Source organism: Nicotiana tabacum, chromosome 19 (genome assembly GCF_000715075.1).
Source record: "Nicotiana tabacum cultivar K326 chromosome 19, ASM71507v2, whole genome shotgun sequence".
NCBI lineage: Eukaryota > Viridiplantae > Streptophyta > Magnoliopsida > Solanales > Solanaceae > Nicotiana > Nicotiana tabacum.
The window spans coordinates 106693377-106765465 of NC_134098.1; the positions used below are offsets into that span (position 1 = coordinate 106693377).

Consider the following 72089-nt stretch of genomic DNA (forward strand, 5'->3'; position numbering starts at 1 on the left):
CCTAGCAGAATATGCCTGCTTTTTAGCTACACCACCTGTCAATTACAACCAATAACCATCCTATAATGGCAGCATTACATTGCTGCCATTCAACCATAATTAACCAACAACAATCACAATTAACCAACAACAACGATAATAACAACCACAACAACAACGCTAATAACAATCACTACCACAACAACAACGCTAATAACAACCGCAACAACAACGCCAATCACAACAACAACAATACAAATGTTCAATAACAAAATAATATCAACAATACAATCATCATTCAAAATTATTCCAACTAAATATTCACAAGTTCAAGACTTTGTTTAGCAATACACAACATTGAATGAGTGTTTTGTATTGCATCATCTCCATCTTCACTACTAGAAGTTTCATCGTCGGCATGGTTCGAAAGATCACGACGAGAAGGATTAGCATCTGGGGAAGGCTCACGAGACCAGGAAATGGGGAAAGCACCACTAGCAAGAAGATTGACCAGCTGACCTTGAAGGAGATAAAATTGTTGGTCCCTCTTTTCTAGCTGAACTTGAAGGGTATCAAATTGTTTATCTCTCTTTTGTTCTCTAGGCTTTGTCTCTTCAAGCTCTGCTGTCAGCTTTGTGATCTTTTTCTCCATAGACGAGAGAGTTGACCTATCAATTGCCTTGCCCTGGGCGGAAGTCCCTATACCTTGCAATCCAGCCATGTAGCGCCGAAATGATCTCTCTGGAAGGCCGTATGTTATCCCCTTTTTAGGACCACCGACAACATCCAACCATATCTTCTGCACTTCTTCGTCTGAAAAGGGTGGTCGCTCGCCTTGCTCATTTGATGTCAAGCTCTGAGTGTACTCCTCCACATTAATCTTGTAGCGACCCTTTATTTAGAAGATAGAAAATTATTAACTATATAATATTATAAACATTAATTTCAAGTCATAGTAGTTATGAAACTTACATATGTAGTCTCCGTCTGGTCCTCGACCCATCTAGTTAGATCTGTCGGTGCCTTCTTCTTCCGGATATGAATCTCCATGAAGAACTCATCATGAGTCATCATCCTCCCATATATTTTTTCTATAAATATAATAAAATATGTTAATTAAATTAAAATATATAAATATAGTTCGATAAAAATAGAATTAAATATTTTGAGGAATTATTAGTAGTCTCCTCGCAGTCCCCATGCTCCTTGCACCTACACAGTGCAAGGAGCCACCCTTCTCAGATGCTCGAGCCTTCTTTCCATGTTCACTCCTCTTATCGAGCTTCTCAGTGGTCCACTGCCTCAACAGATCCTCCCATATATGCGATAGAACCCATGAAGGCTTCTTGCTCTTCTTCCGAGCAGAACAGAAAGAATCAGATAGTCTCTTACGGCATTTGAACTCAAAATTTACAAGAATGGCACTGTTATGTCGGTCCTCCCAGGCACACATAGTCTACAAATGAAGTGTGTAACGTTAGATGAAAATATTGTTAATATAATGCTTAAATAGATAAAAATTGTATTAAAACCTTAAATTGGTTAAAAATTTGCTCCACGAGCTCCGATGGAAATTCACTCCATGCCGCATAGGGTGCATCATACAATCGGCCAAGAGCTTAAGTGATTATCTTTGTAGTCCGATGATTAGGTATGGACCTGCAACATAGCAATTACAATAAATAAACAAGACTAGTTATTATAATTCAGCAAAAACAAAGAAGTAATAAATAAATCTTACCCATTGCCCTCAGGCCTGATGATCATCCTATGATAACGATCATACTGCATTTCCTCTGGATCATCTTCCTCCGATGAATCTGAAGCGTGCGCAGAAGGGGAGTCATCTGGCTCAGCGCTACTATCCCGAAGGCAAAGTCTGGAAATAGTATGAGACGAACTCCGTGGAGAGGGAGACGGAGTCGCTGATGAAGATGGTTGCGATCCACACCCCTGCTGCGATCTAGACCCCTGCTGCGATCCAGACCACTGCTACGATCCATCTGGCTGAAATCTAGATAGATGCGATCCAGCTAGTGATGAAGCAAATTGAGCAGATGACGGGCGTATCACCACATGGCCCTATGACTGTTGACTCTATGAACCCATGTAACTATATGGAGGATCATGTGGAGGAAGTGAGGTATTGCCCTGTGGTGGAGAATGATAAGAATACTGCTAGGAAGGCGAATGGTAGGTAGTCTGATGAGTATATGGATGTGGTGGAAAAGATGTGTGCCTAGAATATTGATGTCGGCCATCAATAGCGGAGGGATGCAAGTGTGGAAAGGAAAGTTGCGAGGGTGTAGCACCATCATCATGATCAATAGGCTTCTTATCTTTCCTAGACCTACCTCGACCTCTACCGGTCATCAACATAAATTAAAGAAAATGTTAGAATTGAGAATATAAATCTATATAAGTTGAGAGCGCTTGAAAAAACTAACATGCTAGTCGTCTTCGAAGTATCCTTCCTAGTCCAAAATTTCTTCCTCTTCACTTATTTCATTTTCATTAGGTGATTCTTCGTCCTCATTTTCTATGATTGTTATTTCCTCCATATCAACCTTTTCTAATATACGTTGAGGATGCTCCAAGTCATTTTCTAACTGATCATCCACCATTTGGTTAACACTTAAGATATTGTTTTGGTAAGAAACATCTAGCACATTCTTAACTTCCACCCTACCAACAGGCTTAGTTTTTATTACAACCAACCAATCAGCCTTATCCCTCCGCAATGGATATGGAGCATAATACACTTGCCTAACTTTTTCTGCAATTATAAAAGGATCATAGCGATCATACTCCCTCTTTTTATTAACCTCAAATATTTTGTATTGAGAGTGTACATTTGTACCTCTTCTAGGTGTTGGGTCAAACCACTTGTATCGGAAAAGTATGGTCTTCTTATTTGGCCAACCTGGATATGATAATTCTAGAATCTTTTTGATCATACCATAATAATCATTTTCCCCATCCTGGTTGCCTTTACCACCTTTGACACACACCCCACTGTTATTGCTTTTTTTTATACTTGGAGCATTCCTCGGTGTAAAATTTGTAACCATTCACAAAATACTTAGACATAGTTGTAACTGTAGGTGTAGGTCCCCAAGATATATCTTTCAAAAATTGTTTAACACCGTTGTTTGGATTATTGACCTACATGTAGTGTTAAATAAATCACAAGTGAGCAAGTATATTCACAAGTGACCAAGTATGTATATTCACATGTGAGAAAGTATGTATATTCACATGTGAGAAAGTATGTAAGATGCACTTACACACTCCTTAAACCATGCCTCAAATGTAAAATATATAACATCATGGCCAAATTGACTCACGAAGTCACTGAGCGACAGATTGAAGATTTTGTTAGTTGCATCAACCAAATTAAATAGTAGTCCATGTAAATTAATCTTACGTCAACACTTACTTAAGAAAGGGTTGAACTTTCGGACAATTTAGCAACACATTATTTGAAGCTGATTTGTACTCCATACTACTTAGGCTCCTTTTTGTTCGATCTTTAGAACCTCAGCCTGGTTGATTGAATATGGACATTGGTGGATATAATGGATCGATCTCAATCATGACATTGTGTCGATTAGGCCTGATATTTTATATGTCAATGCCACACAAGAGGGGGTGATTTGTGTGGTGTCCAATTTTCGTGTGCACTGATTATAGAAGGACCTGGTTCTTCTAAGTGTTCCTTAACCTACTGTTGCTGAAATAGTAAATGCAGAAAGTAAAGAACACAAGTATTTTACGTGAAAAACACCCGGCTCAAAAGGTGAAAAAACCCACGACCTACTACTGAGTAGGATTTTTCCCAACACTTCACTAAATCACTGAGCCAAAACAACATTTACAAAGACTCTTTGTAAACCTAAGGATTACCTCTAATCCCGTTGTGGAAACCAGCCTCTAATTGTTGCGACAACTTCAAGTTAACTCTAACTTGAACACTCAGAGTACCTATTACAATTGCTTCTAGATAAAGCTGAAAGGTACAATTTGAAACCCACCTACTACAATTGAACTAGAATAAAAGACAAACACTTGGAGCTGGTTCTTCTATCTGGTTCATGTAGCTTCAGGTTCGTACACTTGAATCACACAAGAATTGCTTGCAAAATGCCTTGCTATTTTGCTCTCAACTCACGTTTAACTTCTGCTTTTCTGCGTACCTGTAGAATGAGAACATCCTGCAATATATACAGTTAGTAGAATAAGAAACAAGTAGAGTTCTAATGTTATTCTTCTTTGGTGGAAGAGTTCTAGTTATCCTCAACTTCTGACTCCTCCCTTATCTTGGGTAGTGTTCTCTTTGAGTAAGGAGTCCTTCTCCTTATCAAATATGCAACCTTTTCGATCAGGAGATATCAGATATAACAAGTTAAGCTTATATTCTTCACGTGCATTCCTCATGCTCGTATCTGCCCGTGTTTGTGTACACAGTGAATGGACTTGGTTTATGCCTGAGCTTCCTTTGTCAATCTTCAAAACAAAACTTCACTTGGGCCAACAAATTCCCCCTTTTTGATTTTGACAAACTCTGTGTTTTTTATAAGCTTAAGCCCTATTTCAACTCAGCCCAACATCAACACAATGTTAGAACATTTTACCTTTTTAATTTCACTTATCATCATGGACCGGGCTCATTAAGTTATAAATATCACTGTCCAAAGTGAAAGCACAACCTTTTTTCTCCATTTTGGCATTATCAAAAAGTTGCATAATAATGTTAGATAACCAGATTTTAAATAGAAATTACTCAGGGCCACTGGGCTACTTCACATGCAATCATGGATTAATCATCATATATCAATCTAAGGAAATTATCCATCTAATAAATATAAACAAACAGTTAGAGAAAAGACAGTGAATTTCATTGATTGATAAGATCCTACCACAAAGCATAAGAAGAAATAAAAACATTGGAACATGAGCAAAATAAATAAAAAAATCCCGAACTAGGTCACTGGTTGATCTGTATTTGGCTAGGAGGCTTAAGGCTGGGAAGGACCAGGTTCTTGGTTTTTGGCTTGGAGTAGTTTCAGCATATTCTGAAGAATGCCATCATTCTTCTCCTTTTGTTTTTCCAGCTCAGCTCTGAGAGCATCTCTCTTAGTCTTCACTTCTGCCAACCTCTTCTTCAGCCTATCAATCTCAGCATCCTTAGCCCTACTCTCTTGCACCAAGGCTCGCACTTTGCTATTCACTGGAACCTTTTTGGATGAACCAGGTTCTTTAGGAGTGGTTTGGACTTCATAGTCACAAACAGTCAGAGTATTTGCCCCAAAATGATCCTTGCTTGTACCAACCTCCCATTTCATGATGGGTACCTTGAAGTATGCAAGTACAGCCGTGAGAATAAAGCCATAGGGTATGGCATGAGTCTTTGTGCCATTTAGAACCCTATCAAGAAGCTAGATTATAAACCTAGGCCAATTGATTTGCCACCCAATGTCCAAACATTCCATAAGGACCAGGTCCATGAATGTGGAAATGAGCCTCCTTTCCTGCCTAGGCAGTACACTTTTGTTTACAAATTCAAACAACACTTTGTGGGGTGGCTTCGTCTCACTTTTGTAAATAGTCTCGGGCTCAAGTTCCTCTTCATTGTCACAAAATTTCCTAGTAATGGCAAGGGCAGTAGGGAGATTCTCTAGACTTGGCCATTTTAGTTTCTTATAATCATTATACCCTTCAGCAGGTACACCCAAGATCTCTCCCAACTCTTTCTCATCAAAAGTTACTTTCGCCCCATTTACCACACTGGTGACCCTACCATCTTTTATCTCACAATTGGTCATAAACTCCATAATTTCATTTCTGGCCAGCCTGTCATCCATCTAAAGGACCATGTCCTTCCAGACCTTACAACTGTAACTTCTCCAAAAGCATCACCATTCATTCCTCCTCCAAGTCCCTGAGGAGTCTGCCTTTCAAGATAGTCCTCTTTCCAAATTTAATCATCTTGTCTTTCTCATCATCAGAATCATTTTCTTCTTCCTCTCTACTCCATTCTTCTTCCTCCACAATTTTCACTTTTCTTGATTTCACAGCAGACCTGGTTCTTTTAGCCAAAATGGATGGTTCAGCGGACTTTGACTTTGAAACTGATTTCTTTGTAGAAGTCTTGGCTTTCTTAGCTTTAGGAGTCAGAACCTCCACTTCTTCTGTCTCATCTTCATCTCGAAGGACCAGGTCTATCTCATCAACAAATCACCCACCTTCTTCTTTCCCTTAGCAGCAGTTTTTCTTTTACTTTCTTCTAAGACTTTATCCAGTTCAGCCTCACTCTGCTTCTTCTGACTTTTTGTGGCTCTTCCTCTTGTGGGAGGAATTTCAACAGGGATAGAAGAGGTAGCCTTCCTTTTCTTGTTTGCCCTAGCAGTGCCAGGGGTGTTAACTCCTGAACTTCCTTTCTTCTTTGGATTGTAACTTGCAGTCACCCTTTTTAGTAGGTCTGCGAGAGTTTCCTGTTCAGATGGAACAGGTTCATCTATATTTTTTCCAAGTTGAACCAGTCCCTTAGCAGCTTCTCTAGACCTACTTACCCCTATTTTTCTCACACTCTCCTCTATTCTAGCAGATTCCTCACCCCAAACAACCATTGCACCTTATTCTTTAGTTAGACTAACAGGAGTAGGTAAAGAACCAACCACTCCTTTTCCCTTTCCTTCACAGTACTCCGAGCACCCTCACTCTCTTTTTCTTTTCCTTTTTTTATTTTTACCACTAACCCTTCCAGACTTAGTAGTTTCAACACCTGCCATAGATCCTACCAGCACAAACCTATTCTCCAAATTCGTAGCAACCTCAGAAATAGTTTCAGGAGTAACTTTAGGGCCAGATGATACATGTTCAGTCTCAGAAGAAATCGTTTCTTACCCCTCAGTAGTATACGTAAATGAGCCTACAGATTTCTGAGGTTCCTGGACCTGGCTATCCTTCAATTGTTTATCTAATTTATTAGATAATGTGCTCCAAGCCACAGTCTTGCGAGCAAGCATCTTAGTTCTTCCTTTCTTAGACAGAAGTGTGGTTGAAGGTGTTATATATGGTGTGGGTGTGGTTTCCTTGGGTGGGGATGAAGGATTTTCAGAAGGGTTTGCCATTTCTGAGTTTGGGAGCTTTAGAAAACGAGTTTGTGTGAGAGTATAAGAGGAGAGAAGTTTGAGAGAATTTGGACGGCTTGAAAATTTAGAAGTGAAGAAACAAATGAATCATAATCAATATAAAGTGGAGGAGTTCACTTGAGTAACGATAGCTTTTGCAGAAGTCTTCAGTTTGAAAATACGTTCAAGACTATCCCTAGAATCTAGGCACTTAATGGGGTTAGGACTTCTGTTGAACGGAACTAGTTCAATTTGTAACGAATAAGTCCAAAAAAGATTTGGGATTAGATGGGACTCTTCTTTTAATCATGATCCAAATATAATTATTCCAAATTATGCATAGTATAGAATACATACCAAGTAATCTTGATGAACCAGGTTCTTCATTGAGAAATCTCTTGTGTAGGTCTAAATTTTCCAAGAAAATAGAGATAATATCATTAGAGATTAATGAGTCATTTTAGCACATGGAAGAGGAGTATATTATTGAAAGTATGAGACTGAGCAAAATCTAATCTAACTATATACAAAATTTACAGATTTTCTAACCATTTTTTTTTCGATTATGAAATTTTGAACTGGTCCTTTTAGGTAATCTTAATCATCCCTAATTTTAACCTGTTCCTTTAAAGTTATCTCTACTTAGAGATTTTGTGAAGATGTCAGCTATTTGCTTGTTAGTAGTACAAAATTCCACAGTGATCAAACCCTTTTTTCATAGTTGTCCTTCAAAAAGTGATGCCTAACATCTATGTGCTTAGTTCTCTTGTGATGAACCGGGTTCTTGGTCATACTAATTGCACTAGAGTTATCACAAAAGATGGGGATACAACCAACATCAATTCCAAAGTCCATTAATTATTGTTTGATCCACAACAATTGAGCACAACATGAAGCAACAACAACATACTCAGCTTCAGCAGTAGATAAGGCCACAGAATTTTGCTTTTTGGTGGCCCAAGACACGAGACATGAGCCAAGAAAGTATGCCATACCTGAGATACTCTTTCTATCCACATGAAAACCTGCATAATCAGCATCAGCATATCCCACTAGATTGAAATTACTACCTTTTGAATACCATAGACAAAGGTCAATGGTGCCTTTTAGATATCTCAAGATCCTCTTGACAACAGTCAAGTGAGACTCCTTTGGATTCGCCTGAAATCTTGCACAAAGGCCTACACTGAAAGCAATATCAGGTCTTCTAGCAGTGAGATACAACAATGAGCCAATCATTCCCCTATACATCTTCTGATCAACAGATGAACCAGGTTCATCTATATTCAACTTTGTAGTTATTGCAATAGGAGTGTCAATTTCTTTGGAATCTTCCATTTTAAACCTTTTAAGCAACTCTTTTACATACTTTTGCTGATGGATCATAGTTCCATTTGAATTTTATTTAATTTGTAAGCCTAAAAAGAAATTAAGCTCACCCATCATACTCATTTCAAATTCACTCCCCATTAGTTTAGCAAATTCTATACTTAACTTATCAGTGGTTGCTCCAAAGATTATATCATCAACATATATCTGAACTACCAAGAGATCTTTACCTTTTTCTTTCAAGAATAAAGTATTGTCAATTTTACCTCTCTTGTAGCCATGCTCAAGTAAAAATTTTGATAATCTTTCATACCATGCTCTTGGAGCCTACTTGAGCCCATAAAGTGTCTTGTCAAGCTTGTACACATGATCAGGATATTCCTTGCTTTCAAATCCCGGAGGTTGCTTGACAAACACTTCTTCCTTTAGATAGCCATTGAGGAAGGCATTCTTGGCATCCATCTGATGGAGAGTGAATTCTATGTAAGCAGCAAAGGCTCTGAGGAGACTAATTGCTTCCAATCTTGCAACTGGAGAAAAAGTCTCATTATAGTCTATGCCCTCCTCTTGACTATATCCTTGAACCACCAATCTTGCCTTGTTCCTTGTAACTGTTCCATCTTCATCAAGTTTGTTTCTGAAGACCCATTTTGTGCCAATTATTGATCTGTTCTTGGGTCTTGGTACCAGGTGCCAAACTTGACTTCTCTCAAATTGGTTAATTTCATCTTGCATTGCATTCACCCAGTCTGCATCCTGCAAAGTCTCAGCAACATTTTTAGGTTCAATAAGAGATAGAAAAGCATCAAAAGCACAAATATTCTTCAAAGAAGATCTGGTTTTTATTCCAGAGGTTGGATTAGTAATTATGTTCTCAATGGGATGAGAACTTTAGTACTTATAAGGTTTCACAACCAGCTGGTTTCCCTTAGATATTCCTTCAGTGTTTTGTTGCCGAGGAACAGGTTCATGGATAGGTTCCCTCAAGGTTTGAGGATCAGTTCTTCTTTGTTCAGTTCCCCCTGTCAGGTTGCCCTGGGTAGAAGGACATGTTCCATCACCTGTTCCTTCCTTTGGTGCAGCTTCAGTTTGGGGTGTGGTTTCATTTGGGTTTCTAACCAGCCCAATTGCTTCATCTTCATGTTCCTATCTCTCAGAAAGAATGTTAGTTTCATCAAATACTACATGTACACTTTCTTCTACACACAGAGTTCTTTTGTTATAAATCTTGTAAGCTTTACTATATGAATAATATCCCAAGAACACTCCCTCCTCACTTCTAGGATCAAACTTACCTAGGGAGTCTTTACCATTGTTGTGCACAAAGCACTTGCATCCAAATGCCCTAAGATGGGATATGTTTGGCTTTCTCCCTTTAAGTAACTCATAGGGAGTCTTCTCTACAAGAGGTCTAGTCATGCACCTATTTATGATGTAACATGCAGTATTCACAGCTTCTGTCCAGAAACTATGGGGCAGCTTACTAGAAAGAAGCATAGTCCTAGCCATATCTTCAAGTGCCCTATTCTTTCTTTTAACTACTCCATTTTCATGCGGAGTCCTAGGAGCAGAAAAGTTATTATCTATGCCATGTTCATCACAAAATTCAAAAAATTTAGCATTCTCAAATCCAGTACCATGATCAGACCTAATTGATGCAAGTTGATTACCTAGTTGTTTTTGAGTTTTTTTAACAAACGAAGTGAACATGTAAAATGCTTCATTTTTAAATGTTAAAAACAAGGTCCAAGTAAACCTAGAGTAATCATCAACAAGCACCATCACATATCTCTTACCACCTCTGCTTAATGTTCTCATTGGTCCACAAAGATCCATATGGACCAGTTCCATCGTCCTGGTGGTGCTTACCACTTTTTTGCTTTTAAAAGAGGATCTTACCTGCTTCCCCCTTGCACTGGCCTCACAAACCTTATCTTCCTTAAACTTAATGTTATGCAGTCCTATCACCAAGTCCTTGGAGATAAGTTTGTTGAGTTGACTTAGACTGGCATGTCCAAGTCTCTTGTGCCAAATGAGAGGATCATTATCCAATACACTTAAGCAAGTGAGTTCATTTTCTGAAAGGGTGGACAGATCTACAACATATATGTTGTTCACTCTTTTTCCCTGCAAAACTATCTTGTCAGTAGTAAGATTAATCACAAAGTATTTGGTAGATGTGAATGCTACCATGTTACCTCTATCACACAGTTGTGATACACATATTAGACTGTAATTTTGTTCATCTATCAAGTAGACGTTCTCAATAGAATGAGAATCATTCTTGCCTACCTTTCCAACCCCAATGATCTCACCTTTCTTCCCATTTCCAAATGAGGCATTACCTCTTTTAAGGTCCTCAAGTGAAAGGAAATGGTTCTTGTTTCCTGTCATGTGCTTTGAGCATCCACTATCCATGTACCATATTTGACTGCTCTCCTTCACTTGGACCTGCAAAAAGAAATCAGGAGTTAGTCTTAGGAACTTAAACTAGTTTGGGTCCCTTCTATAGTAAAAGGATGAATTAAATTCTTTTTAGCCCAACTTGGTAGCCTATATTTCCCTTGAGTAAATTCTTTGTTCTTTTGACTTGCCTTTTCTTTTGCAGTGTATTCACTTTTATAGTGACCTGTTTTACCACAGTGTGTGCAAATCTTATTCTCAAGAAGTGTGAGGTACTTGCTTTTAGGATCCCATTTAGATACCAGGTTCCCAAAGCCAAATCCTCTTCTGTTGCTACTATGATGTTCCTGTAGCCATGAACGTGCATCGGAGGACATATTCCATTTACAAGTTCTGTCTAGCTCATGCTTGACCTTGCTTAAATCCTCCTTTAGGATTCTTAACTGCCCATCCCTTTTATACAATGCATCTTTCATTTTTATTATATTTTCTTCTAGAATGAGTTGTGTGTGATCAACTGTCTTTTTACCTGTTCCTAGTTTCAGTTTTAGATTTTCAGATCTAAGCTCTAGGACAATTGAGTCAAGTGCATGAACCTGGTTCTTTAAAACAGTATTTTCACTTATAGTTTCACTAACCCTAAGTTCCAGGTTTTTGCACTTAGCTTTTAAAATCACACATTCTTTACACAACTGTTCCTTTTCATTGTTTACATCCTCAGATTTATCAATTAGTTCTAGAAGTAACTGAGATAACCTGTCTTTAGACAATAATTTAATCTTGTCTTTGAGATGAATTACACTTACCTCAGTTTTGTCATCAGATTCACCAATGGCCATAAGTGCTTGTTCATCCCCATCATCATCATTTGAGCTTTCATCTGAGCTTTCTCCCAAAGCAGCGACCATAGCCTTGGTTGATCCTTTGCTTTTCTTAGGTTGAACTTGTTCCTTCTTCTTGTTCCTTCGTTCAGCTCTTTCCTTCTTCCATTCAATTTCCTATTGGGGACAGTTTTTGATGTGGTGATCAGTTTTTCCACACTTGTAGCATCCTTCATTAGTTTGCTTCTTAGGAACTTTTGATTTACTATAGCTTTCACTTCTTGAAGGACCCTTTCCTCTCCTCAAGTATTTCTTGAAATCCTTAGTGATCATATCCATTTCATCATCTTCAAGATCAGAACCTTCAGTAATTCTGAGTGCGAGGCTCCTTTCCTTCTTTGGTACATCCATTTTCATGGTTTGTCTCCTAAGTTCATAAGCATTGAGATTTCCAATTAAATCATCCAGTGGGAGGGTGGCAATATTCTTTGATTCCTGAATGGCAGCAATTTTGCTCTCCCAAGTAACAGGCAAAACCCTTGTCAATATTTTCTCGACTCTATCTTCTTCAGAAATAATCCTTCCATGAGTTAGTTCATTTGTCAATTTAGTGAACCTTGAGTACATCTCTTGAATGGTTTCTCCTTCCTTCATAATAAAATTCTCATATTGAGAATACAGTAGATTTCCTCTGGACCTTTTCACCTGAAGTGTTCCTTCGTGAGCCACTTGCAGAGTGTCCCAGATTTCCTTGGCAGTGGTATAGCTTTGGATTCTGCTATACTCATCTGGACCAAGTCCACAAACAAGCCACTTTTTGGCTTTGGAATTCTTCTCCCATTTCTTCAAGTCCTCATCTGTGCAATCTACTCTTGTCTTCGGTACCCCTACTCCTTCAGCATTTATCTTCATGGTAGCCAGTGGGCTATCTGTGATAATATCCCATAGCTCATAGTCTTCTCCTATGATGTGATCTCTCATCCTGTTTTTCCATCAGGAGTAGTACTGGTTGTTGAAGATTGGTGGCCTAGCAATGGATTGCCCTTTCCAGTTTCCAGGTGGTGCACTCATCTTGATCTTCTCCTAAGGTGTTAGACTTTTCAAGGATAACCTACTCTAATACCAATTGATATTTTATATGTCAATTCCACACAATAGGGGGTGATTTGTGTGGTGTCCAATTTTTGCGTGCACTGATTATAGAAGGACCTGGTTCTTCAAAGTGTTCCTTAACCTACTGTTGCTGAAATAGTAAATGCGGAAAGTAAAGAACACAAGTATTTTATGTGAAAAACACCCGGCTCAAAAGGTGAAAAAACCACGACCTATTACTCAATAGGATTTTTCCCAACACTTTACTAAATCACTGAGCCAAAATAACATTTACAAAGACTCTTTGTAAACCTAAGGATTACCTCTAATCCCATTGTGGAAACCAGCATCTAACTGTTGCGACAACTTCAAGTTAACTCTAACTTGAATACTCAGAGTATCTATTACAATTGCTTCTAGATAAAGCTGAAAGGTACAATTTGAAACTCACCTACTACAATTGAACTAGAATAAAAGACAGACACTTGGAGCTGGTTCTTCTATCTGGTTCATGTAGCTTCAGGTTCGTACACTTGAATCACACAAGAATTGCTTGCAAAATGCCTTGCTATTTTGCTCTCAACTCACGTTTAACTTCTGCTTTTGTGTGTACCTGTAGAATGAGAACATCCTGCAACATATAGAGTTAGTAGAATAAGAAACAACTAGAGTTCTAATACTACTTTTCCTTGGTGGAAGAGTTCTAGTTATCCTCAACTTCTAAATCCTCCCTTATCTTGGGTCGTGTTCTCTTTGAGTAAGGAGTCCTTCTCCTTATCAAATATGCAACATTTTCGATCAGGAGATATCATATATAACAAGTTAAGCTTATCTCCTTCACGTGCATTCCTCATGCTCGTATATGCCCGTGTCTGTGTACACAGGGGGTGGACCCGGTTCATGCCTGAGTTTCCTTTGTCAATATTCAAAACAAAACTTCACTTGGGCCAACAAGGCCTATTTCTAGCATATGACACATGACTGTCGAAGTAGTAAGAACAAAAATGGGCGGTTTCCTTTGCAAGATAGGCTTCGCATATGGATCCTTCAATCCTATTCCTCTGTTTAATAAATCGTTTACACTTGCCGATAGTCCTGCACATTATCATATTAGACGCTAACGTTAAATAAAATTACAATAATAAATCAAGGTTTAATCATTACCTCTCGAATAAATACATCCACCTGCATTGAACCGGCCCTCCAAGTCGCGCCTCGTATACAAGGTGAATTGGAAGGTGTTCCATCACCTCAAAGAAACCATATGGAAAAATACTTTCCAACTTATTACTGATTACAGGAATATTCCGATTCATTTGAAATAGGTTTTCTTCCCTTAATGTGGTAGAACATAAGTGTAACGACTCGGCCGGTTGTTTTGAAAGTTGTAATCCCGTTCCCCCATTTACTGCTCATTTTGTCCTTTATAGTTGCTATGTGACTTGCCGGGATAATTGGTTCGGGTCCGGTGAGGTTTTGAAATGAATTGGAACACTTAGTTCCAAGGTTAAAGCTTAAGTTGAAATAGTTGACCGGATGTTGTCTATGTGTAAATGACCTCGAAATAGAGTTTTGATGATTTCAATAGCTCTGTATGGTGATTTTGGACTTAGGAGTGTGTCTGAAAAATTATTTGGATGTTCGTAGTTAAATTAGGCTTGAAATGGCTAAAATAGAAATTTAAGTTTGAAAGTTTGACCAGGGAGTTGATTTTTTGATATCGTGGTCGGAATCCAGTTCTGAAAATTTTTATAGGTCTGTTATGTCATTTATGACTTGTGTGCAAAATTTGAGGTCAATCGGACTTGATTTGATAGATTTCGGCATCGAATGTAGAAGTTTAAATTTCTTAGTTTCATTAAGCTTGAATTTCGATATAATTCATATTTTTAGCGTTGTTTGATGTGATTTGAGGCTTCGCCTAAGTTCGTATGATGTTTTAGGACTTGTTGGTATGTTTGCTTGAGGTCCCGGGGGCCTCGGGTGAGTTTTAGATAGTTAACGGATCAAATTTGGACTTAGAACAAAGCTGGAAATTTCCTGCCTTCTGATGCAATCGCACCTACGGAAATTAGCTCGCAGGTGCGAGCTCGCAGAAGCGAGATAGGCATCGAAGAAGCGTGAAGTCCGCAGAAGCGAACAGAACCTCGCAGAAGCGACACCAAGGTCGCAAATGTGGAGGAAACGAAAGCTGGGCAAAACCGCAGAAGTGGACAGCTTTTTCGTAGAAGCGAGTCCGCAGAGGAGGACTATGGTCCGCAGAAGCGAAAAGGGCGCAGAAGCAGTTGCGCAGAAGCGGTTAAAAATTCCGCAAGTGCGGAACCTTTGGGCAGTGTACAAAAACAGAGGGTTCCGACATTTTGGTCATTTTGAACCTTTCAAGCACGGTTTGGGGAGATTTTTCAGAGGGAATTCATGGGAAAACTTGAGGTAAGTCACTTATGATCATTGTTAGTCAATAATATTGAATTATCATTGAGTATTTTGACTAGATTACGTGTTTTTGAGGTGAAATTAGAGGATTTGAGCCTAGGGATTTGAAAATAAGATTTGAGGATTTGAAGGTCTAGTTGATGTCCGAATTTGGTAAATTTGGTATGGTTGGACTCGTGGTTGAATGGGCGTTCATATTTTATAAGTTTTGTCGGGTTCTGAGACGTGGCCCTCACGGGCGATTTTTGAGTGCAATTTGGGATTTTATTGGAAAATTAGTATTTCATATGGAATTAATTCATATAATTTGTATTGACTGAATCGAATTAATTATGACTAGATTCGAGGTGTTCGGGGGCCGATTCGCGAGGTAAAGTCATAGCGGAATAAAGCATTACACGGTTTGAGGTAAGTAACAGTTTAAAATTTGGTTCTGAGGGTGTGAAACCTCGTCTGACGTTTCATGTATTTGGTTTTGAGGTGACGCACATGCTAGGTGACGGGCGTGTACTGTAGGAATTGTGACTTGGTCAAATTCCATAGAACTGTGTAGTTGAATAATCTGTGGATATCTGTACATTTTTTACGTATTAGAGAAATCGAACTATAAATCATATTTAGACTATGTGTTGGCACTGTAGAGACCCACAAAGGTCGTGTACATGTTGAATTATTTGCTAAATTATTATTTTGTACTTAGTCACGGTTTTACTTGTCTATTATATCTCAGTCTCTATTGTTCCTTGTTGATACATTATATCATTTCTGTTGGGGCTGATTTTCATGATTATTGAGAGCCCGAGAGATTGGAAAGATTGATGACTGAGTGAGGCCGAGGGCCTGATTGTGAGATATTGATATTATAGCACGTGAGTTGTCTGTGCGAATCCAGATATTATACTATAACACGTGAGTTGTCCGTACGGATCATAGCACTTGGGCTGAAAGATCCCCTCCGGAGTCTGTACACACCCCCTAGTGAGCGCAGGTACCTACTGAGTGCGAGTGCCGAGTGCTAAGGGACTGAGAGGAATGAGTGACTGTGAGGAAAGAGTGATTGTGAGGTTGGAGTGAATGGGAGGACTGAGTGACTGCTGCTCTAGAAGGATGCATTGATTTCATTATTTTTGCACTTCGGCTGTCATATATAACTATTTTGGAAATTTTTGAGAGATATTATCTTCTGTTTCAGTTGAACTTGATATGCAATTACTCTATGACACCCCAATAGTTGGAATTCCGCGTTGAGTTTTGTGTTTCTATCCTTGTTTATGAGAATTTTTGTTATTTAAAATGCTTTAAATCAATTTCTGTTAAAAGTGTTGGGATTATTCCGTAATGTCGGCTTGCCTAGTACCACGATAGGCGCCATCACGACAGGTTAGAATTTTGGGTCGTGACAATTAGTCTTTGAAGAGCAAACTTATCTCTGTGATGAGTTTCTAGATATTTTCAAACAAACTACAAAATGCAATAGGGATTAAGTTTTCCATGAAGATATGACAGTCATGACTTTTCGTATGAGTCAGCTTCGTTCAACCATATCGGCATGTTTTTCAGGTTTGAAGCATAGCCCTCAGGCATCTTTAGGTTTGCAACTCACTCACAAATTTGTCGTCTTTGTTCCAAAGTGAATATGTATCTGGCCTTGGGCTTGAACACCTTACCATTGTTCGTAGACTGCAAATGTAATTCAGGTCGTCTGCAATATTCTTGTAAGTCCAGTCTAGCCTTTGAGTTATCTTTTATCTTATTCTTATCATCCATCACTGTGTTGAACAAATTATCAAAATAGTTCTTCTCAATATGCATGACATCAAGATTGTGTCAAAGACGATTATCCTTCCAATATGGCAACTCCAAAAATATGCTTTGTTTTGTCCAGTTATGAGTAACACATTAAGTTAGCACGCAAGTTGAAATTTTGCTTAGTTTTATGTCACATGTCTCAATTCCATCATACCACAACTAATTTAGCTCATCAATCAGAGGTTGCAAATATACATCAATCAAACTCTTTGGATTGCGGGTATCGGGAATAACACAATTTAAAAAAATATATGGACTAGTCATACACATTTCAGGCGGAAGATTATACGGCGTAATAAAGACTGGCCAGCATGAATATGGTGTTGCAGAAATAGAAAATGGTGTGAAACCATCAGCACACAAACCCAATCGAACATTCCTCGGTTCACTAGCATAATCCGGATACATCCTATCAAAATGCTTCCAAGCTTCCCCATCTGAAAGATGACATATAATACCAGGCGGCCTTCTATTTTTATAGTGCCATCTCATATGAGGAGCAGAACTCATCGATGCGTACAACCTCTTTAATCTAGGAATAAAAGGTAAATAATGCATCGACTTCACATCAACCTTTTTCCCGCTGGAAACCCGCTTAAAACGAGGTTTTTCATAAAATTTACAACTTTCTATCTGCATCACCCTTATTATACAACATGCAACCATCTTCACAATAATCGATTCTTATAGACGAGAGTCCTAACTTAGAAACCAATCTTTTAGACTTATAAAAATCTTCAAGTACGTTGAAAGTTGGGTTAACTAGTTCACTCATAAGGCCAATGAAAGAATCCATTCCGCTTGAGAAATATTGGTATCTGATGTGATACTTAATAATCTAACCGCAACAGCCAACTGAGAGTGCATACTCCTTTCACTTAGTGGATGACTAGCGACCTCTAATTGTTCATAAAAATATTTTGCCTCTTCGTTAGGAGCTTGTTCAACACTTTCATGGGGTTCAAACTCGAAGTGCATCCCAAAAGCATCTGCAACCATTTCATAGTATCTAGGATTTTGAATGCTATTCCCCACCGACCAACTACATTCACCAACACCTATGTTATGAAATACACCATCACTACTGTCACGACCCAAAATCCATTAAAGGTCATGATGACGCCGGACACCGCTGTCAGGCAAGCCAACAATACATACTTAGCTTAATTACCCATTTTAGTATTTTTGAAATCAAAATTTCATCAATGAAATAATAAAGATAAAACTCATAGAGTAAATGATAAATATTTTTAGCAACTAAATTTCTAAACAATTCACAACCATTCCCAAAACCCGGTGTCATAAGTGCATGAGCATTTACTAGGAAATTAAAAATAAAATACAACATCTGTCTAGAATACAAATTAGACAGGAAAAATATAATAACCCTGAAGGAGACTCTGTTGGCTACGGATCATAATACAGAATGCATCTCACATATGTCCCCACAATTATTAATCACACCTCTGCGCCCACAAGGCCACTAGACATATATGTACCTCCACAATAAAATGTGCAACAAGTGCAACATGAATACGAAAACAACATGTACCCAGTAAGTATCAAGCCTAATCTCGAAGAGGTAGAGACGAGATGGCCGACTTTGACACTCACTAAGAGTCAATAATAATAAATAAAATAAAAATAGCAATATCTAGATCGACATGATTTATAGAAATTGAATTGATTTTTTTTAACCAACAGAAATAATTAAGTTCCTTCAATTCCAATAAATTTTTAATTTATCAATCAAATTCCTTCAAATGCAACAATTCTCAATCTATTAATTAAATCCACTTTCTATTACCACGTCGCGTTAAATTCACAATTCAGTGCCAAAAAATCCGAAGCTACCTAAATATTATACAAAATAATTAATACATGTTCAATAATTCAAATTTCGGCTATTAAATAAATTACCCTGACCAAAACAGTAAAATTCCTAAAATTCACCCCGGGCCCGCGTGCTCGGATTTTGAAATTTTTTGGATGAAAACGTTATCCATATTCTCAAGAACTCAAATATATAATTTCTACCCAATTTCATAACTATTTTCGTGGTTAAAATCTCATATATTTTGTTCTATAAAATCTAGATTTTTCATCTAATCTTTGATTTCTAAAATTTACTAGTTATAATCTACCTATAATCTATGTATTTAACTCAAGGTGTGTAGAATTAACTTACCTCCAAGTTGCTAGTTGAAATTCCCCTCTCAAAAGCTTTGAAATCGCCCGGAAATGGAGGAAAAATAGGCTCAAAATGTTTGAGCCCCGATTTTAAGACATTCTGCCAAGCAGGGGTTTCGCACCTGCGGAAGGTGTACCGCACCTGCGGATTTCGCACTTGCGGAAAAGCCTCACAGGTACGAGCTTAGCTTGATTGCCCAGTTTCCGCATCTGCGCTCTTCTTCTCGCACCTGCGCGTTCGCAGGTGTGCCAGAGATTCCTCACCTGCGATGGCAGGCCTCCCCTTCCCTTTTCGCTTCTGCGCATAAACCTCGCATCTGCGAGAGTCGCACCTGCAGGTGCGAACGTACCAGAAGCAGAAAGTTTCAGCATTTTTCTCCCAAGTCCGAAGTTGGTCCGAGTCTCGTCCGGTAAATACTCGGGGCCACCGCGGACCCGCCCGAACATACCAAAAACTTTGAAATCATAAAACAGACTCGCTCGAACTCTCGGAAAGCGTAAAACAACATCAAATCTAAGAATCACACCTCAAACCAAATTGATTCAACTTAGAAATTTCAAATTCTTCAAACTTACTCCGAATGCGCTGAAATATACTTATACTACTCGGAATGACACCAATTTTTGCCTGCAAGTCTTAAATCACTATACGGAGCTATTCCCAGAATCGAAAGTCCAAACGAACTTCAATTACTTAAAAACCTACTCCAAACCAAATTTAAAAAACTTTAAACCTTCAAATAGTTGATTTTCACTATTAAGCGCCAAAACGCTCTCGGGTTATCCAAAACCCGATTCGAACATACTCTCAAGTATGAAATCATCATACGAACCTATTGGAACCGTCAAATCCCGATTCCGAGGTCATTTTCTCAAAATGTTTACCGAAGTCAAACTTGGCCTTTTAAGGCTAACTTAAGGAACCAAGTATTCCGATTTCAACCCAAACACTTCCAAATCCCGAACCAACCATCCCCGCAAGTCATAAATCATTAAAAACACATTCAGGAAGTTTTATTTAGGGGAACGGGGTTCTAAAAGTCAAAATGGCCGGTTGGGTCGTTACATTCTCTCCCACTTAAATATACGTTCATCCTCGAACGTGCTAAGGACTGTTCCGGAGTTGTTCAAAATCACTGTTTAACACTTTGAGTACCTACCCGTGCTACCACACCCAATTGAGCACATTAGCTCGAGCAAATTTGACGATTCTCCCTCTTATTTAGGCAATTAAGCCTTAGAGCTCAATTCTAACATCCAGAATTCTCTACCATGCTTGTTTCCAACCTACGAACACCGTGTCAATCACTACACGACGCCTCAATACTGGATTGCATACCTTGGTCGAATTTAGACCATGCACTGCACCATTCACATGACCATAATAACATCCTCTGATAACAATAGCCGAAATTCCACGAATCTGATATCCACAACACACCTCATGATACATATAAGTTCTGTTCCAAATCTTGAAATGCTTCCACGAGGAAGAAATGTGTAGAAATTCACAACCAACTACCGAGTCAACAAATTATTGAGTTTCTCCTTCTGACAAGAACCATCGCCTCATTATGGACCAAATAATGGTATTTGCTCTTTATTATACTTCATATAATTTGATCACATTGATCCCGAATCCAATAATCTCGTCTTACCCAGTATAAGTTGCTCAGGCAATAAGCCACCTCAGACACGATCAAAAAGCCTCATATGACGCCACAATGAGCTAATAAGCTATGGACTCGATTGCAATACATAAGGAAAACGAACTCTGGAAAGGATTACTCAACCCACGTAACTAATTAGACAACTGAAAAGGTGTCATGAACCTTCCTCGAAAAATGGAACACAAAACACACAAAATAGAATATAGGGGACTGTACTTGACATCACACTATTGCAGCGTGCAACCCGATCCAAACAACATACTCGTGGCGGCATGCCACTCGATCTGCACAAAAAGAATCTATAAGGAAATACTTACCGAGTTTGAATGCTCATTACTGCAAAATATTCGAATATTGGACACAAGCACGCTAAGTGCATGATACCATCCCTGGGAGGACCGACAGTGCCATACGCTACAAAACTCAAGCACAACTAAGGTGTGTGATATATGATCTGAATTTCGAGAGCCATCATGCTCACATAGAACCATCGCTATGCGGAACCTCAACACATAAGAAATTTATCAAGCCGTTTCATAACTTATACGGCACAATATAGTATTACGTGAAATAGCCGACGATGAAACGACTTCCAACGTCCGAATACTCCTTCATAAGGAGCGTTATGCTGAAATAAACACATTTTGCCTGATATAGAGCCTGTGTTCACATTTAAATCCATCCACAGACCTCAAGCCGATTCTGATCGCACCGTACTAGGCTAATAACCCTTCAAGGATCCATAATAACCCTTTTTTCCCATAACACACAAGAACAACCATCATAACCGGAACAAACTTCCACATTCCACAACCAAATGAACCGAGCGCCCTCTAGGCATAAATTCTCGAATCAGCAATATTACTACAATCTTCATATTTGGTTTCAATCTTCACTCAATCAAGTGACTACATGCCACTCTTACACAATATTTCCGTGGGATATGCTTCCACGACCTTCTGCGCCAAGTAACAAGTCTGCACATCTATGCTACCGGTTACACTAATGCTGTAAAGCATATCAAGAATCCACAAATCAATACATAAGGTCTCTTACATCTGACATTGACCTTAGGTAACGCCGAAAACAATACCATCTTTCTTTAAACATCTAAATCATTTTCCCTGCTCATCCGAGCTCATGACATCCTTGTCAACACCGAACCAAAATCTTGAATCCTCAACTTGTGAATCCCATGCTACTTAATGCACTTAATCATGCAAATGCACAGGAGTACCAAAATTCTATCATAACTCCTGAACCACTAATAGGGTAAACACTTCATCATATAGAAACCTCCTACTTAACTCATTTCAAAAGAACCATTGCAACACGTGACTGAATTCTCATATCCGTAGAAAATATCGGCTTCAAGTAGTGGTCTAAACCACCATAACTCTTCTGGGATCCCTCTACACATAACATGCCATAATACTTGAATTCCTCCAAATAAAATCAATTACGGCAACTGTCAAGCCTCGCATGTACCGCCACAAATCACATGCATAACTCAATACACTAAAGGAACTGATCATTGCCACCATCATGCCAATTCAACCATTGTTAGCTGACCCGTCTTTTCTCAATTTATTCTCAACTTGCCTTAGAAATAATAATAATAGCTCCATTCATTGCATCACGAACTCAAATCCGTACTCATCCCGAGTGACCTTATTTCACGAGACCACGTTGTTTCAAAACCCATGAATCATCTCATACCCCTCCTTGTGCGCACTTTTACATCTTCAACTGGTACACCCATTTTGATACATCTTTTATGAATCCGAAGTTATTTTCTTCCGTTTATCTAATGCTACACCACAACCTGAAGATAACGCAGAGTACTCCAAGCCCCGTTTCATAATCTGTTTCAAAAGTTCGATACTCAACCATACTACGGACTCGAGATCCTTAGGCACCGTACTTCAAATTTTTGAACCTACTAAGACCGTTATTGAGAGTCACTTGCTCTGACTTATTCCTAAACATGATCATCTCCAAGGCCCTGCTAGCACATGGACACTTTCTCAAGGAAACACCCGACTGTCTCACTTTCCCTGTGCATTACATCTACACGGAGCATGAAATTTGAGTCTTCCCAAAGCCCGAACATGAATCGATAAGGCCAAATATGGCACACATTCCTCAAATCCTTTGCTCAAATTACCATCGATGTTTTCTTTTCTTAGTCGTGATGACCCACCAATACACCGATAACCAAAAACCGCACAAGTTGACAGTACGCAATCCAATCATAGATGGTGGGGCTCTTCCACTTAGCTTGAAGCTACAATTGCAAAATTCTTGAATCCACCGAGATTCTTTCTTCACCATTGACATGATCATGCACACGCAACTCGCCAATTTTCTTGAAATCCTTCTATTAACCTTTAATAAACACTACGAACCACTAGCCACATTTACACATTAAATCTCTTACCGAGTAGCTAGTAAAATTCTTCGCAGAAGCTTCGTCAACACTACGCGACCGCTAACCTAGGAGATAACCCACCTGTGGAAATTACATGCTGACATATTCCAACGTCGTTGCACTGGGTGTAATTCCTATGAAATCAGTAGATCATCCTGAGTCCGAGCTCATTCACCAGCTGCACCAGTCCGTTCACTCCTCATGGACGTCAACTAAAGGTGCGACAATACATTCCAATCCAAAGTCATATTGTATCCTTCTTCATATCAAGCAACTCCCTCATGTTGTATCCAATCTTCCTCAATATAGCAGCTAATATTACAACTTAAGTCCGTAGACCTAGTCACTGTCCATTCTACATCCCAAATCACTCCAAACTTTCCTCAAGACTTGAAATCATCCTACCACGAAACTCATGTGCTACCTTGCCATTCTCCCACTTTGGTCAACCATCTCCTTTAAGAAACTACTCGACTTATGTTTTCTTACACTTGACCTTCTCGGAACCTAACCACCACAAGACACCTTCCACTTGTCCTTCCACATCCTTCGCTGCCCAGTTGTTGCCTTAACTAAACATTCGTCTCTGTAGCACTTGAACCAATAGGTCGTTACTAGCTTTAATCCTTTCCGAAGATCATCCTTCTCGAGCCATCAATACTAGGAACGCTGCTTCGATTCTAAACCACCGCACATCGTGATCTCTAATAAATGCTTCCCCTACACCAATTCCTAACACCCCGCCGTGAAGGCACCGGCAAACCTTAACGCATTTAAGAAGGCGATGATACCACATCAAAATTGAGAACTCTACCATGCTCGAAATTATCAGGCTTGGTTACTCCATCAACCCCAAACCTAAACATACATAGTTCGATTGCCTTTTCTCTGCTGGAAATAAAACATGGAACCTCTGAATCATGTACTAAGAAAAACCTTCTTTCAAGTTGTTTACTGCCCTGACACATAGACAGGCATTTTACCATTACATAAACACTGTGCGATAACAATGCACGAATCGTCAAAAAATAAATGCCAAATCTCAAAACCTTAGGTAGTACTGATACCTAACTTGAAATGACAGAGCAGCCTTCCGCAAGGCCACGACAGTAGCCCAATTAATTACACAAGGAGAAGCATCCTGCACTACATCTGTAGTACCATTAAAACAAATTCCTCGATCCCCAATTTATAACAAGCGCTTCACGTCGCATAAGATAGAATAGGAAGGAAAAAAAGGCATTAGCCTCAAAGGAATCGAATCACACGATGAGGAATCAAAAAGGGAAGTATTCCTAATAGCCATGTAGCCTCTCGAAGATAAGCACAGACGTCTCAGTACCCATCCGCAAGACTCTACTAGACTTGCTCATGACTCGTGAGACCTAAGTGAACCTAGTGCTCGGATACCATGTTGTCACGACCCAAAATCCATTAAAGGTCGTGATGGCGCCGGACACTGCTGTCAGGCAAGCCAACAATACATACTTAGCTTAATTACCCATTTTAGTATTTTTGAAATCAAAATTTCTTCAATGAAATAATAAAGATAAAACTCATAGAGTAAATGATAAATATTTTTAGCAACTAAATTTCTAAACAATTCACAACCATTCCCAAAACCCGGTGTCACAAGTGTATGAGCATTTACTAGGGAATTAAAAATAAAATACAGCATCTGTCTAGAATACAAATTAGACAGAAAACTATAATAACTCTTAAGGAGACTCTGTTGGCTGTGGATTGTAATACAGAATGCAGCTCACCTATGTCCCCACAATTATTAAAATATACCTCTGTGCCCACAAAGCCGCTAGACATATATGTACCTACACAATAAAATGTGCAGCAAGTGCAGCATGAGTACGAAAACAACGTGTACCCAATAAGTATCAAGCCTAATCTCAAAGAGGTAGAGACGAGATGGCCGACTTTGACACTCACTAAGAGTCAATAATAATAAATAAAATAAAAATAGTAATATCTAGATCGATATGATTTATAGAATTCGCAATGATTTTCTTTAACCAACAAAAATAATTAAGTTCCTTCAATTCCAATAAATTTTCAATTTATCAATCAAATTCCTTCAAATGCAACAATTCTCAATCTATTAATTAAATCCACAATCTGCAATTAAAATAGCAAAGTATCGGGTAATTATTATTATTAGGCACGATTTCTGCCAAGGTCATGCAGCCCGATCTAGAGTGTCGTGTACACTGCCGAGGGACGTGCGGCGCGATTCATAGATGCATCTATCCTGTCGAGGCGTTCGGCCCGCTCCACAAGAAAGGAGGATATTTTCTTATGTACCTCTGGAAGGAGAGTATATTTATTACAAGATCAATTCGAGAGGATGAACAATTTCTTTTAATAATTAATTAATTTAAAAATAAAATTAAGCATATGAGATTTTTATCTTTTAATATCTTCACTAACAAGTCATAATATATATATATATATATATATATATATATATATATATATATATATATATATATATATATATATATATATATATATATCAAATAATATTAATTAAATAAAGAATACAATTTGCACAAGTAATTCATGATTTGTGTCCTAAACTACCCGGACTTTAGCATTAATAGTAGCTACGCACGGACTCTCGTCACCTCGTGCGTACGTAGCCCCCACAATTAGCAATAATTATTAATTTAATTACCTATGGGATAATTTTTCCCTCACAAGATTAGACAAGAGACTTACCTCGTCTCAAAGTCCACTTTCCGATTACCACATCGCATTAAATTCACAATTCGGTGCCGAAAAATTCGAAGCTATCCAAATATTATACAAAATAATTAATACATGTTCAATAATTCGAATTTAGGCTATTAAATAAATTACTCTAACCAAAACAGTAAAAATTTTAAAATTCACCGCGGGCCCACGTGCCCAGATTCTGGAAATCTTTGGATAAAAATGTTACCCATAATCTCAAGAACTCAAATATATAATTTCTACCCAATTTCATAACTATTTTCGTGGTTAAAATCTCGTTTTATTTTTATAAAATCTAAGTTTTTCATCTAATCTTTGATTTCTAAGATTTATTAGTTATAATCTACCTATAATCTATGTATTTAACTCAAGGTGTGTAGAATAACTTACCTCCTAGTTTCTAGTTGAAATCCCCGTCACGGCCCAATTTTACCTATAGGTCGTGATGGCGCCCAACACTACAGATAGGCAAGCCAACAAATAAATTAAACTCGTATTCAATTCTTTTTAAAATTAACCGAATAATTAAACTCTTCTTACTAGCAGGAAATTAATAAATTAAAACAACCAAGAAGAAAATTTAAATCCAAATATTTTACTAGTGTGTGTACCAAGACCTGGTGTCACAAGTGTATGAGCATCTATTAGATTATAAAAAATTTCAAATACTGTCTGAAATAAAATAGATAAAATTTAAATATAAGAAGAGACACTAGTAGCTGCAGAACGGCTCAGAAAGGCATCTCACCACTATGCCTCTGGATAACGTGGGTGTAAGACGATAGGTCCCCCACTAGTACTTGCCTCGGGTCCTGCACAAAAAGTGCACCAAGTGTAGTATGAGTACGTAAACAATGTGTACCCAGTAACTATCAAGCCTAATCTCGAAGTGGTAGAGACGAGATGGCCGACTTTGACACTCACTATGGTCAATAATAATAATTGAAATAAAACTAGAATATCAAAATCAGCATGATTCACAAAATATAACAATAATTTATTTAACCAGCAGAAATAATTAAATTCCTTCAATTTGCAACAATTCTCAATATATATTAAATTCCTTCAATTCTAATAAATTTTTAATTTATCAATTAATCTCATTTACAGGAATAACAATAATTCCTTAGCAAGCAGGGATAATAATTTTTAAATTCCAAAGATTTTCAAGTTATCAATTAGCTTTACAAGCTACAATAAACTATCAAAGTATCGTGTAATTATTATTATTAAGCACGATTTCTGCCGAGGTCGTACGGCCCGATCCAGAGTGTAGTGTACATTGCCGAGGGACGTGAGGCACGATCCATAGATACATCTATCCTGCCGAGGCGTTCGATTCGCTCCACAAGAAAGGAGGACATTTCTTATGTACCTCCGGAAGGAGAGTATATTCATTATAAGATAAATTCAAGAGGAAGAACAATTTCTCTTAATAATTAATTAATTTAAATAGAAAATCAAGCATATGAGATTTCCATCCTTAAATATTTTTATCTAACAATTCACAATCTATTTATATATCTAATAATATTTATTAAACAAAAAAAATAATTTACACAAGTAATCCATGCTTTGAGTCCTAAACTACCCGGACTTTAGCATTAATAGTAGCTACGCACGGACTCTCATCACCTCGTGCGTACGTAGCCCCCACAATTACCAACAATTATTACTTTAATTACCTATGGGGTAATTTCTCCCTCACAAGATTAGACAAGAGACTTACCTCGTCTTGCTTCAATTTAATCCACTACTAGGCCTTTTCCTCGATTATCCAACTTTGATTGGCTCGAATCTAACCAAAAATAATTTGATACAATAACTAAAATTTATAGGAATCAATTCTATAAGAAAATACTATATTTTCAATAAAAATCCCGAAATTAATTAAACATTCGTCTGTGGGGCCCATGTTTCGGAATTGTAAAATATGAACGCCTACTTAACCACGTGTCTACCCATACCAAAATCACTAAATTCTGATAACAATTCGGCCTTCAAATCCTCAAATTTATCCAAGAGAGTTTTCAAACTTTTTACAACTCAGTTCACTAATTAAATGATAAAAACAGTGATGGGTTCAGATAATTTAACCAATATTGAGTTAAGAACACTTACCCCATTGTTTTCTCTGAAAATCTCCCAAAAATCGTCCAAATCCAAGTTTCAAATCGTTAAAAATGAAAAATAGGACGAAGTCCCATTTTCAGAACTTAAACTCTATGCCCAGTGATTCCATCTACGCGATCGCGAACTTCCTCACGCGATCACGTAGCACAAATTTTACTACCCAGAAGATAACCCTATGCGATCGCATAAAGTCCCACGCGATCGCGAAGCACAGTCTCTGCAAGCCTACGCGATCACGAAGCATTAAGCGCGTGGCCCAGCTCCTCCCAAGTTTCCCCTACGCGATCGCAAATAACAACACGCGATCGCGATGCACAAGCTGGCCTAACCTACGCGATCGCAAACGTGCCCACGCGATCGCATAGAACAAATTTCCAGCTGCCCAAAATAAGCCTACGCGATTGCAACCCCATTCACGCGATCACAGACCAACTTACACGATTGCGTATAAGGAAATCAGAAGAAAACTACCAGCAACTATCAACAGTCTCCCAAAGGCTAAAAGTGATCCGTTAGTCGTCTGAAACTCATCCGAGCCCCTCGGGACCTCAACCAAATATACCAACAAGTCCCAATACATCATACGAACTTAGTCGGACCTTCAAATCCCACCAAACAATGCTAAAACTATGAATCATCCTCCAATTCAAGCTTAATGAAACTTAAGATTTTCAACTTCTACATTAGGTACCGAAACCTATCAAATCAAGTCTGATTGACCTCAAATTTTGCACACAAGTCATAAATGACATAATAGAGCTATGAAAATTTTCGGAACTGGATTCTGACCCCGATATCAAAAAGTCAACTCCTCGGTCAAACTTTCAAACTTAAATTCTTGTTTTAGCCATTTCAAGCCTAATTTAACTACGGACTTCCAAATAAAATTCTGAACACGCTCCTAAGTCCAAAATTACCATACGGAGCTGTTGGAATCGTCAAAATTTTATTTCGGGGTCTTTTTCTCAAAAATGTTGACCGAAATCAAACTTGGTTTTTTAAAGCCAACTTAAGGAACCAAGTGTTCCGATTTCAACCCAAACACTTCCAAATCCCGAACTAATCATCCCCGCAAGTCAATAATCAGTAAAAACACATACGTGAAGTTTTATTTTAGGGAACAAGGTTCTAAAAGTTAAAATGACCGGTTGGATCATTACATTCTCCACCTCTTAAACAAACGTTCGTCCTCGAACGGGTTTAGAACTGTACCTGGAGTGCTAAATAAGTGTGGATATCTGCTCCTCATGTTTTTCTCGGTCTCTCAAGTCGCTTCCTCGACTGGTTGGCCCATCCACTGTACTTTCACTAAAGAAATCTTCTTGGACCTCAACTGGCGAACCTGTTTATCAACAATGGCAACTGGTTCTTCTTCAGAGCCCAAACTATTATCCAGTTGAACTGTGCTGAAGTCTAGCACATGTGATAGGTTGGCATGATACTTTTGGAGCATATATACATGGAAAACCGGATGAACTCCCGATAGACTGGGAGGCAATGCAAGCTCATAAGCAACCTCCCCAACTCGTTTCAACACCTCAAATGGGCCTATAAACCTTGGGCTCAATTTCCCTTTTTGCCCAAATCTCATGATTCCCTTCATCGGCGAAACCTTCAAGAGAACCTTTTCACCCATCATAAAGGATAAATCACGTGTTTTCTGATCTGCACAACTCTTTTGTCTGGAATGTGTTGTACGAAGTCGCTCCTGAATCAACTTTATCTTTTCCAAGGCATATTTCACCAAATCAGTACCATATAATTTAGCCTCGCCAGGCTCAAACCATCCGATGAGCAAACGACATCGCCGACCATATAAAGCCTCAAATTGAGCCATCTCGATGTTGGATTGGTAACTGTTATTATAAGCAAACTCGGCCAAAGTCAAGAAACGATCCCACTGACCTCCAAAGTCAATCACACATGCCCTAGGCATATCATCCAATATCTGAATTGTCCGCTCTGACTGCCCGTCGGTCTGCGGATGAAAGGCTGTGCTGAGCTCTACACGGGACCCCAATTCACTCTGTACTGCTCTCCAGAAATGTAAAGTAAACTGAGGTCCTTTATCTGATACGATAGAAATTGGCACACCTTGTAACCGAACTATCTCTTGAATATATATCTGGGCCAACCTCTCTGAAGTATACGTAGTCACAACAGGAATAAAGTGTGCCAACTTGGTCAACCTGTCGACAATGACCCAAACTACATCAAACTTCCGCAAGGTCCGCGGCAACCCAACTACAAAGTCCATAGTGATGCGTTCCCATTTTCACTCTGGTAAGTCATCTGCTGAAGTAGGCCACCTGGCCTTTGGTGCTCATATTTAACTTGCTGTCAATTTAGATACCTAGCTACATACTCAACTATGTCCTTTTTCATTCGTCGCCACCAATAATGCTGCCTCAGGTCACGATACATCTTTGTAGCACCTGGATGAATAGAATACCTAGAACTGTGAGCCTCCTCTAGGATCTTTTTCCTCAGTCCATCCACATTAGGAATACATAGATGATCCTGGAGTTGCAGCACATTAGGAATACATAGATTATCCTGGAGTCACAGAACACCATCCCCTCCAATAGTAACTTCCTTGGCACCACCCCGTAGTACCATTTCTTGAAGAACCATTAAGTGTGGATCATCATACTGGCGAGCCTTGATCTGTTCAAATAGTGAAGACTGAGCTACAACACATGCAAGAACTCGGTTGGGCTCTGAAATATCCAGCCGCAAAAGTCTGTTGGCCAAGGACTGAATATCCAAAGCTAATGGCCTCTCCTCTGCTGAAATGAAAGCCAAACTACACATACTCTCCGCCTTTCTACTCAAGGCGTCTGTAACCACATTTGCTTTGCTCAGATGATATAGGATAGTAATATCATAATCTTTCAGTAACTCCAGCCATCTGCGCTGCCTCAAATTTAGGTCCCTCTGCTTGAACAAATGTTGCAAACTGCGATGATCAGTGTAAACTTCACAAAACACCGCATAAAGATAATGCCTCCAAATCTTAAGAGCGCGAACAATAGCAGCTAACTCCAAATCATATACCGGATAATTCTTCTCGTGGGGCTTTAGCTGACGTGAAGCATATGCAATAACTCGCCCTTCCTGCATTAATACACAACCCAAACGAACGCGTGAAGCGTCACAATATATTGTATACATCCCCGAACCAGAAAGCAACACTAACACTGGTGTTGTAGTCAATGCTGTCTTGAGCTTCTGAAAGCTCGCCTCACAATCATCGGACCATCGGAGCGGAGCACCCTTCTGGGTTAATTTGGTCAAAGGTGCTGCAATAGATGAAAAACCCTCCACGAACCGACGATAATAACCTGCTAAACCCAGAAAACTCCTGATCTCGGTCGCCGAAGTGGGACGATGCCAGTTCTGAACTGCCTCAATCTTTTTGGGATCAACCTTAATGCCCTCGCCCATACAACATGCCCCAAAAATGCTACAGACTCTAACCAGAACTCACATTTGGAGAACTTAGCATATAGCTTTTGTTCTCGCAATGTCTGAAGCATTACTCTCATATGCTGCTCGTGCTCCTCCTTACTGCGCGAGTAGATCAAAATGTCATCAATGAAGACAATGACAAATGAATCAATATATGGCATGAATACCTTATTCATCAAATCCATAAACATTGTCGGGGCGTTAGTCAAACCGAAGGACATCACCAGAAACTCATAATGGCTATATCTAGTCCGGAAGGCGGTCTTCAGAACATCTGCATCCCGAATCTTCAACTGATGGTACCCCGACCTCAAGTCGATCTTAGAGAACACCCTAGCACCCTGTAACTGGTCAAATATATCATCAATACGCGGCAACGGGTACTTATTCTTAATAGTGACTTTGTTCAATTGGCGATAATCAATACACATCCGCATTGTTCCATCCTTCTTTTTCACAAAAAATACTGGTGCGCCCAAAGGCGATACACTCGGTCTGACGAACCCTTTGGCTAGTAACTCCTCAAGCTGTTCTTTCAATTCTTTCAGAGCCATGTGATGCGGTGGGATAGATATAGGCTGGGTATCTGGAGCCAAGTCAATACAGAAATCAATATCACGATCAGGTGGCATACCTGGAAGATCTTAAGGAAATACATCAGAGAACTCCCGAACTACAGGCACAGAATCAATAGCCGGAGTCTCGGCAGTAGTATCCTGAACATAGGCTAGATAAGCCAAATAACCTTTCTTAACCATGTATTGAGCCTTTATAAAATAAATAACTCGATTATATGAACTAACAGACGAACCCTTCCACTCCAGCTTAGACAATGTTGGAATAGCCAAGGTAACAGTCTTGGCATGACAATCTAGAATAGCATGATATGGAGATAACCAGTCCATGCCCAGAATAATTTCAAAATCGGTCATCTCAAGCAATAGGAGATATGTTCTAGTTTCATAACCACAGAATATAATAATACAGGACCGGTAGATCCGATTCACAATAACAGAATCGCCCACAGGAGTGGACACATAAACAGGAGTACTCAAGGACTCATGAGAAACACCCAGGAATGGAGCAAATACAAATGACACATATGAATACGTAGATCCTGGATCAAATAATACTGAGGCATCTTTGCCACAAACAGAAATAATACTTGTAATCACGGCATCTGAGGCCTCTGCATCTAGTCTAGCTGGAAAAGCATAGAACCGAGCTGGAGCGCCAACTGTCTGGCCTCCACCTGGCTGAACTCCACCTCTAGGACGACCCCTACCCACCTGTCCTCCCCTCTTGGTGGTCGGACAACTGGTGGAGCAACTGGTCCGGTAATCACAGGTTGCTGACCATGTTGCACTAGTTTACCCCAAAGCCTGGGGCAGAATCTCCGTATGTGACTGGTGTCCCCGCACTCGTAACAACTCTTCGGTGCGATGGGCTGCTGACTAAGAGTCTGGACCTGGGGAACTGAATACCTACTGGGAGGACCCTGAATAGCTGGTGGGCGATAAGAACTCTCTCGTATAGCACTGAGATAGTGTCGCACTGGAGCACCTCGAGGAGGCGGTGGTGCTGGATATGGGGGCCTGCTGGTCTACCCTCTAACGAACTGACCTCTGCCCCCAGAAGGAGCACCTCTGAACTCTCCAGAATACCTGAATCGCTTATCTCTCATAACCTTCTCTCGGCTCCGCTGACGTACACCCTCAATTCTGCGGGCTATCTCCATGACTAGCACATAAGAAGTACACATCTCAACCTCTCGAGCCATAGTGGCCAGAATGCCAGTATGTAAACCTGCAACAAACCTCTGCACTCTCTCCGCCTTAATAGGGAGTATCATAAGTACATGGCGAGATAACTCAGAGAACCTCGCCTCATAATTGGTCACTGACATCTGACCCTGCTGGAGCTGCTCAAACTGAAAGCGCAACTCTTCCCTCTGAGAGGGTGGAATATACCTGTCCAGGAAAATACGGGTGAATTTGTCCCCAAGTCATGGGAGGAGAATTTGCTGGTCTGTCAAGAACATAAGACTGCCACTATCTACGGGCTCTGCTTTCTAGCTGTAAAGTAGCAAAGTCTACCCCATGAGACTCTAATATCCTCATGTTGTACAGTCTATCCTTGCACCGATCAATGAAATCCTGGGGATCGTCATGTCGCTCACCCCCAAAGACAGGAGGATGTAATCTAGTCCATCTGTCCAATAATTTTTGAGGATCAGCGGCTGCAGCTGGCCTGCGCTCAGGTGTAGCTGTTGCCACTGCTGGGCTCCACTCACGGGTAGTACACCCTGGGTCTGATATACAGTAGCTGCCTGTCCATGAGCCTGTGCGGTCGGAGTCTGTGCTCCCCCGCCCGCCTGAGATGTGGCTGGGTCTCCCGAAAATAAATCGGCCTAAGTCATATTGTCCATGAACCGCAGCATACGACCCATGACATCCTGACATCCTGGTGCAGATGTGAAATCCACCGGAGCTGGCTCTGCCACAGGCACCTCACCATGTTTCTCAACAATGGGATTCTCTGCTGGACCCACTAGCAGCATAACTGGAATAGTCCAGGATGTCCTCGCCCTCTACCATGGGCTGGAGCCCTCCCTCGGCCTCTAGCAACTGGGGGAGTAGCTCTTCCCTGGTCTGGAACCTCATTAGAGCGCGTTCTCACCATCTGTGAGAGAATAAGATAAGGATATTTAGTACTACATTAATTGCACGATGGAATATGAAGAAAGGTAGTTTTCTAACACCCTATAGCCTCTCGAAGATAAGTACAGACGTTTTCGTATCGATCCGCAAGACTCTATTAGGTTTGTTCATAACTTGTGAGACCTACGTGAACCTAGTGCTCTGATACCATGTTGTCACGGCCCAACTTCACCTATAGGTCGTGATGGCGCCCTAGGCAAGCCAACAAATAAATTAAACCATATTCAATTTTTTTTTAAATTAACCGAGTAATTAAACTCTTCTTACTAGCAGAAAATTAATAAATTAAAACAACTAAGAAGCAAATTTAAATCCAAACATTTTACTAGTGTGTGTGTGTGCCAAGACCTGGTGTCACAAGTGTATGAGCATCTATTAGATTATACAAAACTCCAAATATTGTCTGAAATAAAATAGACAGAATGTAAATATAAGAAGAGACACTGGTAGCTGCAGAACACCTCAGAAAGGCAGCTCACCACTATGTCTCTGGATAACGTGGGTGTAAGATGATAGGTCCCCCAATAGTACTTGCCTCAGGTCCTGCACAAAAAGTGCAGCAAGTGTAGTATGAGTACGTAAACAACATGTACCCAGTAAGTATCAAGCCTAATCTCGAAGTGGTTGAGACGAGATGGCCGACTTTGACACTCACTATGGGTCAATAATAATAATTGAGATAAAACTAGAATATCTAAATCAGCATGATTCACCTAATATAACAATAATTTATTTAACCAGCAGAAATAATTAAATTCCTTCAATTTGCAACAGTTCTCAATATATATTAAATTTCTTCAATTCCAATAAATTTCTAATTTATCAATTAATCTCATTTACAGGAATAACAATAATTCCTTAGCAAGCAGGGATAATAATTTTTAAATTCCAAAGATTTCAAATTTATCAATTAGCTTCACAAGCTACAATAAACTATCAAAGTATCGTGTAATTATTATTATTAAGCACGATTTCTGTTGAGATCGTACGGCCCGATCCAGAGTGTCGTGTACACTACCGAGGGACGTGCACGATCCATAGATGCATCTATCCTGCCGAGGCATTCGACCCACTCCACAAGAAAGAAGGACATTTCTTATGTTACTCCGGAATGAGAGTATATTCATTATAAGATAAATTCGAGAGGAAGAACAATTTCTCTTAATAATTAATTAATTTAAACAGAAAATCAAGCATATGAGATTTCCATCCTTAAATATTTTTATCTAACAATTCACAATCTATATATATATATATATATATATATATATATATATATATATATATATATATATCTAATACACTATTAATTAAACAAAGAATATAATTTACACAAGTAATCCATACTTTGAGTCCTAAACTACCCGGACTTTAGCATTAATAGTAGCTACGCACGGACTCTCGTCACATCGTGCGTACGTAGCCCCCACAATTAGCAACAATTATTACTTTAATTACCTATGGGGTAATTTCCCCCTCACAAGATTAGACAAGAGACTTACCTCGTCTTGCTCCAATTTAATCCACTAGTTGGAATTTTCCTCGATTATCCAACTTTGATTGGCTCGAATCTAACAAAAAATAATTCGATACAATCACTAAAATTTATAGGAATCAATTCTATAAGAAAATACTACATTTTCAATAAAAATTCCGAAATTGATTAAAAATTCGTCCGTGTGGCCCACGTCTCGGAATCTGGCGAAAGTTATGAAATATGAATGCCCACTCAACCACGAGTCTATTCATACCAAAATCACTAAATTCCGATAACAATTCGGCCCTCAAATCCTCAAATCTATCCAAAAGGGTTTTCAAACTTTTTCCAACTCAGTTCACTAATTAAATGATAAAGACAGTGATGGATTCGGGTAATTTAACCAATATTGAGTTGAGAACACTTACCCCGTTATTTTCTCTAAAAATCTCCCAAAAATCGTCCAAATCCGAGTTCCAAATCGTTAAAAATGAAAAATGGGACGAAGTCCCATTTTCAGAACTTAAACTCCCTGCCCGGTGATTCCTTCTACGTGATCGCGAACTTCCTCACGCGATCGCGTAGCACAAATTTTACTGCCCAGAAGATAACCTTACGCGATCGTATAAAGTCCCACTCGATCGCGAAGCACAGTCTCCGCAAGCCTACGCGATCACGAGCCTCCTCATATTAAGTGCGTGGCCCAGCTCCTCCCCAGTTTCCCCTACGCGATCGCAAACAATGACACGCGATCGCGATGCACAAGCTGGCCTAACCTACATGATCGCAAACGTGCCCACGCGATCACATAGAACAAATTTCCAGCTGCCCAAAATAAGCCCACGTGATCGCAACCCCATTCACGCGATCGCGTAGAACAAATCCACCTCTGTCCAAATTACTCTACACGATCACAGACCAACTTACGCGATCGCGTATATGGAAATCACAAGAAAAATACCACCAGCTATCAGCAGTCTCCCAAAGGCTAAAAGTGATCCGTTAGTCGTCCGAAACTCACCCGAACCCCTAGGGACCTCAACCAAATATACCAACAAGTCCCAATACATCATACGAACTTAGTCGAACCTTCAAATCACACCAAACAATGCTAAAACTACGAATCATCCTCCAATTCAAGCTTAATGAAATTTAAGATTTCCAACTTCTACATTAGGTACCGAAACCTATCAAATCAAGTCCGATTGAACTCTAATTTTGCATACAAGTCATAAATGATATAATGGAGCTATAAAAATTTTCGGAACTGAATTCCGACCTCGATATCAAAAAGTCAACTCCCCGGTCAAACTTCCAAACTTAAATTCTTAGTTTAGCCATTTCAAGCCTAATTTAACTACGGACTTCTAAATAAAATTCCGAACACGCTCCAAAGTCCAAAATCATCATACGGAGCTGTTGGAATCGTCAAAATATTATTCCGGGGTCTTTTTTTCAAAAATATTGACTGAAGACAAACTTGGCCTTTTAAAGCCAACTTAAGGAACCAAATGTTCCGATTTCAACCCAAACACTTCCAAATTCCGAACCAACCATCCCCGCAAGTCAATAATCATTAAAAGCACATACGAAAAGTTTTATTTTAGGGAACAGGATTCTAAAAGTTAAAATGATCGGTTGTGTCATTACAATTCCCCTCTCAAAAGCTCTGAAATCGCTCGGAAATGGAGGAAAAATGGGCTCAAAATATCTGAGCCCCGATTTTAACACATTCTGCCAAGCAGGGGTTTCGCACATGCGGAAGGTGTACCACACTTGCGCCTTTCACACCTGCTAAAAAGCCTCACAGGTGCGAGCTTAGCTTGACTGCCCAGTTTTCGCATTTGCGCTCTTCTTCTCGTACCTGTGCGTTCGCAGGTGCGCCCGAGATTCCGCACCTGCGATGGCAGGCCTCCCCTTCCCTTTTCGCTTTTGCGCATAAACCTCGCATCTGCGAGAGTCACACTTGCGGTTGTCCGAGCGCAGGTGCGAATGTACGAGAAGCAGAAAGCTTCAGGATTTTTCTCCCAAGTCCGAAGTTGGTCCGAGCCTCGTCCGGTTAACACTCGGGGCACGTGGGGCCCCGCCCGAACATACCAACAACTTTAAAATCATAAAACGTATTCGCTCGAACTCTCGGAACGTGTAAAACAACATCAAATCTAAGAATCACACCTCAAACCAAATTGATTCAACTTAGAAATTTTAAATTTTTCAAACTTACTCTGAATGCATCGAAATATACTTATACTACTCGAAATGACACCAAATTTTGCGTGCAAGTCTTAAATAACTATATAGAGTTATTCCTAGACTCGAAATTCCAAACGGACTTCAATTACTCAAAAACCTACTCCAACCCAAATTTAAAGAACTTTAAACCTTCAAATAGTTGATTTTCACTATTAAACGCCAAAATGCTCCCGAGTTATCCAAAACCCGATTCGAATATACGCCGAAGTCCGAAATCATCAAACGAACCTATTGGAACCTTCAAATCCTGATTTCGGGGTCGTTTTCTCAAAATGTTGACCGAAGTCAAACTTGGCCTTTTAAGGCTAACTTAAGGAACCAAGTGTTCTGATTTCAACCCAAACACTTCCAAATCCCGAACCAACCATCCCCGCAAGTCATAAATCATTAAAAACACATACAAAAAGTTTTATTTTAGGAAACAGGGTTCTAAAAGTCAAAATGACCGGTTGGGTCGTTACAACTACCATCAACCTCTCCATGACTAGTCCACACAAAATAATTATCCATAAACTCTTTTTTATAAAGATGAGTCTTAACATCCTCCGATCCAAAAAAATGCAAACACTTGCACTTCACACAAGGACACCTAATCAGCCCTCCTATTTGAAATGGTTCAAGTGACATTGCATGCCTAATAAATTCATTAACCCCTTCTATAAATTCCTCCCTAAAAAATCGACGGTTAGTATAATTCCTATTATACATCCAACTACGATATTCCATCTACACAGAGAAGAAATAAATTGCATGTTATATTAATTTAAAAGAGAAGAAATAAATTGCATGTTATATTAATTTAAAAGTTCACATATATCCCTATATAAGTTCTTTTAAAATTCAATTATAAGAAGCAATTTGAAAGTTCACATATATCCCTAAATAAGTTCTTTTAAAATTTAATTAAAAGAAGTAATTTGAAAGTTCACATATATTCCTAAATAAGTTCTTTTAAAATTCAATTAAAAGAAGTAATTTGAAAGTTCATATATATCCCTACATAAATTCTTTTAAAATTTAATTAAAAGAAGTAATTTGAAAGTTCACATATATCCCTAAATAAATTTTACTTGTAAAGGATTTACAATCTAGTTATCTTTGTTCTTAAAATAAAAATAAAAATTTTAAATATTTAACGAAATCTATCATAAGTTGTAACCCTAGCATAATCTTAATCTTCTAACATAGAAATTCTAGCATAAACATAATCAATAGGAGTAAAACCCTAAATTTAATTAAACATTAACTAAACCCTAATTTATACAATTAAAATAATTAAAATTACTTAAATTCAAAAATGTAGATAACTAACCTTGAAATGCTAGGATAGGGGGTTTGATTTTGGGTGACGGAGGAGGCAGTGGTGGCGGAAGAGGCAGTGGGGCCGACGGAACAGTGGCGGGGGAGGAGAGGGAGACTTCTAGATGCTTTATTTTTGGGTGAACGGGGAGATAGGAGTTGATTTTGGGTGGGGATTTGGGTTAATCGCGAATGTAGGGAGGAGAAGAAGAGAGATGGAAGAAAGGGAAATGGGAAAAAAACCCGACTGGTGCAAACCTAAATTGAAAATTTTTGGCCGAAATCGGTCGAAAATTTCGGTTGGTAAGTTTAAGTGGCCCATGACCATTTGACCACGACCATTCCGATTTTATTTAATGTTAAATTTTAAAAAATATATTTAATTTAAACACCGACCGAAGTCAGACAGTAATTTAATTTTAAATTTAAAAAAAAAATTAATTATTTATGTTTAAAAAAGAAATATATACACATTTGTGTATGTATATATATGTATATATCCACACACACACACACACACACACACACACACACACACATATATATATATATATATATATATATATATATATATATATATATATATATATATATATATGCCGATACTTAGACTCGATCGCTCCAACATTAAAACTCAATATATATTTAATTTACTAAGTCGGTCGATTTTACCCAAGATCCCAATTATAGGTATTATTTAATATTTAATTATTTTGTATGTATATACATACACACACACACACACATATATATATATATATGTGTGTGTGTGTGTGTGTGTGTGTGTGTGTGTGTGTATTTGTTCTTATTTGTGTATGTATAGAGTATATGTTGTATAGCACTACATCTTATAGCACTATACATTTTATTTTTAAATGTGTTATAGCGTGTTGGATGTTGATTCTGTGTCAACTGATCCACTGATGAAGTATCCGAGCAAAGTACTAATAATTATATAAGGTGATCGAGAATAAAACATTCAAGATTGTGTCGATTGTACACATCTTGGAGCATCTAGTCACTCATTATACCGGAGCATCTAGTCACTTAAACTCCAAGATTTGTTTTCTTATTTAGTCACCGATCAAGCATTCGAGTATGAACAGTTGAGAATAAATCATCATCGCTAGTCATATGTATGTAAGTGTAAATTATCATAAATGAAATAAAATCATACACTCTATTAGAATCTATTACACGTATACGGATATGAAGTGTAATTTATACGAAAGCACACGGATGATAAACATTATATATATAATTGATCGAGAATTGATCAAGTTTAATTATATATATATATATATATATAGAGAGAGAGAGAGAGAGAGAGAGAGAGAGAGAGAGATTGTAAATAAGAATAATTTATAAGTGGTGGACTATTTTTGACCACTAATACAGACCGAAATCGGTCGGTATATTCATAATAATTTTAAAAACTTATTTTTGTTATGGGAAAAAAATAATTGAGAATCAAAATTTTCGACCGAATTCGGTCGGTATACTTGAATATTTTTAATTAAACTTTTTTTTGGTAGATAATATGCAAGTCTGACCATGGCTTGGTCAAATATTGACCAATTTCCGACCGAAATCGATCAAAATTTTTATATGTGTGAGACAAAGCATTGTTTCTTTATTGTGGGACCACTTTTTCTGACCGAAAGTGGTCGGTATTTTTTAGTAAGAAATTTTATTTGACTTTGGTGACCGATGTATTCCTCTTCTAGTAGTTTGGACGAATTTTATTTGACTTTAGTAAAAAAATTATTCCTCTTCTGACCGATTTCGTGTTTGGAAGAATTTTGGCAGATTTCTATCAGTGTACGTACCCTTTTGAATTTGTCTTTAGTACTACTACTAGCATTTTGGGGTCGATCTCGATTCACCTTTGCTTCTATTTCATGCTTCAAAAACAAAATTATTGTGGACTAGCTGAAGGGACTTAAGTAGTTAAAATTAAAAGAAAATAGATGTCAATGATGAAGGAATTATAGTCATCTACCGTATTATATTGTGTATATTGATGGTCCCTACAATTTGTTTGAAAACTAGGAAACACAAGTGATATGAAAAGAAAATAAGAAATCTCTTCCCTTTGTTCCCAAAAATTTTTGCCATGTTGGTTTCTCTTACTTCATTCACAAAGAAAGTGTTAGAAAATCATTAAGCACAATGGTACAAAAGTATAGCAAATAATGGAAGAATAAGACAGTGTCCCTTGCGGCAGGACTCCCCAATAATCGACTTTTCTATTTCCTCCTACCATTTAAAAAAAATGTGTGTCCGTGGCAATGTTTATTTGACAATTTCGCTTGTGGCAGCAGATTTAAACTTTTCAGACCGAATTAAACATTTTCCGACGAGATTGATTTTCTGAGATATATACTGATATAGTAGAGATACTTTTTGATTACTAAAACTTTCCTTTATGGGTTTTCTGCGTTAGATACTTAGTTTGTTCATCACTGTAAAATTAACTCCTGTTTATATTAAACAAGAACTAATAACCTTTGAGGAGAAAAAAACTTAAATAGCCTAGTATAATTGAGTAATTAGACTGACAGATAAAAGTTCTTCACGCTGTTAATGTATGTAATTTAAATCCAATGTTGTTTCCTCATTTATTTTGTACTCTCAATTACTCCTGGGGGCTGGGACTAGCGTATATATACCAGCAAACAAAAGAGAAAAAGGAGAAAATGTTAGTCTCTTTCTATACTTTCTTAGATTTTGAATTGTTCTACTAGCTGCTAATATAGTCAACGGATTTCTAATGAAATCTGGAATGTCTTATGTTGATTTCGGTTTAGTTGTTCTATTAATTGAATGAATCAAAGAAGAAAGGGGTATTGAAGAAGGTGTTCTTACAGTAATTAGGGGGAAAATGGAAATGACACATTATGTATAGAGAAGTTCTTGACTTTGCCATTTTCTCCTTGCCTTTGTGATATATTTAGATTAGAAATGATGAGGAGAAGTAAGGATAGAAAACGGTCGGGTCGGATATGGGCGGGTCGAAAACGGGTAATGCAAAACCGGATAAATTATATTATCCAACCCGACCCATATTTAAATACGGATAAAAAACGGGTTAACCGACTGATAATATGGATATTCATATTATCCATGACTTCTTGAATACGATCACTCTCGGGAGAATTCCTAGTCTCCCAAACTTTAGGAACCCCTAATTTGAAACTTTACAAATATAAAAATTAAACTCATTAATTATCTATTTTCTAAATGAATAATATGGTTCTTATCCATATTTGTCCCGTTTTTAAAAAGTTCATTATCCAACACATTTTTTAATGGATAATATGGGTGGATAATTATTTTTTTTAACCATTTTGTCACTACTAAGGACAAGTAACATTGTATTAGTACAATAATCAGTAGAATGAAAGATACAACATTGTTTATTGAAACTACAGTTAAAGTGAAGGTTGAACACACGTGCAGAAATGAAAGATACATCGCATTTGATTGAACATATATACAATATTCAAAGTAATGAATTAAAAGGCAAGACAGTTTTAATTTCTTTCAGTTTCTTCAGCAACATTGACAAAGGATCGAAACAAATACACGAGGCAGTACAGGCACAACAAGTCATCTGTAGTTTTCTGTTTGGACTTTGGGCTGACTGCTGAGCATTTCCATAGATGACAAGGTTTTAGATCATCAACATTGGCCACTGGGGCGGTGTTTGTAATGCAGCTAGCAGTATCGCACCAAACAGCAAATATAAGAACCACGAAAAAGTGTGAACGTTACCACTTTGGTTCTCGCCATTACTCAATTAGTTAGGAATGGTTAGTTAGGCTCGCCTACAATTTTCAGTAGCAAAACTCATTCATTTCCATATCTTTTACTTTTAATATTGAAAGGAAAGAAAAGGCAAAAACAGTGAGAAAAATAATAAAGAAACCTTAGAATTTTTGAAAGGGCACACCTCACTTTTATATGTAAAATATATATTTCGGGTTTCGGATCGGTTTGAATGTAAATTGAGCCAAACCATCCGATCCGATATCCAAAATAATTAAATTAAAGATCCAAAATTCGATCCAAAAAGCTAAAATCCAATCCAAACAAGTCCGAATAACGCGGATCGGTTCGGATTTTTGGGTTAACCCAAATAATGCACAGCCCTGACGCACCCGGTATAATTTGCAAGAAGAAGGAAGAGAAGTTCTGGTGAATGTTTATGTATTTGCTAAACTTTTTAAAAAACAGGCATAAAAGTTAAAATTAACCCTTAAAAGGTACATGACCAGTTGAAATTTCTACGCCTTGAATGGGGTGCAACATTTGGCAGATTGAACCTTAATAGATATGATCTCTCTACTGGAATGAAAAATTCTGATAGGGAGCACTTTTTTCTTTAATTAATCTGATGTGACATGAATACAAATTAGTCTGGACCTAAAGTGAATATAAGACATGGAAACCAAGACAAACCTTATTAGTAGATTGTTGAATACTTTTCCTTAGAAAAAGAACATTTGTTAATTGCACCTACCGCCACAAAGTATTAGTGGATATAATAATGTTAATATTCTGGATACATATTTGGCTAAGCCCCCACAACAATAGTATTGCCACCTATAGCTAGTTTACATATACTGGACATAACAACCAAACTAGAAGCACCACCAAAAGATATTAGAAAGGCATAAAATAGAAATCCATAAGTGGAAGTACAATAAAAAGGGAAGAATGAAATGATAAAATTGAGTAGGGTCCCCAGGATTCCCCAAACAAAATGAAAAAGAGAATCTGCTTTCTTAAAAAACTTTTAGTACAAGAGAAGAGATCATATATAGCAGCTACACTTTTCTTAATTGTCGTCTCTTGTTTGCAAAGCCATCACTGTGTTTCATTATCCAAAACCTTTCTATTTCTTCTGCTGTTCTCCCTGGTATTCTCCCTGCTATCAGTCCCCACCTTCACAACCAAAATGATTTTTGTTAACACCCCCCAGAATTCAAAGAGATAGGCCTAATTAAATCCACATGCGGATCAAATATTTTAAGTTAGCAGGAGTAACATATCATGCACTACGTCTGCTCCTGATTATATCCACTACTGTTTTGTGTCAATGTGTGCGAACTTAGTGTAAATTTATTTTAAAAATTGCTCAACCATATATATATTTCAAGCTGAGAACAACAAGTTGCTGTATCCAAAGTTAACCAAATACTACATCTGCCCCTGCTTATGACAATCTTTTCCAAGTTTAATGAGCTATGGAGCTTTACCTGTCTCCAACAAGCTTGTGCATTCTGTAAATAAGATCTTCTTCTTGCTTGCTCATGCTGATGAACTCCCACTCCATACTATTAACCTCTGTTTCCAAACAAAACAAAACAAAAAGTTAAATAGTAAAAATGAAAAAAGGTAAAGTCCCCTTATAACATAAGCCAAGAAAGAAACTGAACCTCAGCAAAGGGTTGTACCTTCATGGCTGCAACATCGGTGGTGCATGAGCTTGGGCTGATGATGGAGATTTTGATCCATTTAGGTAAAAAAGTTGAGAAATAAAAGATAAGAATAATGAGGGTCAAGAAAAGAGGAATAACAGAGAGTTTGTTGCGAAACAAGTTAGGACAGCTTCTGTTTTTTATAGTTGTCCTGAATGGTTCGACAGATTTGTCTGCATTTGTTATCATGAAACAACGGCTGGTCCTAACTAAACAAACTACACGTTCCCTTTGACTTGCAGTTGTCATTCCTTCCAATATTATATATTTAGACAAGGTTCTTTCATAGTTTTCAATAAATGGTGCGCAAACTCTTGCCAATGGATAATTAAATTGGAAGGATACTGAGGTTTTACATAATCTTTCCGCCAATTTTATCTCCTGACAACTGTTATGCCATTGTCTCTACATTAGGCATTCTAAGCTGAAAGGAGGCAAGCAAATGAAGGAAAGCATTACGGGCCACTACTATAAAAACAAAGCTTCGTAGAATCAGTCATGTCGTTTATTTAAGGCCCACGACTATTTTTCACTTAATAAGCGAAGGAGAATTGAAGTTTTTGTCAGGTTTATCCCATTGTGTTTAAGGCACAGCGTAATCAGAACTCTTTCATTTCCAAAATAAGGAGTGCCAGATTAAATCAAGTCCTCCCTGAAAAAATGCGATCTTCGTTGATCGTTATGAGTCTTGAGAACTTGATTGCGAGGACCAACATACACCCAATTCTTGATAGCTACAAAAAGAACATATGCCAGAAAGCACCCCCAACTACACTTGCTCCAAATACAGAAACTTGTTATAATTCCAATGTGATGCTCCAAGGTTATTCCTAAACGAGTCGTGAAGGGCGTAAACTTGCAAGAAACACAGCTTTAGTGTAAAAATGCAAAACACCCACCCCACTTTCAAATGCCATCTTCATCAATATCCAATTCAGCAAATACGACACCAACGAAAATGGATCCCCTGTAAAGACCTGAGTTGTTCACTTGTTCTTGTCATTCCTTCAGCACAAGGAACCTTCTAAGGAAAAAAAAGAAAGAAAGAGAATTGAGACGAGACAACTGATAAGGCAAAAGGATGTATCTCTGCAGCCTAAAACATAGAATACAGATTACTTTCTGCATGCCATATAGGTAACTCGTCCACTATAATCACATGGCATAGCGTCCAACTAAGTCAAAGTGTGGTTGTAAGAATTGCTACTACAGTATGGAAAGTTGAAGATCATGTACCATAATTAACCCATTCTATTACAGGAGGTAATGGTTAAAAATAGGAACAATGTGCAAGTACTGATAGTTAAACTTTATAGACTCCAGGTGGAGGCTGATTCTTTGAACTGAAGCTGTGCGATTATCTAGTTGGGGTAGGATGGTAATCTGGTCTTCACCAAGGTCGTGCTTTTCCTCCAAGTCGTCGAGCCAGCTCAAAATCCTTTTTCACTGAGCATCAAGAAAGACGAAAAATTATAAATTGCACATCATATGACAAGCATTGCCAAGCAAACAATACTCTAGGCAGTTTAAAAGATCTTATCCCTTATCCTTGTAACCAAACAACCCCTAAGGCCATACTGCTCGCCTCTGTTACCAGTACTAATTTAAAAGATCATTGGACTATCTTTTCACTGCAGTAACACCCCAGACTTTTCCGGTATCCAAATACGGTGTACCTGATCTGATGGAAGAATCCCTATGGAATACGCTAACTTGGAAGAAGCAATAGAAGAGAGAGCCTCATTTCACTGTGTTTTTAGCAATGTAAACTGGACTGAACAAAATTAGGACACAAAAAATATGCACATTGATGGTTTGTTACAATCTCTATTATGAAACCAAAACTAACAAGAAATAGACAAAGCATATTAGAACATTTAAACTGGTGATCCATTTGTATGTCATTTCTTGATTATTTTCCTCCTCTTCCCTGAGGGGTTGTCAATAATACAGGTGAAGCAGCTAACTTGGCCGATAAAATCTATAACAGAGTAACAAAATTTGCTGACCAGGAGTTTGACAATCAACCAGGTCTCTGAAACCTAAAACACGGGTTTTTGGATGCACCAGCCCTAGCCAGCCCATTCCCCAGAGCGACAAGGAAATGAGTAGGGGGGTGTAGAGTAAAGCCAAGGAGAGAAGGAAAAATATCACTATAAAAAAACAAAAACAAAAAAAAAAAAAAAAAAAAGGAAAAGGAAGAGGTGAAACAGAAAAACTTACTAAGTGTAACACGCTTCGCATGAATAGCACATAGCATTGAATCATCAAACAGATGAACTAAAAAATCTTCTGCAGCCTGCAGAATAATCATCAAAGAAAACTATATCACTCTGACTGATAGTGATTAAGAAAGAGTATTCGTTATGACATATATTACAGGAAGCAAAAAAATTATATTTTAGCATAAAAAAGGTACTTTTACAAGCGAAGGCTGAAAAGCATAATGTTGACCGGATAAGAATCTATGCATTCATAGACTTTCTTACTTTGTACACACATCTACATTTGGCAATTTTTAATGATGCATTAAATAATGAAAAAAATCCACAGAAAGGTATGCTTTCCAAGGATCATAGGACTATTACTACACTGTCCACGCAAGTAAAGACAAATTGCCTGACAGAATAGGCAGTGTTTGAACATGATTACAATGCTCCGACATGAGGGGAGTTGCATGAAGAATGGGATAAAATTCTTTCACTCTAAACTTTACACCAGATGGCTACGGCTTGCAAGATGAATAATAGTTCATATCAACACTAAATATACGAATTTAGACATTGAATAGACACTTCATGTTTCTGCTGCTGACTGTTCCTCTATGATATCTCTCTGTTATTCGACCACTGCTTCTGAGAGGAGAGGACAATGGATTTCAGAAACATTGCTAGGGTCCTATGAAGTACATGAATTCATAAGATCATTGATGCTCTTCAGATTCAAACAAAATCTCATAGGAAAGCCCAAGTGTATGCTTGCAGAGAGATGTACTAAGACAGATGCTTAGGCAACCACAACGAGCGATGGCTGTGTCCTTTACAGTGCCCTACCACCTTAAAGGACTTACTATGTTGATGCCCAATCCTAACTGCTTTCATTAATAATCACAGCACGACAAATCCTTTTAGTCCACCTGTTTCTACTGGACATCAGAATGTCATTGTCTAAAATGGAGAAATTACATCCATGTATTAATAGCAATTACACTTATAGATACATGCAGTCAGAAATGGATAGAGCACACAGGACTTTTGGTTATAGCAGAAAGAATTCAAGGGAATATTAAAGGAAGCCAAAGGGCATAACCACTAAGAAAGCCCTTTCTCCCCAATGCCTCATTTTTTGCTGGGAAACTTAGAAAATAAGGTATTCCACGCTAGCGACAACCTGTGTCAGAATTGACTAGCTTCATGGAAGGAGAAGGTGCCAAGTTGTCACTGCAAGATCAGTCGTATATTGATGCATATATAACTACCGAAATTCATGACAACAAAAAAAAAGCCAATAGAAATCAATGAGACTTTGAACTAATATACGCCCCCTCTCAAGTAGAACATTTTCACATAAGAAGCCAAATAAGTCAAGTAGCAACTTTATTTGTGGGTAGTACCATTCAGGACATTAGCTTAGCTAAGCTAAACCCAACAGATAAGTAGTGCTTATTTTCAACTTGCCTGATTAATAAACCTTAATAGTATTTTGCAGTTTGTAAAGAAAGTGACTTAGTTGAGCAGGATTCATAAAGGAAAAATACACAACCATAATCAAAGTAGAAAAACCTTCATGGAGCAAAAGCTTGTACTAGAAATCTCCAAGTACAATAATATTCCAGAAACTCCAACCTCCTTAGCTAACTAGTTGGCCTTGCCCATCTTTGGTTGCCTATCAATTGCTGTATGCTAAAGTGCTAACAAAAAGAAGAACATCGCTTTGATAATAGATTGGCCCTTCTCATAACTCAGTCACTACCTGACCACACAATTGCACATGCTTTATTTTGTTAAGGAACTGATGTAACTTTCTAGAACTTGAAGAATTCTTTTAGAGGAGATTACTAAGCACACTCTGAATTAAGAGTAAAATTTTTCTAAAATACATTAAAATATTTTTAATAGGTATATGGAGCAGAGACTATTCCAAGCTAAATATGTTGTTGATATAAAACTACTAGATGATTTATGAGGGCAAGTATATTCGTGAATCTCTTTCCCTGTCCTCTTCATGGACACATGGTTCCTACAGATAACTTAAATGCAATGATCCAAATACCAGCTAACAGATCCATTTATTATTCTTAGAAGTTGTAGTACCTCCTGAAGAGCTATTAAAGCCTCAGCTTGCCAGCGAGTTACCTCTGGTGCAAAAAAGTGACTAATTTCTTTAACCTGCCCCAGACAAGAAAGAGGGGAAAAAACAGTTAGCTTTGGTGAAAAATTAATAAAAGCAAAGATTTAAATGTGTAACTATTTGGATAAGTTAAACCATTTATCATCAAGGGTATCAAAGATAACAGTTCTACAACACATTTACATCTAGAAGAAAGTCAGCTACAGATGGTCAGACTGTAGATTTTAGCATGCACTCCTTAGTCCACATTTTCAGCCAGAACCATGAACCAAGTCCAAGGGGCTTCTTGAAATGTAGAGCGTAGAACACCTTCTTAAAATCTGAAGTCAGAAAATCTCTTACATAAGCAACTCCTCTCTAATTGAATAGGGATAACTGGTTTTCACTTTTGTAAGGCAGGCTAATCATAAATGGTCTGCCACTCCAATCCCAACCGAAATCAAAATAGAAAGGGAGAACTTGTGCGTTACAACAAATAACCTTCCTTTGGACAATAGTGCATAATAACAATACTGGTCAAATTGATATGGAAATTGAGCCCAGCTAACCCTGACCTTAAACAAAATAGAGAGAAACGATAAACTCAAAGAAAAGAATGAATTCGTCTTCCTTCTGTTTGTTAACATCAGTAAATTCTCAATTGTGAAAGTAAATCCTAGAAAATAGGTGAATGTGCATCTTAATGCAGTCCAAAGGAAAATGAGAAACTGAGTTATGGAGTAGCACGTCAATTTCGGCTTGCTATAGATGCAGATTGTTTTCCCTCTTTCAAAGGGCTTACTCTCTCCGATCTGTAGTATTTTCTTCATCCCTTCAGTATTTTATTTTATTTTCAATTTAGTCTCACTCACTGATACTCATCAATTAACTTCTGCCCCTTGAAACCCTTAACATTAGCTTCTTCGCAAGTGCTAGTGCAACAGTAATTCACCTATTGTCCACTCAATTAAGGCATAACAATGATAGCCCTCTCATTGTAATCTACATCAAATAAGAAAACCACAACTATTCAGCTTTGGCTTTAAGCTTCATTCTCCCATTTAGCCAAATCACATGGTAACGAAGCACAAAATCGAGCTATGATTGATTTGGAGTTTCCCCTATTTCATCTAATCATGTGGCTGATAAGCTCAAATAATCATGTGGACAGAGGCGCTAAGAGACAGCAATGAAAACTTACAAGTCTGATGAAAGGAGCAGCTGGAATAAGAAGATCCCATGTCTTCTGAAAGCGCCTAATTTCTCGAAGCGCAACTGTCCCTGGCCTGTAACGAGTCTTCTTCTTTTGCGTCCGCCCCGGAGCTGAAAACAAACAAATATTCTCCCATCATTTAGTAACATCATTTAGAAGTGAAGAAATGCACATTAATTTTACAAGTATATACGCTCACTTGAAGGTGCAGTCCTCTGACTTGTTCTTGTAGGCGTCTGATTCATCCCAAACAAAAAGCAAATAAATAACCTTAATAATTTCAAATTTGCGAAACAACCCAGAAATCAGAGTTATTAGCATACCGACTGAGGCGCTGAAGATGCAGCTGCTGCAGCTGAAATTTTAGGTATAACATCACCAAAGTTAGGGTTCAACTGACTATTAACTGAACAAAAATTAAACTCGGAAACTAAAAACGAACTATATATGCTTGTGTAGACATTCACACACACAAAAGGCAACACACGCTCTCATTCTAGCTATATATATAGTTGATTTTTTTTTCGACTAATAAATATTGTTTAACTAAATCTGAGCCTACTGTGAAAAAATATATATTCCGCACTAACCGATTAAAAATTCAGGAAGACGAGTGTGAGGTTAAGTAATTTCACTAACCAGAACGTGTGGCTGTAGGGCGACTTGGTGGGCGACTTTGTTTGCGTAGGGCTAGGTGTTTGGTTCTCGCCATGGCTGTGTTGTTTTGTAGAGAAGAGGAGAAACACCAAAAGAAGAAGCCGAGGAGATTTGAAGCGGATTTTAATGGAATTCTAATCTGGTTCAGATATTGTAGAAAGCGTAGGGAAAGTAAAAAAAAAAATCAGAGGGAGAGAGAGAGAGAGAGAGATGTAAGGATGTGTTCCCGCTATATTTCATTTTTTGATTTTTGAAGAATTAAGAGGAACTGCACTCTACCCCTGTCACTGATACTGTGACACTAGGTGCTCCCATTAACTTGCTTTATTGCCAGTACTTTTTTCGATAATTTGAAATTTACAACCTATAGTTGGAGGAAAATATCTTTGGTCCACGGATTTGTGCTTTTATTTTCAGTTTAGCCCATTTAATTTCACAAAGTTTATCTTTTTAACCACAATCATCCAAATTATAATTACTCATCTACTCCCGTCCCCCTAAAAAGATAATGGTGCGGTTCAGAGTACCAAAGAGTTAAATTTAACATTAGTAATGTTGAATTGAAATGCTATAATTTTGTAAATATGCACCTAAGTCATTTAAGGTTTTCTATTAAACAATTTAGAAAAAACTTTTGCACCTAATTAGTTATTTATCTACTTTGAGGCTTTGTTTAATTTATTCTTTCCACTCTATAGTTAATTCTTGGGGGTTAATAGGCTATATTACTTTAATAATCTTAATATTGATTATTAGTTGGTTGGAAGCATAACTCAGTTATGTGTCAGCTTTTATATTTTAAATATTTTGGTCATGCAACTCACAGAGATTACGAATTTAAATTTTTATTTTTTGTGTTAATGTTAAATTACTAAGTAATATTTTTAAGTATTTTCTTATATTTTTTTTATATTTCTCAACTTCATCATTATTTGAGAAAAGAAGTTCTCCACTTAAGATTTATTAAAAGAAACTTTTAAATTCTACATGTCGCACCCTATTATTAAGTAAAAGTGCAATATATTTATGATTTAAATACTTAAGAAATCGTCACCTAACAAGTTACTACATATGCTAGAGCAGTTAAATTATTACTATTACTAAATGTTGCAATGGTTAACTTCATTAGGCTATGTTATCAGAAATACTAGGTTAGGTAAGGGTTCAAGTGAATAACGGAAACGTGTGAGGCCCCTCTGAATATTTGCATAAACATGATTCCCTTGTGGACATAATTTAATTAACTCAAGCAGGATTTAATACTTGAGATACTTTATAAGTTAAGTATGAACATGCAAGTAAGCAAACAAGTCTTTTTAAGGCCCCAAATAATATGTGCAGCAACTATGTTTTATGTATTATATAAATACACTCAAGTAGGCATTTTTTGTTGGTCTGAATAATATGCGCATCAACTCAACACTATACACGCAAATACGTGAAAATAGCACGGGCTAGCCAGTTTTTGGATTGGTAACTGAAAAATAGTAAGCGTTTGCAAAGTCATTGAAAAATAGCCATTATTTTACTGCAACACGGACCGATCCAGCATAATATACTGGAGATTCGTAATCTCAAATTTAATACTATTGTCAACGGTACAGGCACCAAAAACAATAAAACAATAAGTGATTTTTACCTTCTTATACTATATGAAACTTTATTACCCTCATTAGTTTTAAATGAGTATACTTTATATTATGAATTGAATATAGAATCTCCATCTTTGTGCTCTCTCTCTCTCTCTCTATCTCTTTTTCTCTCTCTCTCTCTCTCTTTCTCTCGTTCTCTATTCTTTCCCTAATTTTTTTCTTCGTTTTTCTCTGCTTTTCATCCTTTTTTTCCATGAAATTCATCAATGAATTTCAATTGCTATAATATAGAGTTTTAACTTAACAATTTTCTTTCATGTTGCACAATTGGTGTTCGAATTGAAATTGTCAATCAATAAATTTTGAAGGTAGTTGATTCTCCACCATTGACAGCCATTAAAAAGCTCTGAAGCTTTGAATTCGAATTTGGATTTTTAAAAACTATTGTTTATTTGGATTGGGTATTGTTGTAAATAATTAAAAATATTTTTTGGAGTTTATATCTCAATTTTGAGGGTGTTTGGTGAAGTTAGAGTTGATTTTGGCGGAATTTCATATTGAAACTCGAAGAAGAAGAAGAAGAAGAAGAAGAAGAAGAAGAATACATGACATATACAATATACTTACAAAATTATATTAAAGTTGTATGTAAATTATATTTAAGTTGTATTCTGTTGTAATTATATATATTTTTATTTGAATATTGTATAAAAGTTAAAAAATAGTCGTATAATGTATGAATTGTTGTATGAAATTTGTATTTAAGTTATAAGTACTATATTTTTACATAAAATTGTTGATATGTATCAAAATTATTTAAAGAGAGGCAGTTTTGACTGGAATTTTAGAGTGGAAGAAGAACACGCTACTTACAAAATATATACAAATCATATACAAAATACATACATAAGGCATTGTATAAAATTTGTATGAAAATTATATTTAAGTTGTATGATATTGTAGTTGTGTTTAACTAGGTATAAATAATGTATGAAAGTCGTAGATAAGTTGTAAATAAGTTGTATACTATATAATTAGTTGTATGAAATTTATTTTTACTATATATGTTGTTGTAGATATTCAAATTTGCATTAAATTTGTACGAATTTTATTTTTAATTTGTATGTTGATGTACCATACATGTAACGACCCGACCGATCATTTTGAGCATTTGCACTTCGCTCAGTAGTTTACGGGCGTGAGTAGCTCCGTATGATATATTGTGACTTGTGTGAATCATCGGTTTTGGTTTTCAGGTTATTCGGGACTGATTTGGAAGAATGATTCTCAGCTAGGGAGCTTTAAATTTGAAAGTGCTGACCAAGTTTGACTTTTTAGCATTTGACCTCGGATTGGAATTTTGATGGTTCTGTTAGCTCCGTTGGGTGATTTTGGACTTAGGAGCGCGTCCGAATTTTGATTTGGAGGTCCGTGGTTGAATTTGGCTCGAAATGGCGAAAGTTGAAATTTTGGGAAGTTTGACCGGGAGTGGACTTTTTGATATCGGGGTCGGATTCCGATTCCGGAAGTTGGAACTTGGAACAGGTCTGTAATGTCAAATGTGACTTGTGTGCAAAATTTGAGGTCAATCGGACGTGATTTGATAGGTTTCGGCATCGGTTATGGAAGCGTGAAGTTTCAAGTTCATTGATTTCGAGTTGAGGTGTGATTCGTCGTTTTGATGTTGTTATGTGTGTTTTGAGGCCTCGAGTAGGTCAGTGTTATGTTATAGGACTTGTTGGGATGTTCGACGTGATCCCGAGGGTCTCGGGCGTGTTGCGAATTGATTTCGAGCTATTTTCCTTCATAATTGCATTGCCGGTTCTGCAGAATTCTGGGCTTCTGGTTTCCTTAATTGCGATCGCGGAGTATAGAACGCGATCGCGTAGGGTTATTGGATGGATGAGTAGGATTGTTCATCGCATTCGCGAGTCAAGAGTCGCGTTCGCGGAGGTTGAGGCATTTGTTCAGTGCGTTCGCGAGCCTAGTGATGCGTTCGTGTAGTAGGAAGGAAGGCCTGAGGATGTCAGGAGTTTGTTCTTCGCGATTGCGAAATGTGGTATGCGATCGCGTAGCTCTAGGAGTTTGTTCATCGCGTTCGCGTCTATAGTGTTGTGTTCGCGAAAGAGAATTTTCAGCTGGTGAGCATTTGCTCTATGCGAACGCGTGGAATTGTCTACGTTCGCGAAGTGTAATAGCTGGGCAGATTCTATTAAATCTCATTTCGGGGGTTTCGGCCATTTTATCATTTTTGGAGCTATGGAGCTCGGATTGAGGTGATTCTTGAGGCAATTTTTACCATGTGAACTGGGGTAAATGTTCTCTACTCATTTTTGATTTTATATCATGAATCTATCTTCATTTTTGACATTTGATTGAGGGTTCCAAAAGAGAAATTTGGGGGGTTTGGCCTAATGTTTCATAATGTTAATTTTTGAGTCTTGAACATCGATTCGGAGTCCGATTTGAGTAAAATTAGTATGGTTGGACTCATAATTGAATTGGTTATCAGATTTTGTGAGTTTATCGGGTTCCGAGGTGTGGGCCCGGGTTGGACGTTTTGGCCGATTTTGAGCTTTTGATTAAAAATTCGACCTTTTTCATTTGAAATTATTTCCTTGCGCTTTTTTTGATGTATTTGAGTTGCTTTTGGCTAGTTTGAGCTGCCCGGAGGTCGCTACGTACGTGATGGCATAGTTGGAGCATCGTTTGGCTTGCTCGTCATTGGTATTGGCTTGTTTGAGGTAAGTAACTCTTCTAATCTTGAAGCTGAGGGTATGAACCCTGAATATACGTGTTATGTATTTGATTTTGAGGTGACGCACATGCTAGTTGATGGGCGAGTGGGCGTGCACCGTGTGAACTATGATTTCCGTTATTTCTGTGGTATTGTGTAGTTACCTGAACTTGTATGAAATCATGAAATCTCTACGTACTAGAGTTATCGAGTTGTGATTATGTTAGAAACCATGTCTAGGCTACATGTTTATCCTGTTGGGACCCACTGAGGTCATTTCTTTTGTTGAGTAATATGCTTTCATTGCATTACATACTTAGTCATACGCATTCACATACATATCATATCTCAGTCTCTGTTGTTATTTATTGATGTATCATATCATTATTTTCGGGCTAGTATCATGACATTGTGAGCCCGAGAGACTGGAGAGATTGATGACTGAGTAAGGCCGATGGCCTGATTTATGAGGATGATTATGGGATAGGGCTGCATGCCGCAGCGGGTCAGATTGGCTTACTATAGCACGTGAGTTGTCCGTGCAGCACGTGAGTTATCCGTGTGATTTCAGATATTGATATTATGGCACGTAAGTTATCCGTGCAGCACATGAGTTGTCTGTGCTGATTATAGCGCTTGGGATGTAGGAGCCCCTCCAGAGTCTGCACACCCCAGTGAGCGCAGGTACCTACTGAGTGTGAGTGCCGAGTGTCGAGTGCTAAGTGACTGGGAGGACGAAGTGAATTGATACTCTCAGAGTATGCATATGATCTTTATCATTGATTTGCATCGCATTTGACATGCACACTTAACATACATGCATAAAGAAGCATTTTTCCCATGTTGTATAGTATCATGTCATTTGTAACTTCTCATACATTTTTACATATGGGCATAGAGAGGCATATTACACTTGCTATCTGAAAGGAAATATGGAACACCTTGTTTATTGTTGAAATAATTTTTGGGAAAAATCATAGTTTTCAAACTTACTCGTATTTTGGTATTTTCGGTAAAAGATTTGGATTTTTACTGAGATACTTGAAAAGAAATGCCTATTTTTCTGGAACTGAGCCTTTTATTTCTGAGATACTTGTTTGTTACTTGTACTATGTTGTTATGCACTGTTGTGGAATATTGGTGTTAGACCCGACCCATTTTTGTTAGCTCGTCACTACTTTCAACCTAATGTTAGGTTTGTTACTTATTGAGTACATGGGGTCGGTTGTACTCATACTACACTTCTGCACCTTGCGTGCAGATGTTAGTTGCTGATGTTGTTGTGTTCTATGGGAGCTGGATTGAAGATATACCTGCGTCCCGGTTGTAGCTGCCTCTTGATCGTGGTAGCTTTAGATCTATAAAACTCTGTTTATGTACTTTTCAAACAGACTATGTATTTATTTCATTTCGGTTTTGTAAACTCTATTCTTAGAAGCTCATGATTTGTACTACCCGTCCTTGGGAAAATGTATAAGATTCATATATTTCTTTACTCAACCGCTTTATTAATTGTTATTAGAACCGGTTAGTGGTTAATTAGCTTACCTAGTGGGTTGGATTAGGTGTCATCACGGCTAGTGGATTTAGGGTCGTGACAATACATTATTGTTTTCTCAGTTGATTTATTAAGGAAAAAAAATTAGAGAATGAATTCCAAATCGACTCATGTACACTGATTCATATTTGTTTGAACGGAAAAACTTGAATATTGATGGGAACTGAATGATTTGGGTGGAGAAATTTCGAGTTTTACATTAAAAGCGTCGTCGTCGCACTTCGGAGAAACTGAGTTTTATGTGAGATTTGAATTTTGTGTGAAAAATTAATTGGGTAGCATAGATTCTTGTTGGAAATACTAATACAAAGTTGAATCCGAAGTTTGGAGGCGATTGAATTTAATTTGAAATCTGTTAAAACTTCCAATCTGCTCAATTATGCTTTTTGATTCAACTGCGATTGGTGTTATAGTTTGATAATATTGTTAAGAAATTATTCAGTAAAAGCAGAGTAGAGCAATCGTAGAGATGAAAACAAGGATAAATTTTGGCGACAATTGCATTCAAAACTATTGTCATATTGTAGTGTATCTTTTTCGTTTTTGTAACTGAAATTTCGTTTGTTATTATAGCTTAAAATAGGTAATACACAACAGGAAGAAGTCTTATTAAAAGAGGAATGGAGAGAAAATAGGAAAAAAATATAACTAAATCCCCTAATTTAAGACACTAATAATAGATTGTATATAATTTGTAAGTAATCCTTATTTAGGGCGGATAACATACAAAATTAGGATAATTTTGATAAATAAATTTCAAATATTGTACAGGAATGAAAAAATTTCAAAACAGTAATGGGATTAGAATTTTGGGTTTGAACTTTGAAGGGTATAAAAACAACCGTTATGAGTGTGTGTCAGTTAGCAATATGACCGTTATTTTACAAAAATGGTGAAAGCTGTTTTTACCTTGAAAAAAGAAATGGAAGGTTTTGGGAAATAGGGTCGTATGAGAGAGGGGGGTGGGGTGGAGAGGGGGCACGGTCAATATTTCTTTTGGGCGCTCATTGTGAATTTAAACTCTTAAAATTCTTTTACACTGTACTATCTAATTTTGGTACTTAAATATTATGAACAATAATTATTTTATAGATAGATACGACGGAAAAATTATTTAGCAGGAATTATAAGTTTGATAGTAAATTGATTGTCCAGTGAGCAAGCTACCTTAAGTGAATAAGTTATCTACAAATGTTAGCGATTCTCCGAAATGTAGAAAAACTTAAGTAAGATTGCAAAAAAATGAATTAGAGACCAAGTGAAATATCAAGTTAATTCAAAACAAATGATAAATATAAGGATTAATTAATGACACACAGATAAAAGCGATGATGAAAAAGTAAAATAGAGTCGACTACAAAGAGAGTACCAATAAACATATGTTTAAATCACTTGAGGATTAAAAGGACTAAAAGAAATACTTTAGATTTGTTTTTAAACTGAAAAGTACCTAGGCTGAGCGGTACAAAATGGAGTGTCAACACTCAACACTATCCAAACCCGATTTTAAGAATAACAAATAATTTCCGCGCGAAAGGAAATAAAGAGATAAATATGTGTTGTATATGTGGAAAAAGATATTGAAACACAAAGACAATTAAGCAATATTAACTAGAATAGTGTTATAAATATATTATATTATGGATGCTCATTTAGTACTCCGTTGTAAATAAGTTTTCTCAAGAAACTTATCCATATGAGACTTTGCCGTAAATATATTTATCTATTTAGTACTCTATTGGAAATAAGTTTCCTGAAGAAACTTATCATTTCGGTACTCCGTTATGGATAAATATTACCTCTGGTAGAAGATTATCTATATCTGGTACAGTAACAGCTTACACAACAGCTTAGAGTAGCAGCTTACACAGCAGCTTGCAGTAGCAGCTTACACATCAGCTTCCTTTCTTATATAAATAGAGGAGAATTCAGTTCATTATGTACATGAGTTTGAAATTGAATAATATATCAATCTCTCTCAATACTTGTCTTCGGTTTATTTACTTTACAGTTTTTATTTTATAACACATTATCAGCACGAGACTCTACCATTTTAAGCACTTACTTCGAATTTAATTTATATTTTATTGTTCATCTCCGATGTAAGGCGACACTCTTATGTATGTGGTTAGATCTTGTTCATTCCGAGCATCATAAGGCAGATTATATCCTTGAGGTGGTGAGTTTTTCTTCTTGGCAGTAGTGATGTAGATACCACTTACATTTGAAGTGGCCAAATTTGCGTAATTTAATTTGAGCCTTTTGCTTATATTTTAATATCTTTATCTTCACTTGCTTGGTTATATGTTATGTATACAGTACTTACTTTTGGTATTTATTTTCATCCTAATTATCTTAATAAAGAATTACAAAGTGGATAACATTGTTAGATCCACTTAAACTATAGCAGAGTTTGCAAGAAATATACAACCACCAAAAGTGGTTATGTTTCGTATATCTCATTGTAACTAAATTTTGTTAAACATCAGAAGTGGTATATGCCTATGACCACCAGAAGTGATAATTTAGGCTTTCTATGGTTATAATTAAAGATAAGCTAGAGAAATATTCTCTATATTACATGCACGCCTTGATTTGCTCCTGAAGTAGTAAATATTTTAAAAGAGGTTGAAGCATCACAATTTGATGTGATTAATGCGCGTTCAGATAATTATGTTCGGTTTCCTGAAGGATGAGAATTTTTGATAAATACTAATCCATTCCTTGAAGTGAATGTGATAATATTAATAAAGTCGTAAATATGAACGCGCTCTTGATGTAAATATATTACAATTCACCTCCAAAAGAGTTAATATGATTGAGAGAATATATACTTAATATTTCATATTTTAAATTTCTCCTGAAGTGGTAAATAATTAAAATTTCCTACTGAAGACGGAAAATATTATGTAGTGGTAAAAAAAATATTAAAATTCTTAATTTTCGTCATTTATAAATTTAGAATTGTCTTTATATTGTTCATTTGATTATAATTTTCTCTCATGACACCAGAAGTGTCTGAATACTATTTGGTAATACAAAATTTATCAAAAGCTCCTGAATATCTAATTGTTTGTCTAGAAGACACATGACACCAGTAGTGTTGGATAAATATTAGATTGTGGATAATAAATGAAGGCTCTCGAAGAGCTTATATACAAATATGTCATTCGTATTATATGATTATGGTCAAAATATATGTTGTAGTAAATCTGAAGTTTACTAATAAATGGCTATCATATTGAGACTACAAATGACTGGAAGATTGAAAATATTTATGTTTCCACAATCATAGGCGGTAAAATAATATGTATGCGAGAAGTGAGTCGCCTTATTCTTTAATTTGTACTATATCATATATCACAGTAAACCAGAAGCTTACTAATGCAAAAGTAGTCACAGTAAACCAAAAGTTTTACTGAGGCAAAAGTTGCTACTGTAAATCAGAAATTTACTGATACAAAAGTAGCCACAGTAAATCAGAAGTTTACTGATGCAAAATTTTATGCCATAGTAAACTAGAAGTTTACTTAGAGATAGCACATGTCATGATAAACTTGAAGTTTTCATCTGCCATTTTTAAATGAGCTATTTGAGAATTCAGATAAGCATATACTGAAGAACTAGAAGATTCTTCAAGAATTCTCTTGTGTTGCTTGTTCTCAAAATAAATTAATTATACCAACTAAAGTTGGGACTAAAATTCCTGAATTCCAGAATATATAAAAGGTGAATATGGGCCCATTCACCTATCATGTGAACCACTTATAGATGCATATATGAGATGGTTATATGTGTGTTTATTATCAACCTGCAGTTTGACATTTGAAATTGCCTTTCTCAATTAAGAGCATAATTTTCAGATTATGAAATCAAGATAGTTCATCTTGATGATGCTGGTTTATATCCAAGCTAGTTTAGCATTGAATACCTCCTACTAATGGCTAAACTATTGCTTATGAGAACAAAGCCTCATATGTTGGTCTAAGATTTTCTAAATTGCATACAGCAGCACTTGTATGGATCAGACCAATAAAATATGATAAGTCCTCCCCTCACAATTGGTTTAGGATCAGAAACTAAATATTTTTACTATCTAATAACTTTTGATGTGTGGTATATGATTAATTTCTCTACCACAATGCACAAAGATAGGTTTTACAAAGAAGATTGGGGATATGTGTTAGTTTTTCTAACACTTGGGGATGGAATAAACAGCTGAAAAATATGCTATATGAATCGAATTATAATTAATATGATCCTCACTTAGAAGATAATTCAAGTCAAATGCCAGAAGCATTTGCTGATCCAAAATTAAATATCATATTTCAACTGCAAATGATCCTATTAAAATTAAAGTCCCTGAAGGATAAAGTTTATTGCACGCATGAACGGTAGTAAACCGATCGGTTCCAAAAGTAACAATTCTTGAAAAATGATAGGAGCAAATGATCAAAATGATCATAATGAGGAGGAAATGAGCTCTAGAAGAGCCCACGCCATAACATTTCATGAAATCCAGAAGAAGTTCAGGTACCTGAAAATAAGGAAAATGATGAGATCTCAACAAGTTATGTCGCTTAGGAACCGATACAAAACGATCGTCGACGATATATTTGATACAATATAGTTCACAATATTGTAAAAGATTGTGAGGATCGGACATGTAGTCCAGACACCTGAAGATGTCTTGCTATCTAAATGCAATACCCTATATGACTCATTTGATTAAGTCTATATGAAGATCTCTGAAGGATTTAAAATGCCTGAAGCATATAGTTCAAAGCATCGTGAAATGTATTCAATCAGATTACAAAGATCTTTGTACGGTTTAAATCAATCTGGGTGCATGTGATATAATCGCCTCACTGAATTGATGAATGAAGGTTATGTAAATGATGGCATTTGTCCATGCATTTTTACAAAGAAAACAACATCATAGTTTGTTATACTTGTTGTTTATGTTAATTGCATAAATATCATAGGAACTCCAGAAGAGCTCCAAAGAGAAAAACTTTGTCTTTGTCTGCAAATTGAATATTTTGCAGATGGGATCGTTATCCATCAATCTGTCTATATAGAAAAGGTCTTAAAATACTTTTACATGGACAAAGCACACATATTAAGTACACCAAATGGGTGTTCGATCACATGAAGTGAATAAGGATCTGTTCCGACCTCTAGAAGAGGATGAGGAACTTCTTGGTCCTGAAATACTCTATCTCAGTGCAATTGGTGTACTTACGTATCTTACTAATGCTAACAAAGGTGGTGCAGATCATATTGGTTGTATAGATGCAGGTTATTTATCCGATCCCCATAAAGTTCGCTCTCAAATATGGTATGTGTTTATATGTGGAGGTACTGTCATATCACGGCGCTTCACAAAGCAATTTATTGTTGCTACTTCTTCAAATCATGTTGAGATAATAGTTATTCATGAAGCAAGTAGGGAATGCGTATGGTTGAGATCTATGATTCATTTTATTCGAGAAAAATATGGGTTGGAATATGATAAAAAAACTACAATATTATACGAAGACAATGCTACATGCATAGCCCAATTAAAATGATGATTTATAAAAGGAGATAGAACGAAACACATTTTACCAAAATTATTCTACACACATGATCTTCAAAAAAAATGGTGACATCGATGTACAACAAATTTGTTCAAGTGACAATCCAACAGATTTGTTCACTTTGCCAACTTCAACTTTTGAGAAGATGGTATAGAAGATTGGAATGCAGAGACTCAAATGTTTGATAGCAGACCTCAGTAACGATAAATCGAGGTAAGAGTTATGGTATAGTATAGCAGACCTCAGTAACGACAATCCAACAGATTTGTTCACTTTGCCAACTTCAACTTTTGAGAAGATGGTATAGAAGATTGGAATGCAGAGACTCAAATGTTTGATAGAAGACCTCAGTAACGATAAATCGAGGTAAGAGTTATGGTATAGTATAACCGACTTAGATGCAGTAAAGTCATGCGGATAGATAACATGGCCTATGAAATAAGATATATAGCAATATCAGTAAGTTCAACAAAGTACCGAGCGAAGAACTTCAGTATACCTATGGATGCCCAGAAGGACATCTAGTCAAGCTCTGTATATGTTTACAAAGTGAGGCCTAAAGATTGGCTAGAAACTGGAGGGAAAAAAAGAGAGAGAAGAATCGTATAGGCGCACTTACAAGGTCATAGCCGTACATGCTGCATGATAAAAGGTAGTATCAGTCAACATTCGAGAACGAATGTTCCAAAGGGGGGAATGATGTTAGACCCCATATTTTGGTACGTAAAAGTACGCCGTAAGTAAATTGATATAAGCTCGGAAATAAGATGTTACATCCCGCATTTTCGTACGTTGAAGTTTCGTCGTAAGTTAATCGACGTAAGTTCGGGAAAGGATTATTTTGAGATTATAAGCATTATGCTATTTCAATAAGCGATGAGTAAATTCGTTAAGGTTAAAGGGTAAACGAATCAAAGAAAGTGAGTTTCGTTGAAGGTTGTCGATTTGGGATAAAATACGGTCCGAGCTATAATACCCCATATTCATGGACAAGTTTCATATAAGGTACCACATGACCATGATAGTAAGGTGTATAAAGTATGTTAAAAGCGAGTAGTATTTTAAGTAATTTGAGATAATTTCTAATTATGTGAATAATTGATTAATTATTGGGTAATGAGAAATTACCTAGTTAATTAAGGAATTATTGGGTGATTAATTAAAGAATTGGATAAGATTAAATTTTCCCAACGTGGCAACCCACCCTTCAAACTAATGACTCTTGAATTACATTGAAAGGTGGCAAATTAAAGGCATGCGGTTAAGCCACCACATGAAATGGGCCCCACACCCATTCAATATAAGGCTTCTCTACTTTAGCATATATCAAATGCTAAAGTAGATCTTCAAGAATTCAAGAACGTGAGCTTTCATGGGTCTTCAAGAATTCTATAACGTGAGCTTCCATAGATCTTCAAGAATTCAATAACGTGAGCTTCCATAGATCTTCAAGAATTCAATACCGTGAGCTTTCATGGATCTTCAGGAATTCAAAAACGTGAGATTTCATAACATCTTAAGCGACGTGAGATTTTACAATTATAAGGGAGTACGGTACAATCTTTCTCAAGAATATCATACGAATTTTTCCCTACTCCAGGTATATTAAGGCTATCCCTTCTTTCTTTTTGGCATGATCCATACGATACAAAGAAAACGAGTAAACGCACAATTTTCATAAATGATTCTATTCATAGAAGTATTAGGGGTGTCTATATTCTTGATTCCCCATGTGAATTATTATTATATCCTCTGTTCATGAGTCTTAGGAAAATACGTATTTGATAAAGTTTATCCGAAAGGCATATTGATTTTATGATATTCCGAGAAATCTTATTAACGTATTTCTTATGCATTTCATGCATCTATACATGTACATTGACCCATGACCAGATGGCTTTATATACGCGTATGTTATATGTATATGGGATATGGGAAAAGGTTACGGCGTTATATACGCACCACCACCTGATCAGCTGGTATACGTTGATGATTTGCTTACAATGGCCGAGATGATATGATGGGATGCCCCCAGAGGCTTGATGATGTTATGTATGCATATACCTATGCATAGTATGGCATTTATACGCATATGCATGCCATTGTAAATATTAATGATTCACAGAGTTGTTCAGACTTACATGTTGAGTCTTTTACTCCATGTTTCTCTCATGTCTATTATTTACTGATTGTCATTCCTTAAATACTCGGTACATTATTTGTACTGGCGTCCCTTTTGCCTGGGGAAGCTGCGTTTCATGCCCGCAAGTCCCGATAGACAGGTCGAGAGTCCTCCAAATAGGCTATCAGCTCAACGGAAGGTGTTGGTGCGCTTCATTTGCTCCGGAGTTGCTTGTTTGGTCAGTATGATTTAGACGTGTATTGTTTGGTATGGCGGGGCTCTGTCCCGACCTTTATGATAAATATGTATTCTTAGAGGCTTGTAGACAGATGTCATGTACATAAAAGTTTGTATGGCCTTGTCGGCCTATGTTCAGTGTATGAGTGGTTATTTTGGTCTTATAGGCCCGCATGTCTTATGTATAAGTTGATATTTCATGTTGTATTCTACTAATCTCACGATAGCCTCTCCGGCTCAGTTATCTATGATAGTACGATACGAAAAGATACGTTATGTTGGTACTCGGTTGAGTAAGGTACCAGGTGCCCGTCGTGGCCCATCGGTTTGGATCGTGATAAGAGTTGTATTAGAGCAGTTCTGTCCTAGGGAGTCTACAAGTCGTATCTAGTAGAGTCTTGTTTATGGGTGTGTTGTACACCACACTTATAAGCAGGAGGCTACGAGGCTTTTAGGACTGTCACTCTTTCTTCTTATTCTAGATCGTGTGATAGAGCTTAGTTATAAGAACTCAATTTCCTAAACTCTATCTTATTCATAATACGACGATGCCTATATCCAGAAAGACGGTTGGTAAGAGATATAGTTGTGGAAGAGTTGAGTAAGAGGAACTCGATTTTTCATAATGCTTATGATGAGTAAATGTGAGGTCTTCAGCAGATCATGTGTGTACTAATACGTGTAAGCCTCTTGATAAGGAGCCTTAAGGCAAGAATATCTATCCACCCCTATGGTGAAAGGCAATGAGAGATTCAGAAGATAGATACAAGTTCGAACAAATAAAAGAAGCAAGGTGAAGAAGGGTATGAGGTGCCCAGTTAATGATGATTATCAGTATTTACAATTCAGGCAAAGAAATATAAGCATTTTGAGTTACCTTCAACAATAGCAGAGGTATGTACAATTGGCCACACCCATCTCATTTATGCCTTATGGGGACTAACAGATGTAGTATAAGAGGAGGCAGGATATTAGGATCTAGCTGGGGTTAGGGTAACACAAAATGGTGGATGGATTATTAGCGTTAGTTGACATTTCCGAAGGGATATTGCAAATGTGCTAATAGATCTCCTTGTGAGACACCCAGAGGGTGCACTCTAAAATAGTATAACTAGATATGAATACTACAAAGATATGCACTGGAAGCCTTGAAGCTTAGTGTAGCTCCTGTCCCTAGTAGAGAAAGAATGTTAGGCAAACCGAAGAGCCAGTAGATGGAGCAAGGGGAGCTAAAAGCAAAAGAATATCTTGTTCGAGTTTTCAGAATAAAGTGATAGACATAAATGTTAGCGGGAAATAAGAAGAGAGTTAATAAAGCATTATGAGTAAGATGTGATACATGGATGACAATGGTAGATCAAAAAGATGAAGGTATTACAGAGTCTATAGTCAAGTGAAGGAAAAGACGAAAGGTGACACGCCTTGAGACAATAAAAGAATATAGGCCATAAAGTCATATCCTTACTTCGAGAAATAATTTCGTGACTCTAACGCGATTACCAGAAGGAAAAGTTAGACCCCAGAGCAATAGAAATCAATATGGATTGGCGAATAAGATAAACTAAACATGAATTAGGGACTGAGTGATTTGATAATGGTCGACATCATGAGAATTTCAGACTTCGTTCCGGCGATAATAGAATGGACAACAGAAGAAAATTAATGAGAAAATCAGAGAATGGTCATTCAGGAAGACGCTTCCCTAAAGCAAGCAATGTGAGCAAAGTTAAGCTTAAGGGACTGTATGTGTCAGTTATACTAAGTGTCACCCTCGCGAGTAAGGAAATTTGTTATCCTTGGTACAGAAGGATTACCGCGAGGCGAGTAAGGATAATCGATGATGTGAAAAGACGCCAAATATGAAGAAGTAAAATATCTATACGTAAATCATCGTAGCACTAAATCTTAGTACTCCCCTAAAGAGGGGAATATAGAGTGATGTGGCATTAAGTAAGAATTAAGTGGTTCTAGTAACTATGAAACGGTAAAGGAATACTGCGATAAAAATGAGAAAGGGATAAGATTGCACTTATTCAAATCCTACAGATATGCTACGATTCCATAACATTATGCAAACACGGCGTCAAGGAAAGGAAGTAAGGGTTCCTGCCCGGGATGTTATTGATAAATAAGGAGCCAGTGCGAGACGTAAGCTAAGACAAAGGAAATAACCCACGAAAGATTACGTGGAATATTGATATGAGAATGGGCCAACAAGTAATTAGTAGTTGATTTAGGAAGAGCCTAGTTATGGCTAGACAAGAGGATACAGACAAATCAGCAGATCGTGCAAGATAAACGTAGTGAACCCCAATATGGGGAATTCAGTCTTGCAGATATGACATTGTGATACTTGAGAAATATTCAAATAAGAGTTGGGATGGTAAAGGTACCGTATGAGTGTTACAGAAATAAAAAAGAGTCTCACTAGGAAGACAGTCAAAATATCAGTTCAGAAGCAACCCTACAAGCACAGGGCGTGGAGGTAAGTAACTATGGATAATTATAGGCAGGGAAGGACATCAAAAAATTCTATCGGGTATACGACGTAATAAGCTCGCAGCTTTACAAGAGTCAGAGGGTCTTCCCTAAGTACTACAACGAAAGACTAGCTGAGGTAATAAGGAAGAAGGCTTCAACCTAAGCACAATTACCTAAAGAGGAAATGGTCTTGTAAAAACAGTCTCACTACAAAATTGTATGCACTCCAAAAGAAAGTGGCACCTACCGTGGCTAATGAATGGGAAGAAAAATCAAAAGTAATATTCAAGATCATATGGGTTGTATGGAATTCCAATATGTGTGGGCACTAAGATAAGCCAAGTATTCATGCAACAAGTGGCAGAACGACCAGGGAAAAGTAATTGCTTACATTTAAAGAAAGCTGAGATGGAACGAAAGGAATTATTCGATCAATGATCCAGAGTTAGTACGTTATGAATGCACTCAAGATTTTGGAGTATTATTCATGCAACATATATATTGACAATCATACAGCAATATAGGACTCCGGTATAAGTTAAAAGAAGGAATGAAGTCCAGGTCATAGACAAATGATTGAACTACTAGAAGATTGCATCATGGATATTCCATAGCGCCCATGAAAGGTTAAAGTAATAACTAAAACCAGGAGCCGTAGATCGGAAGATAGCTTAAGCCTACATAAAGGTTGATCAGAAGGAAGAGGAAACTAAAGAGTTACATCAACCAAGTAAATCGGGAGTCTGATTATTGGACCCAGAAAATTATAGACATTATGATTAAGAACATTGCAAAATCACTCTTAATATCAGAGGTACAAAAGAGATAGTACAACAACCATATTCTATAATGGCTTAACGATAAAGCCAGTTAGAAAGAGTACCGGCCTCATAGGAAGTTAGTATGAAGCTCCCACCGGTTTGTGTATGCACAAGAGGGGTAAGTATTATAATAGAGCTTCACGTGTGGATGTGAATTATACCTGTGTTAAAGTGAGGTCATGAAAGAGATAGGAGATATGATGCGAAATTTTAAGGTAAGTAAGGTAAAGGTGAACAACGTACGAGATACTCAAATTCAGAAGCTTATGAACAGTTCATACTTCGGATAGAAGGCTAGAAGCGCGGGGATTCAGTATCCAAGAATGATAGCGGCATCGTCAGTGGCATATCTTCCAGCATATGGTTTCTAGGTAACGAGAGGCCTAGTTAAGAGAGTGAAGAAGAGTTTGAGACGATGTGATGTCTCGCTTTATGTTTCAGAATAACATAAGGAAATCCAAGGTACAAGCAAGTTGAAGGAAGGTTGCGAGTAGTATAAATAGATATGTGTTGGTCGCAAGCTAAAGTATGGTAAAACGACAAGGTTTTAGGAAGACAGGAGTAAGGATAAGAAAGCGCGAGTGAGAAGGTGACGAGAATGGATAAGTCCTCGGAGTTAAGCCTATGAAAACAAGAGAGCTGATGGTTTCTCTAAGTTATAGAAAGCTCAGTATAGCCTGAATGAACTCAAAGGAATCTAATACTAGTAGCATTTAGAAGAAATAGAATGTTTCCCTGGTAGTTGTAATGACCCGACCGGTCGTTTCGAGAGTTATAACCCCATTTCCCCCATTCCTACTTCTTTTTGGTGTTATTCAGCTATATTATGTTATATCGAATTAGTGGATTCGAGTCCGGAAGGAACTCGGAGTGAAATGAGACACTTAGTCTCATAATTGAAAAAAACAATTGAGTTAGAAAAGTGGACCGTATATGGACCTATGTGTAAATGACCTCGGATTTGAATTTTGATGATTTCAACAGCTCCATATGGTGATTTTGGGCTTAGGAGTGTGTCCGGAATATTATTTGGAAGTCCGTAGAGGAATTAGGCTTGAAATGCCAAAAGTTTTATTTTTGAGAAGTTTGATCGGGGGGTTGACTTTTTGATATCGGGGTCGAAATCCGATTCTGAAAATTGGAATACCTCTGTTATATCATTTAGGACTTGTGTGCAAAATTTGAGGTCAATCGGACGTGATTTGATAGGTTCCGGAGTTGTTTGTAGAAATTAGAAATTTCAAAGTTCATTAGGCTTGAATTGGGGTGTAATTCATGGGTTTAGCGTTGTTTGAGGTGATTTGAGGATTCGACTAAGTTCGTATGATATTTTAGGACTTGTTGGTATATTTGGTTGAGGTCCCGAGGGTCTCGGGTGAGTTTCGGATGGTTAACAGATCAAAAATTAAACTAGAACAGTTGCTGCAATTTCCTTTTGTTGGAAATTGCTTCTGCCCAGATCGAGCTCAGGGTTGAGGGCCACGATCGAAGCCCAGATCTAGCTCAGGGTCGAGGCCACGATCGAAGCCATGATCGAGCCCAGAGTCGAGGGCCACGATTGAAGCCATGATCGAGCCCAGAGTCGAGGGCCACGATCGAAGGCATAATCGAGGGCCAGGATCGAGAACCAGGATCGAGGGGCAGGACCGAGGACCAGGATCGAGGTCCTCGATCGAAGCCCAAGATCGAGGCAGAACCGAGGATGTCTGGGCAGAATTATAAAAATAGGGACTTCGTCCCATTTGTCATTTTTGACAAATTGGAGTTTGAGGAGAGGCGATTTTTGATATATTTTCAAGGAAAACTTAAGGTAAGTCCCTTGCGATCATTTCTACTCCATAATATTGAATTATCATCGAATAATCCGACTAGATTACATGATTTTGAGGTGTAAATCGAAGATTGGAACTAAGAAATTTGGAAATAAGATTTGTAGATTTGAGGGTCGAGTTGAGGTCGGATTTTGGTAAAATTAGTATGGGTAGACTCGTGGTTGAATGAGCTTTCGGATTTTGTAACTTTTGTCGGGTTCCGAGACGTGGGCCCCACAGACAATTTTTGAGCTAATTTTCGGATTTTTATGGAAAAATCATTATTATCTTGTGGAATTAATTCCAATGAATTTTATTAACTGAAACGAATTATTTGTGACTAGATTCGAGGCATTCGGAGGCCGATTTGCGAGGCAAAGGTATAACAGAGTAAAAAGTTTCACGTTTTGAGGTAAGTAACGATTGTAAATCTAGTCCTAAGGGTATGGAACCCCGGATTTTTGTATCATTCTACTATTTTTAGTGACGCACATGCTAGGTGCTAGGTGACGGGAGTGTGGGCATGCACTGTTGGGGATTTGTGACTTGGTCCGCCCCGTAGCAACTGTAAAGTTGCATACTTTGTTGAAACCATTGATACTTATATGTTTTAGAAAGATTTTCTGTAAATTGGGTTGAATGCCATGTTTGGGCCTTGCGCCAATGCTGTTTGGACCCTTAGGGGCTGTTTCTTACCATCCCCTCACTGTTTTCGATTGAAAATCTATACTTAGTCATTTTTATACTTGTTTACCGCATAACTCAGTTTTATGACTCTATTTTGTTGCATATAAATGTTTTGGGCCGAATGCCCTGTTTTACTGAAATGCCCGAGTGGCCTGATTTGTGAGGATGAGTATGGATCGGGGCTGCCCGCCTGCAGCATACTTTATGACTGAGTGAGGCCGAGGGCCTGATTTGTGAGGATGAGTGTGGATCGGGGCTGCCCACCTGCAGCATACTTTATTATTATCGCACGTGAGTTGTCCGTGCAGATTATAGCGCTTGGGCCGAAGGAGCCCCTCCGGAGTCTGTACACACCCCCAGTGAGCGCAGGTACCTACTGAGTGCGAGTGCCGAGTGCTGAGTGACTGGGAGGCAAGAGTGATTGTGAGGTATGCCCGAGTGGCAAGAGTGATTATGAGGTATGCCCGAGTGGCAAGAGTGATTGTGAGGTATGCCCGAGTGGCACGAGTGACTGTGAGGTTTGCCCGAGGGGTTGTATATGAGTAATGTTTTGCCCGAGGGGCTGTTTATGATTTTATCATTTTTGCTTACCTTTGCATTGAGCCTTTGTTTGAAAAACTATTGGAAAAATGTCTTTAAATAATTTTTTTTCTGGAACTGGGTTTAAACGAGATGTTTGATTCAAATCCTGATTTTTTTAAGAGCATGTGGTATTTTACTGAGATTTCCTGATATGAACGTTATATGCTTTATTGCTCGTCACTACTGCTCAGTCTTTATTTATTGTTGTTACTTACTGAGTTGGCGTACTCACGTTACTCCCTGCACCTTGTGTGCAGATCCAGGTGTAGCTGGACACGGTAGCGGTTATTGAGTGTTCTGGTTGCAGATTTTCTTGGAGATAGCAAGGTAGCTGTTTGGCGATCGCAGCCCCTGCTCTTCTCCCTCTTATCTTCCTCTAGTTGTATTTAGCTATTTTTCGGGCTGAGTTAGCCTTGATATTGTTAGACAGATTGTAGTATATGCTCATGACTAGTGACACCCCGATGTCGGGCTTTTGTTTTCCGCACTTTTGTTTTTCTTTGATTTGAACTCTTTAAATGGAGGTTTTATGTTAAATAACCTTGAAATTATCTTTGAAATAAAAATATCATTTTGTTTTGGAAATGAGTCGGCTTGCCTAGTTCCCCGATAGGCGCCATCACGACAGGGGTTAGTTTTGGGTCGTGACAGTACGGAAAGCAGGATGTAATTATGATAGATGAAGGAGGACGTTTGGGCCTTCGATTGAGTAATGATTTGAAAAAAAGGATTTCAGGGACGACACAGGATTAAAATACCCACATAAGGTGAATCACATTGGGATGCTATGAAATACGGTTATA

The 72089-nt window shown here is 37.6% G+C and overlaps 2 protein-coding genes across 2 annotated transcripts; both read right to left on the reverse strand.

Moving 5' to 3' along the window:
• Positions 1 to 43903: 43903 nt before the first annotated feature.
• Positions 43904 to 45114, reverse strand: LOC107787301 (MYB-like transcription factor ETC3). The gene is made up of 3 exons (XM_016608850.2): positions 44854 to 45114; positions 44656 to 44743; positions 43904 to 44341 (listed from the first exon to the last, which is right to left on the reverse strand). Exons 1-3 carry the CDS (start codon positions 44912 to 44914, stop codon positions 44224 to 44226), a joined length of 267 nt encoding a protein of 88 aa, XP_016464336.1. The 5' UTR covers positions 44915 to 45114; the 3' UTR covers positions 43904 to 44223.
• Positions 45115 to 45944: 830 nt separating this feature from the next.
• On the reverse strand, positions 45945 to 51382 carry LOC107787303 (histone H3-like centromeric protein CENH3). Its single transcript, XM_075238386.1, has 7 exons — positions 51059 to 51382; positions 50743 to 50774; positions 50619 to 50655; positions 50408 to 50529; positions 49191 to 49265; positions 47101 to 47176; positions 45945 to 46323 (listed from the first exon to the last, which is right to left on the reverse strand). Exons 1-7 carry the CDS (start codon positions 51129 to 51131, stop codon positions 46268 to 46270), a joined length of 471 nt encoding a protein of 156 aa, XP_075094487.1. The 5' UTR covers positions 51132 to 51382; the 3' UTR covers positions 45945 to 46267.
• Positions 51383 to 72089: the final 20707 nt, after the last annotated feature.

Coding starts and splice junctions, on each gene's coding strand:
- LOC107787303 (XM_075238386.1), bottom strand. CDS start 51,131: ATGGCGAGAACCAAACACCTAGCCCTACGCAAACAAAGTCGCCCACCA. Junction 50,530..50,618: donor TCAGAGGACTGCACCTTCAA/GTGAGCGTATAT, acceptor GTTTGTTTTCAG/CTCCGGGGCGGACGCAAAAG. Junction 46,324..47,100: donor TGCGAAGCGTGTTACACTTA/GTAAGTTTTTCT, acceptor CTTGATGCTCAG/TGAAAAAGGATTTTGAGCTG.
- LOC107787301 (XM_016608850.2), bottom strand. CDS start 44,914: ATGGATCAAAATCTCCATCATCAGCCCAAGCTCATGCACCACCGATGT. Junction 44,744..44,853: donor CCGATGTTGCAGCCATGAAG/GTACAACCCTTT, acceptor GTTTGGAAACAG/AGGTTAATAGTATGGAGTGG. Junction 44,342..44,655: donor CACAAGCTTGTTGGAGACAG/GTAAAGCTCCAT, acceptor TTGGTTGTGAAG/GTGGGGACTGATAGCAGGGA.